The 72,089-nt window shown below is 37.0% G+C and overlaps 1 protein-coding gene across 1 annotated transcript; it reads left to right on the top strand.

Annotated features, from left to right (window-relative positions):
• Positions 1 to 31,186: 31,186 nt before the first annotated feature.
• Positions 31,187 to 39,988, top strand: rgs4 (regulator of G protein signaling 4). The gene is made up of 5 exons (XM_030132928.1): positions 31,187 to 31,341; positions 31,551 to 31,655; positions 33,891 to 33,955; positions 36,579 to 36,742; positions 37,737 to 39,988. The coding sequence occupies exons 1-5, from the start codon at positions 31,298 to 31,300 to the stop codon at positions 37,968 to 37,970; spliced, it is 612 nt and encodes a 203-aa protein (XP_029988788.1). The 5' UTR covers positions 31,187 to 31,297; the 3' UTR covers positions 37,971 to 39,988.
• The last annotated feature ends 32,101 nt before the right edge of the window (positions 39,989 to 72,089 follow it).

The raw sequence follows: 72,089 nt of genomic DNA, 5'->3' as shown, positions 1-72,089 counted from the left end.
GGCTGTCTTTAATTTTCTGAATTGGTCTCTGGAGGGTCGGTGGTCAGTCTGTCCCTGGCTGAAACTGTCGGTGTTTATGCGACAGATGTACTGATCTTTACAGAACAGATGTGTTTATGTCTGCATATACGACACATTTAACTGCCATTTCTGCATCCAGCACCCTGACTGGCACCGCGCTAATGTTGCAGATGTCTTTATCGATGTAACTTCCATTACTTGCAAATTGTAATGTCAGGTCTGCGAAAAGTTATTTAAGAAATAAGCTTCCCTGAGTGGCAGTTTTGACATTTCAATTACTGATGAGAGCACAGTGGTAAAAGAGTTTTTCATAAATATGACAGACATCAAGGCCACAAGAGACAATTCTAAATTAAAGTGTGGGATTGTTAAACAGAGGCAAAACAATGTTGATGTTAAGCAATAAAAAAAAAAATGCTGTTTTATAAGAGGCAGAGGAGCTGTTTTAGATGCTTCCACAGTGGATTCCCTTAAGACTGTGTATGTGGGTTGGTTACTTTTATCTCAAGAAAAGTTTGACGGAGGGTCCCAAAATTTGGCACAAACCACTGTAACCTTATGTTTGTTCATTTATATGTGGTATTTCAGCACAGAAAGTCACAAAAATGGGGCTCAAATGTTGAATTGGATGTAAGAATGAAATTAAAAGATGGTTTGATGGTTATAGGTAGGGCTGTGTATTGGCAAGAATCTGGCGATATGATACAAATCACAATAGTGGGATCACAATACAATATATCATGATACTGTTAAAAAGGCAATTTTTTGTTTGTTTCTTTTTTTAAAATGATTATTTCCGTAAAAAATTGAATTACACCAGAAATCTGCACAAATACTAAACACATTTTTATTTGATTAGAACAGGATCTAATGTTATATCACAAAATGTTTCTGTGTTCAAACTGAAATTTTGTTTTACAGACATTACAGTTTAAGATCCTGTTCAAATAGTTTATTTCTTTTTTTTGTATTGTACTTTTGGAGATGCACTATGAAGACACATAAAAAACTGATAAAAAAAAAAGAGATCCCGCTCAAATGTTCATATTCTATTAGTTCAGAACTAACATCAGAACAGCATTTTAGTTCAATCCCAACAAAGGAACTAACATTATTTAATAAGAGTGTTTCAAAATAATAAATAAAATATAAACAAAAAGACTAAAATGAACCTCCACAATATCTGCATTTGAATAAATACCTAAAAATATCAATACAGTACTTTTTAATATCGATACAGTATTGTGAAATGAAATATCACGATATATTGCAAAACCGATATTTTCTAACAGCTCTATTTATAGAGCACTCATAGAAATACTCAGACTTTCAAAATATCAACCTAAGTATGTTATTGGAAAACATAGCATTATTTTTTATGATTTTTTTTTTTTTGTTTTTTTGTTATATAGAAAATCCATGAAGTTACCATATTTGGTTCCTTACCCGCAAGTGGCCCAAAAAAAAAAAAAAAAAAAAAAAATCCAAGAAATAAATATAAGGTGAAAGGAACATGTATTTTAGAACACTAGAACATCACTTTAAGAGCATTCCAACAACATAAGTGCTGATCCAGACCCCTGTCCACATCCACATTCTCCCTTTGAACATCATTCCTTACATTAGTACCATTACTTCATGGTACCTAACAAAGCAGGTACACTCACTGTTCCTGCAGAGGTGGACCTTACAGACCCTGTAGACCACATTGGACCTGAGATTGTTGACTCACTGTCCTCACTGGAACTGTTCCTGTCACTGTCTTGTAATATATTTGGAAATTACTAAAAATAGTCACTTGCCCGATATAGGGGTAAATGTCTATTCTTATGAATGTTATGTTTGAGGCATGCCTTGACTGTTTTTTTTTTTTTTTTTCAAATGTCACATGAATATTCTCTTTGACTATGAAATGAACTGATGAGGTGATTCCTTTTTTTTTCATTTCAGGTAAGTTTAATGTAATGTTAAACATTTCCAAACAACCGTAGACAATGTCAGAGGTATCAGGGATATTAATATGAAATAAACATCAAAACAGTTGGCGGCTGATTCAAAAGTTGGCAATAAATCGGTCAATCTTTTTTTTTTTCAACTTTATTGACAACATCTGAGTATACAGTACAAAAATTTAAACAAACAACAAGATGTCAAAAGGGAAAAAGCATTTGAACATATAAGTTTAAGAAAATAATGCATAAATTTAAATATACAAAGCATAATATACAAATAATAGTATAAAAAAGTAAATAAATAAATACAAATAACACATCTGTCAAATATAAATAAATAAATGCAACAGAGTTCAGTCAGTATTAAAGAATTGTTTATAAATAGCCATGGTTTTAGAGCTTTTTTTTTTTAAATTTTTTTTATTATAAATAAATTCTAAAGATGTAATATAATTTTCATTCCAATAGAAAGATTTTAAAATTTGGGTGTGTTTTAGTATATTTGTTTTTTGATTAGGTGATTCCTGTAAATGGTTCAGGGGTTGTTGTGACCTCATATTTTTGTCTAGAACTGCTAATAGCTGAGAGAACTACATGTATTTATTTATTTATTTTTAGAAACTAGGCTTTGTTGATGTGACAAGTATCATATAAACAGACCTGGAAAAAAAAGTGTATTTTTTTTCAAAGATAGATACATACAGTATAATCTCCTCACTTTTGGACCGAATGTACAGTATATTTCATGGGCAGTACGGTATTGCAGTGGTTCACATTGTCTCCTCACAGCAAGAAGGTCCTGGCTTTGATCCCAACACACGTCATGCATGTTCTCCACCCCGTTCTCCCCATATCTGCATGGTTTCACTGTGGATACTCTGGCGTCCTCCCATCATTCAAAAACATGCAGTTAAAGTGTTACTTGGTCAAACTAAATTGCCTGTATGTGTGAATGGTTGTCATCTGTATATATCGGCCCTGTGATGAAGCGGTGACATGTCCAGGGTGAACCCCTCTGGTAGCTGTGATAGCCTCCGACACCCTTATAAGTCTGTTAAAGATTCAGTGGTTTGAAAAATGAATGAATGTTTCATACCAAATTTCTGCATTCATGTACAGTGTAGTCACTTATGAGCCAGTATGCAGCCTTAGATCCTCAAGTGGGGGGGGGGGGGGGCTCCTGGCTGTTCCAAGGTCGAGGCTTAAATTGAAAGGTGACCGTGTTTTCTCCATCAGGGCCCCTCGACTCTGGAACGACCTGCCTGAGGAGATAAGGCCTGCAGAATCAGCAGTCGCTTTTCCATTGGACATCTGCACAAAACTTTACCGATATTTACTAAATGTCGAAAAAACAGAAGTGCGTAATGTCAGTTTTTCCATAAAGTCACAAATGCGATGATTTGTTTATTTATTATCGTGAGATAACACGAGAAGTCATTCCATAGACATGGCGACGAATGCAAATATGGTGTTGACTTACAGGTGTATACATTATTATTACATATTACCCTTCCATCTCGTACTAAATTAAAAAATAATTGGGTTTCCTGGTGTGTCCACACATACAGTGACATGTTTCTTCTTCTTCGCTTGTTGTAACGTACGCCAACATCCGTTTTTTTAACTCACCTGACTCTAGTTGCGAAAAAAGGTCTTTCCATTGCAGTTTTGCATGATATACCATTTGCAAAAAATGAGACTTTTGGCAAAATTGTCGTTTTTCCATTAGGTCAATTTTTTATGCGCAAGTCATATTTGTGCAATTTGAAGGTCAATGGAAAAGCGACTACTGACATCTTTGAAATCACTTCTTAAAACACATTTTTATAGACTTGGCTTTAACTTCTGGACGCTTTACGTCAGGGGTGTCCAAACTTTTTTTCAAGAGGGCCAGATCTGATAATGTGGACATTGCCAGGGGCCAGTGGTCCCTTCAGACATTTTTTAAACAGTAACAATGACATCTAAATGCGCTGTTCTACAACAATTTTATTTTCATTGTCACAATATCATTTTTTTTTAAATGGCAATGTAACCAAATCTAAGCCACTCAGGTGTGAACAAATTAAAAAAAACAAAAAAAACCAAAACAATTCTGCCTTCCTTTCACATCTGGAGTCAGATAACATAGAACAAACTGTATAGAGTATCTTAAACTTCCAAGTTGATAAAAATCTTAACCCCACATTCATTTTAAACAGGACTTATTTGAGTAATCATTGCTCATATATTACTCAGTAATACAAAGTCTGTTAACGTTTAAGATGTAAACATATGACTCTTACTCTTGTCTTCCACAAAATCATTCTGAAAGTAATATTTTGTGTCACATCTACAAGTACATAACACCAGCAGTTAGAGGCAACTAACCTGGCAACTTGGTAGCTTGCCTTGGTGGTGAATTCATTGAACTCCCAGGTTCACATGAAGAGTCACTGTTGAGTTTAAAGCAGCTTGAATTTGCTTCACTTTTTCAGAGCGCTCACTCTCTGCTTGCTTGTCGTATGCGTTAGCATGTTTTGTCTGCTTGTGTCTCTTTACATTGAATTCCTTAAACAAGGCAACAGTCTCTTGACAAATTAAGCAAACATAATTGCCTCGATTTTCAGTGAAAAAAAATTGTAATTCCCATCTCTCCTGGAAGCGGCGGCCCTCACTGTCAACTTTCGTTTTTTTATTTACAGGCGGCGTGGTTTGAAATTAGCGAAAAAGGTTCACGGCAAGGTCACAGAGCCAGATAGAGTTAGAGTGGTGCTGCCACCATGAGGTGAAAGGAGAAACTGCATTTTGAACCTTTCATGATTCATGTACTCGGTTCAACAGTCCAAGCGGGCCATAAATAATATAATATAAAACCCAAGCTGTGGGCCGTATAAAATCTGACCGCGGGCCGTGATTGGCCCCCGGGCTGGACTTTGGACATGCCTGCTTTATGTCCATACAAATACACAAATGCTAATACACACTAAAGGCAGGACCTCTCCAGTTCAGTTTGTACACAATCCTAAGCATATAGGCACAACTCTGATTGAGGTATGGACACAAACTCTCCGATTCAGTGACTCATCCGTCATCATTATGCTATATCCTTATGTTAGATTAAAGCTGTGAATGTGGCCGTCAAACAAAACACCTCAGATAGGAATCTGAACCTGCATGGTGCTCCACACGTAGCCCTATCACAGCTCATTAATGCTGCCATGATTGACTAACTGGCCAGGCTTATAAACAACCCGCAGTAGCCACTTCTCATCCTCTGAACATCAAGTCCAAGCCACGGACAATTTAGCGGAGGCTGGGAAAGTCTGCCTTTGTGTTTGGGTTCGATATGCCCGTTGTAATGACAGACATTGCACAACCAAAGCCCTCTTTACCGTAACGTCTGACCAACTTGGTATTATTGGAGTCAAGCTGTCCTTTAAGCTGTCATGTCAGACAAAACCTGTCTATGGCTTTATGCGCACAGTTAAGGGTGAGGCAGGGGAGTAGCAGTGAAACAAGGGTGTAAAGAAATAATGTATAAGCTAAGCAGGAAATAGACATGACATTGTGATCAGCATCATTGAGTCTGTTTACATGAACAGAAAAATCTGATAACTGGGTGAAATCTGATATTTGTAATTATCGGATTTGATGCGTTTACTTGCAGTTTACAAATATGATAATCAAAAAACCTTGGTTTACATGTTTCAGTCCATTTATGGATTTATTTTGGAGTACATGCGTAAGTAGTGATATAAGACTCAAACTTTGTGTTATTTTCGAAACATCCGGTCTTGTCTTGCGGAACATGGTGACACCTACAATTTTAGGATTATCTTAAATGCTAATGTGGTAGTTAACAGGCCTGCAAAATACACACTGTTGTCTTTTACCTTCAGTTTTAGCTGCTGGCACCATATGATATTTAACGGTCCGTCACTTGTCGTCACTTGTGGTTTAGCATCATCTTCTCATCCCCACTCTACCTGGAAACGTGGAGAGTAAAGTTGGGAGAAAGCAGCAGAGTCCTGTATGAGATTTCTTTGAATATGACGGTGAAGGAGATAAAAGATATTAAAAAAAAACTAAAACTAAACTAAAACTAAGCATTTAGAAAATAACAAAAACTAACCAAACTAGCAAACCTGCTCTAAAAACTAATTAAAACTAGCTGAATTACAGAAAAAAAAGTCAAAAGTAAATAAAACTAAACTATAATGAATAATCCAAAACTATTATAACCTTGCCCCCCCCCCCCCCCAACAAAAACATATTCCAATTGAAAAAAAGTGTATAAAGAAAGATTATATGAACAGTTATAAGTTTTTACATTTTGCTTCGTATTTCTTTTGCATCTTGCCACATATTTATTTACTTATTTTGGTCTGGTATTGTAATTGTTTTGCATCATTTCGTCAGGTATATATTTATCTATGTTTTGTACTTCTGGACATGTGGTTTTGCACTTGGTTTTGTATTCATTTTGTATTATCTTTGGATGTATTTTGTTGGGTTTGTCTGACTTTATGCAGTATGATTTTATAGCTAGTTGTGTATGGCTAACCATTAAGGCTATTATTATTTAGAAGGGGGAAGGAAATATAAGATTTTCTTCATCCTGCTCCTTTTCGAGCATGGGTGTGTACATATTTGTTCACTTGATGATTATTGAATGTCTGCTGATAAAATGCACAACCATGAACGAAATAAATAAAATGAAGTGAAATGAAATTAAATGAAAGGGCCCACAACGTTTAGCGTTCATGGGGCCCACCACAACTGGTAGCAGCGCCCCTGCATCCGGTTGATGGAACAGGAGGCAACATCATACACACATGACAACAGGAGGAGATGGCAGTGCATGAATGGACATGAATTCACCCCTCCCACTTGTGGTAATTTTACTGATATTTCCAGACTGATCTCATGAAATCGCGTTGTATGTCACACCAGTTCTTATGGCATTTGGCGTGCTATATGTACGCATTTTCATCCTGTCGCATGTTATTCAACGCCATTTGATCGCGTGCCAGTGTACGCCAAGATCTCCAGTTTATACTTCTGTAACCGCTAACCCTAACCCCTACTTGCTAATCATGTGGTATTTGACGCGGTGTGAACATACACGTGGAAAGCTTATAATGCGTACAGATAACACAGCCATTAACCTGTTTAACCCTGACCATATTTTCAGGGGAAAAACGCCTAAAACGACATACCCAAAGTAAATGAAGAATTACTTATAATAATAAGGTTCATATGGATGTTCTTGGTGTCTGTGGACATTTAGAGACCTCACAGAATCTATTCCCATTGTCTAAAATATTGTATCTATTACTATGCCTGAGTAAACTGCAACAAACTAAAAGAGAAATTAGAATTTTTTTATCCTCGCCTGTTTTTTTTCGGCTGGATTGATGATGATATGCATAAATTAATTGTTCGTGTCGGAGATTTTTAATAGCGTATATTTCACCCCACAAAGATTAAAAATCATGTTTGAACATTAAAGTTTGCACTAAAATACACTTTTGATGTACTTTTATTAACATTAGGGTCTAAACTTCGAGCAAAAGTTGAAAAAAACATCCATTGTCCTGATTTATTATATTTTTAGAGTAGATGAATATTAATATAATTTTTTCGGCCCGCGGGTGGGCTGATAGGGCTAAAGGGGTTATAAGTCTCATGTTATCTGTACGCAATTCATGATATCACATTGGATATTTCTTATCCTGTGCAATTAATATTAAGTGGCATTACCCCACGTGCCCATGTAAAACTAATCCAGGCTGAATAGTGCTTAAGTTGGACTCCATGTCAGAATGGGCTGCAGCAGAAAACACTGGGTTACAAAAAAATGTATTTTGCAAGTTGTCTAGGTTTTTTCAACTGAATTAGGACCATAAATCCAAAAATGACATCTGTTTTTCTCAATCAAGTCAGCTTTTCTTGCTAATTTGATTTTGAAAAATTTGATCTTCTCACAAAATTGATTACATTTTTGTGACTTTATCAGTTGAATTTTTATATAGTTCTCACCCAAAATAGGTTTTAAGAGAAAAAAAATCATTTTCTAACAGGATGTATTTATTAAGTGTTACAAACTGTAGCAGAATACGTCAGGCTTATTTTTGCAAGATCTTCTAGTTGAAGCCATTTCATTCACCTGTAAAAAAAAAACCCCATCAATCATAAATTGGCAAAAGTAAAATCTTCAGAACTCGTTTATTGCAAGAAATATGAAAGAATTTTGTATCATATGATGTGAAAATGCCCATAAATGTAAGCAAAAATGTTAAAAAGCCAATATGTAGCATAGTTCAGAAAGTTGACCTGATTGAGCAAAATTAATGTGATTTTTGGATTCAGCACACCAAAATGATGCTAAATCAGCTCAAAAAACTTAAACAATAAATTTGTTGTTGACCAGTGCAATCAGTGAGCCTCCCACTTCCACTGACCATAATATTTCACAAATGTCCTCTTCACCCTCTCCATTAGAGGTTAAAGGGAAGATATACTGACAGTACTATTATGGCACAGATGTCATGCTGTAGCTGAAGGTGGATGACAAGGTGATTTCACTCTTCTGTTTCTATTTTCAGTTCAGGTTAAAGCATCTTCACTCCATCCACTGATTTGGATAATTAGATCTTTCCCTTATATATAATAGAGCATGTCTGAATGTTGCTATGAAAACTAAAGTAATGCACTTCCAAATGTAGCTTAGAACATGTGGCCAAAATTTGCTTCCAGGATTCTGTGGTGAAGTGAAAACAGTAAACAAACCAAACGAAATTATTTCGTACTAGGAAAATAACCTTGTTTGCCTTCCTTTAATGTTCACATCTTGACTGACGGATTTACCTGTGACGTTGAGATTCTCTCCAGATGATGATTCTATTTTTGACCACAATTATCCCTCGCTAAATGTCTTCAACCTTCCTGATGGGAGTGAAATAGATGGCCTCTGAGGTTCTGCCACTGTAAGACGTTGTGAAATCAGAGAGGAGAGGAGAGCGGGGCAATTTATTGGCACTCAGCCACATTACAAAGGCTATTTCCTGTCATTTGGGATATTTTATGATAGTCCATATCCAGTTCCTTGATGCTGCCTTAGCTCCTTCCGACCTTTGGAGCCTTGATAGAATAGTAGGTGTGGTGAGGCTCCACATGTACCTTCACATTAAACACAAAGTGTTTTAACCTTTGATGATTTCCTTACACAGAGTAGCTTGAAATATTGCAACTCATGTTCAGCTTTCTTCTTTCAGGGTCCAGGTTCACCAAGATAAACTTAGACTGAGGCCAGTGAGCTGACAGATTTAACCTATAAAGACTCAAACATCCACCATCAACCAAAACCATGTATGGATCTAAAATGTTTAATACCTGTTCATCCACTAATTCTATCAATACATGTAAATAATTGGTGTAAAATGCAGTTTATAATTTTTTCATGGTCATCAGATATGACCCATTTGGATGTTCAGAGGCTCTATAGTGGACGTGGAAACAATATTCACCAGTAAAACCCATGGAGTTTGACAAATATCAGTGGATGGAGACACTCGATTTATGTTTAGTTATTGATATTTTTGCTGAAAAAGTCACTTTTTTTTGTTTCTTTGTTTTCTCTGTTTCTGATAAAACAACCCTCAACTTTAATCTGAGTTTTAATGAACATCTACATAATTAGTAAATAAATATTGGAAAAATCCTAATTTTCACAAAAAAAATGGAAACAATAGAGCACAGGTGTCAAACATGTGGCCTGGGGGCCAAATCCAGCCCACCAAAGGGTCCAGTCCGGCCCTTGGGATGAATTTGTGAAATGCAAAAATTACACTAAGATATTAACAAACCTTTTAGTTCAGGTTCCACATTCAGACCAATTCAATCTAAAGTGGGCAGGACCGACCAGTAAAACACTATCATAATAACAGATAAATAATGACAACTCCACATTTTTCTCCTTGTAAATGTAAATATTTTCATGTATTTACACTAAAACAAAGTATAATTTTGCAAAAAATGTGAATAACCTGAAATCTCGTAAGAGAAACAAGTACAATTTTAACAATATTCTGTCTGTTGCTAAATGTTTTGTGTGTTTGTAGATCCACTGTGATCTGTAAGTTATCATGTACATGCGTAAATGATAAACTGAGGCATAATATTGTTAAAATTACACTTATTTTTTCAGTTTGTACATGTTATTCACATCTTTTGAAAGGATAGTTTGTAGACGTAAACATTTTCATAATGTAAATTAACTTTTTTTTGCTCTAAAACATAGAGAAAGTTTGGAGTTGACATTATTTATATATTATTATGTTATTATTTTACTGGTTTGGCCCACTGCAGATCAAATTTAGCTGAATCTGGCCCCTGAACTAAAATGAGTTTGACACCTCTGCAATAGAGGATAATAATATAATAAATGGTGATAAATCACTTTAGAAAGGTGAAATAGAGAGAAAAATTAACTGAATTATATGATAAGAAATTAACAAAATTTAACTGCCACAAAAGTAGCACTGGGTCTTTATGGGTTAAATTAAATGTCTTCATGTATAAATTGCACAAAACTACAACTAAGTAACTTTGTAATTTATTATAAATCCTGGGTAAATTAAGGTTAAAAACCACATCCCTGGACTCAATGGTGCAGGACATTGCACTGACAATTACTGGTGATTTGTAATAAATGTAGAATTTCAGCAAACACAGTGAGGCGATGACATATTAATCCTGTAATTTGGTGAGAACAATTTTTGTTCCTGTTGCATATTTATTCTGCCTGTTCCCTGGTTGACGGTGATGGAGGCTGGCTGGCAATGACAAGTGAGAGTTATTTTTAGGTGAAAATTCCGGAGCATCATGTTGTGATTTAGTACGGTTATTTACTAAAAGGGAAAATGTAGATCCTCCAGAAAAGCAATATTTCACAGGAGCGTAAGATGGATGACATGCAGGACAGCTACAGTAAAGGACATTTTTCATTTTTTCAGTGGTGAAACTTGACATCAGAACAGGAGAATGATATCAGTAAATCTGAGTACAATACAGACTTATCCTGTGTGAATGTACTGCCTGAAACCCAGATATCTGAGGTGAATATCTGAATCACTGGATTTCTGCAGGGTATATTAGTCCAGATGGATGGACGGAAGGATAGAACAACTCTTGAAAAAATGACATGTTCCTTGCACCAGTGTTTCATCATTCTCTACATTTTACCCCATAAAGATCCAGTGCTACCTTAGAAGCAGTTCCAAAACATTTTTTTCCTCTATATTTAACTTTTCCTAAGTGATTTATCACTATTTAGTCTAATACTGTTCTCTGCATTTTGTGGTTTTTCTGTGAAAATCAGGTATTTTCCTACATTTAATCCACTGATCATGTACATGTTCATAAATGCTCAGATGAAAGGTGAGGGTTATTATATCAAAACAGAGAAAACTGAAGAGAAAGTGACCTTTTTAGCAACGATATCAATAACTGAACATAAAAACAAGTGGCTCTATCCACTGTCTTTTGTCAAACTCCATGGGATTTATGAGTGAATCAATGCTGTAGAAGATGACATTGTTTCCACGGTAACTACAGAAGCTCTGAACGTCCAGATGGGTCATATTTAATGACCATGAAAAGACGACAAACTGCATTTTACACCAATTTTTTTTAAAATGTATTGATAGGATTAGTGCATCAGAAGTAATTAAACATTTTAGACCAGTAGTTGGCTTTGGTTGTTTGAGTCTTTATGGGTTAATATAATTTCTATAAACATGGATTGACAATGTGAATAAATATTGCGCTTTTGTGCTGCATATACAATGAATACTCTTAATAAACAGGTTGCTGAAATAACCCATGAATGGGCTAAACCACAGGTGTCAAACATGCAGCCCGGGGGCCAAATCCGGTCCATGGGATGAATTTGTGAAATGCAAAAATTTCACTTAAGATATTAACAATGACTTTTAGTTTAGGAGACAAATTCATCCCAATTCAATCTTAAACGGGTCAGAACAGTAAAATAATATCATAATAACTTATAAATAATGACAACTCCAAATTTTTCTCTTTATTTTAGGTAAAAAAAAGTGTTTAGTTACATGAAAAAGTTTACATTTACAAACAGTCCTTGCCTGAACAAATATGAACAATATGAAATGTTTTAAGACAAGTAAGCAATTTTTTTTAATATAATATTATGTCTGTTATTAAACGTTTTGTGCCTTTGTAGATTGCGGAGGTATAATATTGTTAAAAGTGCACTTATTTTTCTTAATAAATTTTAGTTTGTTCATGGTTGTTCATATTTTTCACATTTTCTTTAAAGGATAGTTTGTAAATGCAAACATTTTCTTGATGTAATTTTACTTTTTTCACTCTAAAACAGACTGAAAAGTTATGAGTTGTTATATTTATTTTTTAAAATATATATTATGTTATTATTTTACTGGTTCTGGCCCACTTGAGATCATATTGTGCTAAATATGGCCCCTGAACTAAAACGAGTTTGACACCCCTGGGCTAAACAAACACTTCATTATACAACACAATTTGTGCAGTTTTTTGTGCATTGTTTGTCATCCTTCACCAGGTTTATCCTAATGCTGGCAGTTTGTTCTCCTATATTCAGCTGGTGCAGCACATGATGAGAGGTCATTTGAATAGAAAACAAACTAGATGAGAGATGGAGCTCTTTTCTCAGGTGACATGTGCACCATGAACACAATGCACACAATAAGCCATCAGCACCTGCCTCTGGAAACGTGCACATGTAAAACCAGGCATGTGCATGATCGGAGCAAACAGAATAGAATCAGTGGCTGGACTTACAGACCCTCTGGCCACTTGTGCACTAGTCCAGTCTGACTCATAGGTTGTATTGTATTGGAATAAACAGGTTTGATTTTTTTTAAGTCACAGTGGCAGGATTGGTGTTTTCTGCAACTACTTGCTGTAGCTAGTTAAGCTACAGACATTATTTGTTATGTTTAACCCTTCGGTGCATGAATTATGACAAATTTATGTCAAGATTTTTTGAGCGTTTTTATTCCTCTTTAGGCATGAAATAACCAATGGGAATGAAATTTCTTTAAAGAACCTATTTTTTATGGAGTTACAAAACTGTCGTCTCATCTGAACACCATGTGTTTAATTTTTGAAGCAAAGAAAAATATGTATTTAAAATGCAACAAAGTGATATACTGTGTGAAAACTATGAAATAAAAACATTTGAATGAAGCTAATCTGATGTTTTCTCACATTTTAGGATACTCTAATATTACTTTTATTAGTCACTTCCCGGAGATAATATGCAAAAAAAACAAAAAAAAAACAAAACTTTTTGTTCAAGAAAACTGTTAATTACAGTCTAATAACAATGAGCAATTGATTTACACTCACACATGTTACTGATCAGGTTTATCAAGAATTGTAAAGTTACAGTAATTGTATGAAAGTCAGTGTATGAGATAGTGTGTCCATTGTGTTGGCTGATATGCAAATTTAACAACAAAACCCATGAATATACAAGAGAACAGCTGTAGAACTAGAAGCACTCGGAGAATGCAGACCTCCGCCAAGGCTGATCAGCGGCCCCCCCCGTGGGCCCCCCCACCCCCGATCACCACCAAAATTTAATCATTTCTTCCTTATCCCATTTCCAATAAACCCTGAAAATTTCATCCAAATCTGTCCATAACTTTTTGAGTTATGTTGCACACTAATGGACAGACAAACAAACAAACAAACAAACAAACAAACAGACAAACAAACCCTGGCAAAAACATAACCTCCTTGGCGGTGGTAATAACTGTCCACTGTAGTGACCAGTATGCATGAAAGGGTTAAAGCCAAAAGTAAAGCACTACCAGCTAAATTCCAAAAAAACAGTTTGTCTTCACTGCAGAGAATGAAGAGCATAAAAGTAAAGGTCATTTCAAACACCAGTGTGCACGTGCACTTTGAAGCAGATGGGTATATGAGTGGTGGGTGTTGTTTATGATGAGCTGAAGGACTGTAAAAACATATTCCAACTGAAAAAAAGTATATAAAGACAGAACAGTGGCATTATATGAACAGGTATAAGTTTTTACATTTTGCATCTTGTGAAATTTATTTATTTATTTATTTAGGTCTGGTATCATAATTGTTTTGTATAATTTTGTCAGGAATACATTTACCTATGTTTTGTTTGCTTTGTACTTCCAGGAAATGTAGTTTTGCACTTGGTTTCAAATTCATTCTGTATTATCTTTGGATGCATTTTGTTTGGTATGTCTGACTTCATAGTTAGTTGTGTACGGCTAATCATTAAGGCTATTATTATTTAGAACAGGGGTGTCAAACTCATTTTCTTCCGGGGGCCACATTCAGTCCAGTTTAATCTGAAGTGGGCCGGACCAGTAAAATAATAGCATGATAGCCACTAAATAATGACAACTCCAAACTGTTTTAGTGCAAAAATTAATGTTCAGTTATGCCAATATTTACATTTACAAACTATCCAAACAAAAAGGATGAGAATAAACTGAAAAAAAAAAAGAAATTTGTTAAGAAATATAAATACAATTTTATCAATATTATGCCTCAACTTATCATTTATACATGTGCATTACAGGCCAGATCTACAAAGCAACAAAATATTCAATAACAGGCAGAATATTGTTAAAATTGCACTTAATTTTTTTTTTTAGACATTTCAGGTTGTTCATATTTGTTCAGGTTATTCACATTTTATTGTTAAAGGGTAGTTTGTTAATGTACACATTTTCATAATTTAGTGTTTTTTGCACTAAATCAAAGAGAAACAAAAATGGTGTTGTCATTATTTATAGGTTAATATGATATTATTTTTAAGTTTGATGCCCTAATTTGCACTTTGCCAATTCATCCAGCAGGCCGGATTGGAACCTTTGGCGGGCCGGTTTTGGCCCCCGGGCCGCATGTTTGACACCTGTGATTTCGAAGGAGTCAGAAAATATAAGATTGTCTTCATCCTGCTCCTTTTCGAGCATGGGTGTGTAAATGTTTGTTCACCTGATGATTATTGAATGTCTGTTGATGAAATGCACATTCATGAACGCAAAAAAATAAGTGAATGAATGAAAAATGAATTCACACACACATCTTCATAAGTCTCTTTTTTTTTAAAACAGTTACATTTTATTGGCATCACTATGCATGTTTTAAGTATAAACAGAGGCCTGAATATACAGTCGTCCTCAAAATTATTCATACCCCTGCCATTTTTTGTAACTTTTTGTTTTTGTGATGAAATGAATGAGTTTTGTCAAGTTTGTTTGTGACTTATATGTGATACACAAGTGAGGAAATAAGAACAAATGATACTTGGAGAAATACTTTATTTCAGGAGTATTTTATTAGAGGATTTCCAAAAAATGCCACGTTCAAAATTATTCATACCCTAGGTTTACTAAGTCCAATGTCTTTTCTTAATAGTCAGTAGAATAGCCTTTGTTCTTGATAATGGTTCCTGTAAGTGTCCACAGGTTCTCTTCTGTCTCCTGTGGGGTTTTGGTCCACTCTTCCAGGACCAAAGCCTCCAGCTGGGTCCGGTTGGATGGTCTCCTACCCATCACGCTAGTCTTTGGCTCCCTCCACAGATTCTCTATATGATTTAGGTCAGAGCTTTGACTGGGTCATGTCCTTGAACCACTACTGCACTACCTTGATGGTATGCTTGGGGTCAGTGTCCTGCTGGGACGTCCAGTCAGGACCAATCTAGACTTTCTCAGCAGACACTTCCACATTGTCATCCAGGATGTTGATATAATCCTCCTTTTTCATGACGCCCTGTATCTTGATGAGGTTCTTGGTGCCAGTAGCAGAAAAGCAACCCCATAGCATTATGTTGCCACCACCATGCTTGATGGTTGGGGCTGTGTTCAGCTTGCGTTCTTCTCCTTGCTTCCTTCAGATGCAGTCAACATCCATGTGGCTAAACAACTCCATCTTTGTTTCATCAAATCACTGGATTGATGACCAAAACCTTGGATCTTGGTTAAGAAGAGCTCTAGGAAATGCCAGATGAGCCTCCTGATGTTTCATCCTGAGTCATGCCATCTTCCTGTGTCTGCATCCATGGAGAACTCCTTTGTGCAATACTGGCTGGATGGTTGTCTGTGATACCTTCATACCTCGGTTATTTTGGTGGCAACATAATGCTATGGTTATAACCTATAATGCTAGGATGCTTCTCTGCTAGTGGCACTGGAAACCAAATGAAGTTACAAGGCATCATGAATTTAACATAATTATATCAACGTCCTGGATGACAGCGTGAAAGTGCTGAGAAACTCTAGACTGGTCCTGATTGGATGTCCCAGCAGGACACTGACCCCAAGCATACCACCAAGGTAGTGCAGTAGTGGTTCAAGGACATGACCCAGTCAAAGTCCTAACCTAAATCATTTAGAGGATCTGTGGAGGGAGCTAAAGACCAGAGTGATGGGTAGGAGACCATCCAACCGGACCCAGCTGGAGGCTTTGGTCCAGGAAGAGTGGACCAAAACCCCACAGGAGACAGAAGAGAACTTATGGACACTTACAGGAACCATTATCAAGAAAAAAGGCTACTCTATTGACGATTAAGAAAAGACATTGGACTTAGTAAACCTAGGGTATGAATAATTTTGAACATGGCGTTTTTTAGAAATCCTCTAATAAAATACTCCTGAAATAAAGTATTTCTCCAAGTATCATTTGTTCTTATTTCCTCACTTGTGTATCACATATAAGTCACAAACAAACTTGACAAAACTCATTCATTTCATCACAAAAACAAAAAGTTACAAAAAATAGCAGGGGTATGAATAATTTTGAGGACGACTGTAGGAGTAAAGAAAACAACATGAACCATTAGAACACACATACTCATTACAGCCCACTCTCAGCTTTTCAAAAATGGCTGCACAGTTTGGGTTTGCTTTTCCTTTCAAGAATTTTGGCATTCCTCCATGATTTAAATGTCTGCATGTGTTGCAAAGGTACACACTCATTCCTCTTTTTCACATGACCTCAGATCTAAATCTTTCACCCTGAATAGTATATCCTTTTATCTGATGCCTAAAAGCAGTTTTAACGTTTTTTTCTCCAGCAGTTTTTGTGATGATGAACTTACATGTGCGTGCCCTTACCCTAATCTGATTTATTTATGTCCTGATGGGGAGTGAGGCTGCTGATGTTGGCTCAGTTAGTTATTTCAGGTTGTGATGAATGAGCTGATCAAAGTAATCTGCACAGTTCATTGTCTCGGAGGGTTTCACAGTCCAGCGACGCTTACATAAAACAAGCAAATTGGCCTGTTAGATTAAGTGAGTGATGTATCAATCATATCTTGTGGCAAAAGCATTTAGGTTTGAATCGTCTGTTTAATTGTTTTAACAAAACATGTTGTAATATGTTCATACATGCAAAAAAAAAAAGGGACAAAAGCACAAGAAAAAAATACTCACACTTGAGTAAATAACTATAAATTACAGACAATAAAGGTGACTTGATTATTTTATTATGGAATTTCTTTAACATATGTTTGCACGTAATAGAGACCAGGGCCTCATTACCTTATATGGTCAAAGTGGATAATTGTATATCAACCCTTTCATGCATAGTGGTCACTACAGTGGACAGTTATTCAAAGCTGTTCTTTTGTATATTCATGGATTTTATTGTTTTAGCTCCATATCAGCCAACACAGTGGATCATCTCATACACTGACATTCAGAGCATTACTGTAACTTTGCTGTTCTTGATAAACCTCATCTTCATTAACATGTTTTAGTGTAAATTAATTGCTTGTTATTATTATTAGACTATATTTAACAGTTTTTTTTTTTTTAAACTAAAAGTTGTTTTTTGCATATTATCTCCATAAAGTGATTAACCCTTTCATGCATAGTGGTCACTACAATGGACAGTTATTCTACAGCTGTTCTCTTGTGTATTCATGGATTTTGTTGTTTTAGTTCCATATCAGCCAACACAGTGGACGCCTATGCATCATCCCATACACTGACATTCATAAAATTATTGTAACTTTGCTGTTCTTGATAAACCTGATCTGCAGTAACATGTTTAGTGTAAATCAATTGCTAATTGTTATTAGACTGTAATTAACAGTTTTCTGGAACAAAAAGTTTTGGGCTTTTTTTGCATATCCTCCTGAGATCCAGCAATGCATTTTGTCCTCTATAGGGGACAAAAGTTTGACAGTTTTACTTTAAAATTGCTGTGCATTGCAAAGGACATTCCATTAAAAAATCAATCAATAAATAAAAATAATTTTAAAAATGTATCTGAAAAAACTGTTGCGTTATGCAGTTTATAATCAAGACAATTGTTAATGTAAAAAAGCTAAAACTGTCAAATTCTTGGGTCTCAGGAGGATATTATCTCTTGCAATGAGTAATAACTAATATTAGAGTATGATAAAATGTGAGAAAACATTAGCGATTTAGCAGTTAGCGCCATTAAAAATGTTTTTATGTCATGGTTTTCACACAGTATATCACTTTCTGATGATGAGTTTTAAATACATGTTTCTTTGCTTCAAAACTTAAATGCATGGTGTCCAGCTGAGTGGACATTTTTGTGACTCCACAAAAAATAGGTTAATAAAAAAATCATTTGCATTTTTTTTTTTTTCATGCCTAAAGAGGAATAAAAACACTCAAGAAAAAACTATTGACTAAGATTCTCATAATTCATGCATGAAAGGGTTAATAACTAGTATTAGAATATGTTAAAATGTGACACCCGAAAACATCAGATTAGCAGCATTTTTTTAAAAAATTGTTCACAGTTTTCACACAGTATATCAGTGAATACATGTTTCTTTGCTTCAAAAATTAAACGTGTGGTGTCAAGCTGAGTGGACATTTTTGCAACTCCATGAAAAATAGGTTCAGAACAAAATGTTCAGTCACATTGTTTTTTTCATGCCTAAAGAGGAATAAAAACACTTAGGAAAAAAATCTTGATTAGGTTCTCATAATTCATGCTTGAAAGGGTTAAATGAATGAGGCGACATGTAAGGTTGATGAATTCTTTCTTTTAGTGATGCAAACTTTTCTGAGCATTTTTGGTTTGGTGATAGCAGAGGGTGTTTGCTCTTCAAGCTTCAACCCACCATCTAAAGAAATGCACCTTTACAGATTAAATGATCAGTCTAAATCTCCTGTACGGTGGGTACAGAAAGTATTCAGACCCCTTGAATTTTTCACTCTTATATTGCAGCCATTTGCTAAAATCCTTTAAGTTCATTTTTTTCCTCAATGTACACACAGAACCCCATTTTGACAGAAAAAACAGAACTGTAGACATTTTGGCATTTATAAGAAAAGAAAAACCGCAATATCACATGGTCACAAGTATTCAGACCCTTTGCTCAGTATTGAGTAGAAGCACCCTTTTAGGCTAATACAGCCATGAGTCTTCTTAGGAATGATGCAACAAGTTTTTCACACCTGGATTTGGGGATCCTCTGCCGTTCATCCTTGCATATCCTCTCCAGTTCTGTCAGGTTGGATGGTGAATGTTGGGGGACAACTGTTTTTATGTCTCTCCAGAGATGCTCCATTGGGTTTAAGTCAGGGCTCTGGGTGGGCCATTCAAGAACAATCAGAGTTGTTCCAAAGCCATTCCTTCGCTCTGGAAAAGGCTTTTGTCTTGATATCTCTGTACTTGGCCGCATTCATCTTTCCTTCAATTGCAACCAGTCATCCTTTCCCTGCAGCTGAAAAACACCCCCACAGCATGACACTGCCCCTACCATGCTTCACTGTTGGGATTGGATTGGGCAGGTGATGAGCAGGGCCTGGTTTTGTCCACATATACTCCTTAGTTTTAAGGCCAAAAAGTTCAGTCTTGGTCTCGTCAGACCAGATGATCTTATTTCTCATAGTCTGAGAGTCCATCATATGTTTTTTGGTCGACTCTATGTGGGCTTTCATGTGTCTTACACTGAGGAGAGGCTTCCGTTGGGCCACTCTGCCATAAAGCCCTGATTGGTGGTGGTGGTGGGGGGGGCTGCAGTGATGGTTGACTTTCTACAGCTTTGTCCCATCTGTTATGAAAACACAAGGCTTGGACCCAAATGCACGAGACTGCGACAAAAAGAGCTTAGTTTGAGTATTTATTAACTCAAGGAATAAAAGTAACAAAAATCTCTTCACAATCGTGGAAAATAAACACAAAAGTCTTCTCAATTGAGGTATCAAAGTCCAACGAAAAGATCTTCACATACGTGGAATCAAAAATTAAAAAAAAAAAAAAGTCTTCTCTAACGAGGTATAAAAATCTAACAAAAAGTTCTTTACAAAAATGTGGTGTCAAAAGATAAACAAAAAGGTCTTCTCTCACGAGGTACCAAAAATTCAACTAAAAGTTCCTCACAATACGTGGCTTCAAAAAACTTACAAAGCATAGCAGCACAGGAGAATGTCATGGAGATCTTGTCTTGGCAAAGCATGACAGACACATTGACAAAAGACACGAGGAGAGGAGGGGATATAAAGGGTAGAGAGGTAATGAGTCCCTGGTGAAGACAATCAAGGGAATCAGGGAGGACACAGACAAGACAGACACAGTGCACACAAAATGAACAAAACCCCTCACCAAAATAAAACAGGAAATGAACGAAACCAACAAACATAAATTACTAGCACTGCTGAGGGCGGTGTGTCACACCATCTTCCCACTGCATCTCTGGAGCTCAGCCACAGTGATCTTTACCTCTCTCACCAAGGCTCTTCTTCCGGACGGCCAGCTCTAGGAAGAGTTCTGCTTGTTCCAAATGTCTCCCATTTAAGGATTCTGGAGGCCACTGTGCTCTTAGGAATCTTAAGTGCCACAGAAATTCTCATTCCATTTCATTTTCATTCTATTTATTTATTTAGACAGGGACAATGCACAATATACATTAACCTTAAAAAGGAGAGATGTAGTGTGCCAGGTTCTAGCACTAGTGCTAATTTCCACCTGTAGTCCCTGGGGAGGCTGATGTTATCATTAAAAAAACAGACATTAATAAAAACTAAAACATTAAAAAACAGTAAAAAATGCATATTTATAACTCCATCTATATAAAATATTCCTTCACATCCAACCATTCACTCTCATGCCCCACTGCAGTCCGTCACACACACTCTGAGCATGTTTACAGTACATTACATTATATATTGTATTTTGTAACCTCGTCCAGATTTGTGCCTTGCCACAGTTCTGTCTCTGAGCTCTTGGGGCAGTTCCTTCAACCTCATGATTCTCATTTGCTCTGACATGCACTGTGAGCTGTAAGGTCTAATATAGATAGGTACGTGCCTTTCCTAATCAAGTCCAATCAGCTTAATTAAACACAGATGAGCTCCAATGAAGGTGTAGAATCATCTCAAGAATATTCAGACGAAATGGACGGCACCTGAGTTAAATATACGAGTGTCACAGCAAAGGGTCTGAATACTTAAGACCATGTGATATTTCAATTTTCCTCTAATAAATCTGCAAAAATATATACAGTTCTGGTTTTTTTCTGTCTAAATGGGGTGCTGTGTGTACATTAATGAGAAAAAAAAATTATTTTAGCAAATGGCTGCAACATGAGTGAAAAATTTCAGGGAGTCTGAATACTTTCCGTACCAACTGTATGTGTGATGAACTGGTGACACATATAGGATATACCCCGTCTTCCCCTGATGGTAGGTGGGATAGGCTCCAGCATCCCTTACCTTCCACGACCCTCTTGAGGATTAAGAATGAAGATGAATGAATGAGCAATTTTTCATTTTAATAGTATCCTGACTTGTAAAATTTGTATTATTATTTCTTTGTGTTGTTTCATCAAAGGTAATTGCTAAGTGTCAAACAAAGACTCACATCTAATCTTCCTCTTTGTCTCCTCAGCAGAGTGTGGAGGCAAAAAGGGGTGAATGTACTTAATCAGCTACCTCAGAGCTCTCAGACTGAAATAAATGACAGAATAAAAAATGAATTCTGACAAAGTTTTGACAAACACTCACATCTTCACGTCTCTTTTTTTAACATTTAAATTTTATTGGCATCACTATGCATGTTTTAAGTATAAACAGATGCCTGAATATAGGAGTAAAGAAAGAAAGAGAATAAAAACATACACATGAGGGACAAACCGAAAGTAACAACAAATTCATAAAAATAAACACCCTCATACTTATATTTTCATATCATTTTTTTTTTTCCTTTACTGGATGATTTCACTCACATCTGCGGGCAAGTGCTCCATTAAAGGCTGCCAAATATCCATAAACATGTTATTATTTCCCTTCAGCAAGCACATCTATTCATATGTTGTTTTCTGTTACAGGGCAATCAAGGGAGAAGCTACCCCTTAAATCTATGTTCTTAAAACTGTACTTGTAAAAGCTAACCTCATCTATATGCACAAGCTTCCGAAAGGACTTGAAAACAATCAAATGACCAGAAGTAATTTATTCTTTTACTCCTTACACTCCAACATTTACTTGTAGCACAATATTCTCATTTTTACATTAATGCTTCTACTTTAACATAAACGGTTTAAAAGTATTTTGTGGATCTTCCATGACTCTCTCGAAGATTAAGAATGAAGATGAATGAATGAGCAATCTTGCATTTTAATAGCATCCTGACTTGTAAAATTTGTATTATTATTTCTTTGTGTTGTTTCATCAAAGGTAATTGCTAAGTGTCAAACAAAGACTCACATCTAATCTTCCTCTTTGTCTCCTCAGCAGAGTGTGGAGGCAAAAAGGGGTGAACGTACTTAATCAGCTGCTTCAGAGCTCTCAGACTGAACCATTATAGTAAAGGTTAATAATAGAGACATGAATACTGATTTGCATTGCACTAGATGAAGCCATTGTGTTACTAATGCATTTATAGGGACTAATATTTATGCAAATGTTTATTTTTGTTGTGATATTTTATATAAAGTGATGATTTTCTGTCTTCATATTGGATTAGTCTCATTTAGATGGGTTCTTCCAGTGAATCACCTTTGGCAGGTAGAGTACAAAAGGCAGTTAGTTGCTCTCAGATGGTTGTTGTTGTTGTTTCCATGGTGTGTCTGTAGGATGTTAAATGCCACTGTTGGTGCTTGATATTTCACTCCAGTCTCAGGTCTTTCTGTTAAAACCTAAGGCTGTTTCTGACCTAACTGACATTTTTTAAATTTCAGATATTAGAAAAACTTTGTACAAACTTCATACTTCTCAAACTTAAATGATATGAACTGCAGACCCTTAAACTGTCCCTCCTCCACTGCACGTTCTTCAGCCTCGCAAAATAAGTTTTAATGAATTCAACTGTCAATATCAGCAGCTCTATAAATGTTCCTTAATCACGCATCTTCCAAAGAGAGCACGTTTTCTTTTTTTTTTTTCCCACTGTATCCTTCCTCTTACTAAGGGTGCAACTATATTGATGCTTTTCGTTGCATTGCCAGCTCCTGTCAAGAGTTAAGTGATTGTTTTCTTTGCTTTTCCAAAGGGACCCCTTATAAAGTTGCTATTTAATTTTTCAGAACAACTTTTTGCATTCCAATTTTAACTTTTTGCTTTGCATGTGTGCTGTACAGGACACATGTGATGAAGGCTTAAATTCATACATTTATTTCCATGGAAACTGAACAAATCATCTAATAATGAAAATAGCTCTGATGAAGTTGACCAAATATGACACTTGAGATGACACTGCGGTCTTAATATATATTTCAGCAGGCTACTTTACATACAAATATGATCCGTGAGTAGAAATGCTTTTAGATTTTCAGCCATCCGTTTCTCTACTGTGAGTTGTGCATAATAAACGCTTAACAACTGGTGGCTTTTTCTGATTTAGAATGAGTCATGATGAATATGAATATGCATTTGGTCTTCTTTGTGGGATAAAAATATTTTTGACAAACACCAGACCATGGCTGGGTTTGCAGCAAACATCGAAATCCGCAGATAACAGACAGTCTGTCACAGTCCCTGTATTACCATTCCCTGTAATCTCCCTTCTGCTTTTTCTCAGCAGGTGTGTTTATCTGGAGGCAGACTCAGACTGACTCAGATCAGCAATTAGTCGAGTTTAGAAGACCTGCTCTGACAAAAGCTGATCGACGGATTATTGTCCTGTACAGCTGGTAGAAGGTCGACCACTACTGCTGGCTCAATCTCAATCTCATTGTGTGTTTAAGGTCAGCGTGCAGATATCTTTCTTACCCCACCCCTGAAGGGGAAGGAAAGAGGTATTGTTTTTGGTTCGGTTTGTTTGTTTCTTTGTTTAACACTTCAGAAGCCAAACTATTGGTTCAATTCATACCAAAATGGGTTTATAGAATGCCAGTAGTTGCTTTTCCATTGGACATATGTGCAAATCACATTAAATTAACCCTTTCATGCACAGTGGTCACTACAGAGGACAGCTATTCTCCAGCTGTTCTCTTGTATATTCTTAGGTTTTGTTCTTTTAGTTCCATATCAGCCAACACAGTGGACGCTTATGCACCATCCCATACACTGACATACATACCATTACTGTAACTTTGTTGTTCTTATAGATGATAAACCTCATCTGCACTGACATGTTTTATTTTAAATCAGTCGCTAATTGTTGTTAGACTGTAATTAAGAGTTTTTTGTTTTTTTTTTTAAAACAAAAAGGTTTTTTTTTTTTTTTTTTTTTGCATATTATTTCCATGAAGTGAGTAATGACTAGTTTTAGAGTATGATAAAATGTAAGAAAACATCCGATTAGCTGCATTAATAATGTTTTTATTGCATAGTTTTCTATATCACTTTCTAATATTAGGTTTTAAATAAAATTTTCTTTGCTTCAAAAATTAAATGCGTAGTGTCTGGCTGAGTGGACATTTTTGTAGCTCCTCAAAAAAAAACTCGATTGCATTGTTTTTTTCATGCCTAAAGAGAAATAATAACACTCAGGAAAAATATCTTGACTCAGGTTCTCATAATTCATGCATGAAAGGGTTAAATCACGACGACGAATGGCAAAACATCTGCAAATTTCAATGGAAAAGTACAAAGTCTCATTTATGGAAAGAATTCTGTTGGAAAAACGTAACTCGTTTTTTTTTTTTATTACCCCTAGCCGTAAGTCACACTACACAAATGGGAATTCACAATGCTGGAGGAATTGTAGCTGCCACATTGCACATCATTTTCACATATTCTGGGAATGCCCAAAAATTAACCATTATTGGAAAGAAATACATAAAGCCATAGAAATCAGTCTTAGTATCTATTTACCTTTTGATTTCAAAACAATGTATTTGGGATGCATTTCTCCAGAGGTCAAGAACATAAACAGATACCTTTTCGGTATATTACTAGCTGAAGGAAAAAAAGCAATAACTAAACGATGGATGACACAAGAAGAACCGACAATAAATAATTGGATAGACATAACCATGGGAATTTATAGGATGGAAAGAATAACCTTTACTGTAAATTTAAAGATGGATGTTTTTGTGCGACACTGGGAGGGATGGGTGAGATATGTGAAGCCTTTGAGAACTGATTTTGCTGAGATGAATGCATGAATATGAACCCAAAATCATCTGAAGGAAATATGTTTTTGTGTTTTTGTTTATCTTTATTTTTGTATTGATTCTTTACTTTGAGATCTTGTATGACAGGACCATAATGAGCTGCTGTAAATATTTTTGTTTGTTTTTTGTTTGTTTTTTTTACAACCACTCTCTGGATCTACATAGTTTGTGTTTTTGTTTGTTTTTTCAATGTATGAAAAGAAAAATTTTCTTTCAATAAAAAGAGAATTTAAAAAAAAAGGGGGTTAAATCACAAATGCAATGATTTGTTTATTTATTATCACGAGACGACACCAGAAGTCATTCCATAAACATGGCGACGAACGTAAATATGGTGTTGATTTACAGATTTATTCATCATTACCTCCACCAAGGAGGTTTTGTTTTTGCCAGGGTTTGTTTGTTTGTCTGTCTGTTTGTTTGTTTGTTTGTTTGTTTGTTTGTCTGTCCGTTAGTGTGCAACATAACTCAAAAAGTTATGGACAGATTTGGATGAAATTTTCAGGGTTTGTTGGAAATGGGATAAGGAAGAAATGATTAAATTTTGGTGGTGATAGGGGGTGGGGGGGCCCACGGGGGGGGGGCCACTGATCAGCCTTGGCGGAGGTCTGCGCTCTCCGAGTGCTTCTAGTTGTATATATTACCCCTCTATCTTGTACCAAATTAAAAAATGATTGGGTTTCCTGGTTTGTCCACACATGCATACATACATGTTTCTTCGTCTTCTTTGCTTGGTGTAACGTTTGTTTTTAATTCACCTGACTCTAGTTGCAAAAAAAGGTCTTTCCATTGCAGTTTTGTGTGATATACCATTTGTGCTATGCTCGAAAAACCACCTCTTGCCAGCACAAAAACTTTTAATCGAAAAATGAGACTTTTGGCGGAATTGTTGTTTTTCCATTAGGTAAATTTTTATGCGGAAGTATAACTTGCGCAATTTGAGGGTCAATGGAAAAGCGACTATAGATGTCACTACTGTAAGAGCAGCCTACTGTTCACTCCCCATTAACCAACTCATCACGGCTGTTCAGCTACGGGCTGAATCATAGTTAAACCAGACCAGCCAAAGCCACGCCATATCCAGAAGGCTCACAACCCTCATCTGCTACGCCATAGTTTTCACCTCCATTTTTCCATTATTATCTTAAGAAGATATGTTTTTGACATGTTTTTACCTGCATACCCAATGTCTGTTTTCTCTGAGCCTGCACACTGTCCAACACGTGAAAAACGTAACGAAGTGGAACAGGTTTTGATGGTTGTGTAATATTGTTAATATCCAAAGGACAAGAGACAATGGATCCGCAAAGTCTCGCTATTTAAATGTCTTGACCTTTTATTTGTCTACCTTTTATCATTAACAGAAAATCTAATTATTACCGATGTGGTTCAACTGGACTGGTTTGTTCTTTAGTGTTTCATCTCTTATCCAAGAGACTTCATCTGTTCTGTTTGCTGGTGAGGAAAGGCAGAATTATAAACCTGTAGGGGCAGGGGTCTGTGGAGGTTGTTTTTCTCATGTTGTTAGCCTCATAGCATAATTGCCGGGGTCATATTTTTTCAGAACATAGCCAATGAAGTAAAAGGAAGCAGTCATGTTAGGAGACCACAGATCATAAAAATATGACTCTGGCAATTATGTTATGAGGATAACAGTATGTAATGACCTGAAGTGTCAGGGTCGTTGAGGGGGTGGGTAATTGTTCAAGTCCTTCAGGGGGATTGATTGTTCTCAGGTGTGTCCAGGTGTCACAGGTTGTTTGGTAAGAAATGTTTGGGGAGGCTGTTGAAAACGGTCCTGTAGGTTTGAGTGTCTCAGATCGACGTCTCTTCACAAAAATGGCGTCCTTGACTCCTCTCTCAAATCACTTGTCTTCTCTGTCCAATATTCTGACATTGCTGTTTTCAAAAGACTCTCCCTTTCCTAGGGCAGATAAAGCCTGGGACTATGGTGGATTTACCAAATACAGCCTTTTTTCCCACCAGACAGTGAAGCTCACATCCTGGATTTGGTGAGAGTTAGGAACAGATTATGATTTAATATCAATAACGGTACTGTGACTCATTTTTCATCACGTCTTTTTATTAAGCCAAACTCTTTCCCAAACCAAATGCCGTCGGCACTAAATATTGACTGCATAACAATAGTTAAACTATTACATGGGAATGTTAGAGATACAGTAGAAAAGTTCTACAAGCAGTTAAAACATAGAAATACTGACTCACTGATTCATAGAAACTTTGATTTGAAATGTAGTTTTGGTTCTGAAATGATGAGAATGTCTATCCATGATTTGCCCCCCCAAAAATGGTTGATATTACCATTTTATTTATATATTATTTTATCATTTGTATTTTATTATGTGTCATATGAGTAATGCTGGAAAGCCAACTGTTCTTTGGGGAAAAAAGTTTGTTATGCAAATTCAAGTTGTTTGCAATGAAATGCTAAAAATCACTGTTGCCCATAAAGTTGATTTATTTAGTTATTTTTTAAGTCTTCTCTTGAAATGCTTGTGACAGTGTGATTTATTCTTTTTTTTTTTTTTTAATATATACATTTTTTTCTTTTTCAGTTTTGATATATGCAATGTATACAAACATATCATCATACCAACAGAATACAGACATAACAAAAGGCAAGGCGAGAAGGATAACCCTTTTACCTCCCCCCCAGTGTGCAAGGCCAATACAAACGACTACATAAAGTACTTGGTGTAACAAATGTACTGATATGATCTAAATATGGCTGCCAAATTTTCAAAAAGGTGTTTTATCATTTTCTGACACATTAAGTGATTTTTTCCAGGGGGATACAACTATTCATCTAGTGTGATTTATTCTTGATAAATAAAGTGTAAGTGGGAGTCAGTATGTGATCATTGCATCTGGTTGAAGGTGATTAATGATGTGTATAAACAGGAATAAAAAGTCGAATGTGAAAACAAAATTCTTCCAACTTTATGACTAACAGTGTACATAGCAGTGGCGGCTGCTTGTCTTTCAGACAGGGGAAGCTCATTGTCGGCTTACATCAAAAAAAAAAAAAAAATTGTTAGGTTATTTAAACATACATTCAGCCCTCCATTCCTTTTTAAGAAAATGCTCAGTGACCTTATCGTACCAAGTAGGCGTCTTTTCCAGGGACTGGACCAGTGTCCTCTGAATGTCCAGCAGAGCTGGGCTGCTCAGATTGCCTTGGCCCAGTGTGTTGCGGGTGTAAGACTTCAGCCTTGTTAACCCTTTCGTGCACAGTGGTCACTACAGTGGACAGTTATTCTGCAGCTGTTCTCTTGTATATTCATGAGTTTTGTTGGTTTATTTGCATATCAGCCAACACAGTGGACACTTACGCATCATCCCATATGCTGACATTCATACCATTACTGTAACTTTGCTGTTCTTGATAAACCTGATCTGCAGTGACATGTTTTTTTTTTGGGTTTTTTTTTTTTATTTTTATTTTTTTTTACTGTAAATCAATTGCTAATTGTTATTAGATTGTAACAGTTTTTTTGTTTGTTTGTTTTTGGTTTTTTTTTTTGCGTATTATCTCCATGAAATGAATAATAACTAGTATTAGAGTGTATTAAATTGTGAGAAAACATCTGATTAGCAGCATTAAAAATGTTTTTATTGCATAGTTTTCCATATCACTTTCTGATATTAGGTTTCAAATACATGTTTCTTTGCTTCAAAAATTAAATACATGGAGTGGCCAATTTTCTAACTTCTTAACAAAAAAACTCAATTGCATTGTTTTTTTCATGCCTAAAAAGGAATAAAAACACTCAGGAAAAATATATTGGGTAAGGATATCATAATTCATGCATGAAAGGGTTAAACAACAGATGCTCCTTTCACTCCGACCTAGCCGACAGTTTGATTTATTTAACTGTCTACAAAATGATATTAAACTCGAACAAGAAATGATTAAATTATGTAACTGAAAGAAGAAAACACTGAAATTATGTTAAATTGAAACAAGGAAGTACAATGAGTGTGTTTTATTTACAGTGCAAGAAATGAACGAGTAATTTCGTAGTGGTTTCTCTCTCGATTTCACAGCAGAATGTGTGACGGTATTAAACTGAACTGTGTCGGTGAGGGAGTAGATCTCAAAACAGCTGTCAATCAGACGGGATTCAGCCTTTCCACTGATCCTCCAATCAGCACGTGGGAGCACAATTGAAATGGGCAGGACTTCAATTTTATTACGTATTGTTGATATATTCAAGACACTCACTCGCCTCTTTGATTTTATATGTTAATTTTCGATCAGTGTAAAAATTTTAATTGGATTAATGCAGGTCGTATCCCATAATATTTTGAGTATACAGGTACAATCAAAAATCAAAATCTTACCAAGTGTATTTTTTTTTAATTCTAGACAAAACATCTCATCACACTTAAAATAAGACATAATCATCTAAAGAGGAACCTTTCAGTGAGATATAAGAACTTTTTTTAGACAACAGATCTTCAAAGTCTTATTTCAAGTAATGTTACCAAGATAATTTTCACTTGTTCCTTTGGCAGATTTTATTTTTTTTTGCTTGAATTAAGCAAAAAAAAATAAAAAAAAATCTTGAATTAAGCAAAAATAAATAAATAAATAAATAAATAAATAAATACATACATACATACATACATACATACATACATACATACATACATACATACATACATAAAAAAAAATACAAGTAATGTTACCAAGATAATTTTCCCTTGTTCCATTGGCAGATTTTTTTTTTTTTTTTTTTTTTGCTTGAATTAAGCAAAAAAATCTTGAATTCAGCAAAAAATAAATAAATAAATAAATAAATAAACAAATAAATAAATAAAAAAATTTACAGTGGAACAAGTTAAAATTTATCTTGGTAAGATTACTTGAAATAAGATTTTCCAGATCTATTGTCTAAAAATAAGTTCTTATATCTCACTGAAAAGTTACTCTTTAGGTGATTATGTTTCATTTGAAGTGTGATGAGATATTTTGAGTAGAATGACTTGAATTAAGCAAAAAATCTTGAATTAAGCAAAAAAACAAAAAAAAACAAAACAAAACTATGGAACAAGTTAAAATTTATCTTGGTAAGATTACTTGAAATAAGATTTTCAAGATCTATCGTCTAAAAATAAGTTCTTGTATCTCCATGAAAAATTACTCTTTAGGTGATTATGTTTTATTTTAAGTGTGATGAGATATTTTGACTAGAAATAAGAAAAATACATTTGGTAATATTTGGATTTTTTACAGTGTACATAAGGCCCACAGTTAAATGTCAGTATTAGTTTGAGATAAACAGGCTTCACACTTCTGAAAGCCTCTTTAACTGAACTGAGAATCATGAGTCAACTGTGGATACTTTAACTCTGCTCACAAGGTAACAACTTTTATTAAATCCCCAGATGTTCCCTTTAGAGAAAAACACCTTTTGTTTTACTTTCCGCATGATCCAATTTGTCGTTAATTTCCCGTCTTGCAGATTCTCGGTGCTCTGGTTTCGCTCCCTCTCTTTCTCTCTCTGTTTTCCTCTCTCTGTCTCTTTGTGTGATTGGTCAGTTTCCTGTCAGCGTGCGCTCTGGAGATATAAAACCACAGCTGGGGGTGGAGACACCCACAGCCTGTTGTCTGACACTGGGAGAAGATTGCTATAAAGCTCTTGTCTTTTTGTCATCACTTAAAACAACAACACTGACTTTGGATCTTTAATATTTCACCATGTGTAAAGGACTCGCGACGCTTCCTGCAACATGCTTAAAAGGGTGAGTTTAGGATTGTTTCACCAACATGTGGATCAAGTTAATTTGCTCCAGTGTATATGCATAGTAAATGTGTCTGAATCAGAACCTTAAATAATGTTTATTATTTTGAGTAAATCTTAATGAAAGCAGCTGTTATAGGAATACTACAGTGCAAAGTGAAGTCTTGTGAATGCATTTTTCTTACTGTTCACTCATCTGGATCTTCACAGCGCCAAAGACATCAAGCACAAAATAAGCTTCTTACTCCAGAAGCCTGAACCCCAAGCAGCGGATCCAAAGCAGGCGAAAGAAAAGGCTGATGCTGCTACAAAGAGGTCAGAAGAGCTCATCTCTGCAACTTTATTTATGAATATTTTAAAGTGGCTGTTCCGGTTTGTGCTTCTCCTCTTTAAGACAATTGAAGTGTTGAAACCAAGTCATATTTCTTCATAGATGGGTTCATTTTTATTATATTATCTTGCTAAATGCTTATACTTCATATCAGTGTTGGTTTTCACTGACCCAAATACCTCCTGTCTAAATCTTAAATGGCTTTTCCTGAATGTTGCTTGTCTGTCATTATAATCTGTGACTTTGCACCAGTTTTCATTGACCCAAATACCATTCATCGACAGTAATTAAGAGGGAGTTGTGAATATAAGCCCTATCACAGAAATCAGAAATGATTTCTCGTGGCAGGATGGTATTTTAAGTCTGAGCACAAGGTCTAAGTGCAGTTGTTGAATGTCGAGCTGCTTCTGAATGAATGAATGAGACTCGACGCTGTTGTTTGAGGTTCGAGAAACGTCGAAATACATATGGTTTAATGTTCATTTTTTTTTTAATTGACTTTTTACATTGATTGGAGTTTGATTGATTGGAGTTTTAATTGACTTTTTACATTTTTCCTCCAGATTCTTTCACACATATAATTGCCTCACAAGTCTTCTTCTGTTGCTGATATGATGTGTTACCTTGGAGAAATGAATGAAACCCTCATGTTGACAGAATATCTTATTTACTGACAAATGGCGAATTAAATTATATTACATTGGTTTTACGCAAACAAACGTGCGCATATATTCAAGGCTTTTCAGTCCGCTGTTAAAGCTGGAATCACATATTTTTACCTTTTCTCATGAAATGAAGGGACAATGTGATTTAATCTTGATACATAAAGCATAACTGGGACTCAATATGTTATCACTGATGCACATAAATAGGAATAATAAAAGGATTTGTGTCTGAAAACAAAATGATTCCACCTTTATGGGCAACATTGTGTAAGTATACCCAATAAAACTAGATGGCTGCTTTCACGGTGCTGGGAAATGGAGCAGAAAAAAGCAAACAATGTTAACATGATTCCAATTTTATGTATTTTATTGTAGTCCCTCTTTTTCAATTTCAACGCCAAATAATTGATTTTCAACCTTTGCTTAAACCTGAAAGATGTAAACAGCTGCTGGCGACCAAAAGTATCTAAGGATCTAAAATATTCAATAACTTTAGAAGTACCAAGACATTACACTTTCTCAGTTTTTTAGCAGCATCTGATTTGCAGTGGTGGTAGATGCTTGTTTTTATGTTCAGTCGATGGTATAAATTTCAGTTTTCTCTGTTTTAATACAATAACCTTCAAAGTCACTCTAAGTCTTTACGAACATCTATATGATTAGTAAATTCATTATAGAAAAAAACCTGATTGGGACTGAAAAAGGGAAAATGCAGAGGATAATATTAAAATAAATTGTGGTAAAACACTTAGTAATTGTGAAATTTAGAGAGAAATTCATTTGGAAATCTCTGCAAAATTAGGTTTTAACACACCAAATCCAAAAGATATTCCCTCATGTTATGTAAATTGTACAAATTAAATTAAGGCTTAGATCTAGTGGTTGTAAAGTCTGTACAAACTGATGTCATTTTCATGCACATCAGACCGTTCAGAGAACCCTATGGATGGAAACGCTGTCATTCTGGAGGAGAATCTTCCTCCTTTCTGCAACATGGATGAACCCTCCCCATGACATAAACGTACCAGTTATAATAGAAACCCATTCAGATATAGGGACTTCCAATCAATACACATTTCCCAGGCGTGATCACTCAGTAGTACATCACTTTCACCATTTAAGTACTGTGTAGCCGTATGGATTACTGGTCTATTACTGGACATACTACAAATGATTTTCAGCAGTGATTTTATATCCTACAGCTTCTTAAGGAGGCCTTATTGCAGATTTTTTCGTGTAAATGCCAGATGACGTACAATGATATTAAGAGATTTACCATCGTGGAGCTGAGATACATGTGGCACTTTACGACAAAGAGCAAAGACTTTTTATATTGAAAATATTTGTCTGAAATGATATTTAAATATGTTTTACTGTGCATTTGAGAGAGGAGCAATATAGGGAGTTGTTTTCTTTGACTGCTCAGCCGAGGAAGTACTGCAACAATTTTTAATGTAGAGGGAGTACAGGCTATATCGAATAAAAAAGTACTATCACAGCGCTTAATACGGATTATATAGCCTTTTTTAAAAACTCGTTATATCTGTATTTCAGGGCGCCGACTGCAGCCGAGGTGGAAAAGTGGAAGGAGTCTTTCTGCCATGTGATGAAAACAGAAGGTGAGTGGGTTTTTTCGTATTAAAATTTCACACTTGGGACTTTGAACTTGTGGTCGGAAAACCATAACGAAGTCGTCAAATCCCAGTTAAACCCTTCAGAGTCAAACTAATAATACTGACTCCTTGCCTCTCTCAGGGATCAAACAAAAATCTCTAAAACTAAACAAGCTTATTCTCATATGACATGACTGCGCTGTGATCATGGGAAAAAAGACAAGATAAAGCCCTGACCTTCACATTCTTTACTAATGGCTGCCAGTAAGAAGTTGGAGGTGCTTCATCCCCTGCTGTACATGTCAGATTTAATCAACCATTTTTCACCAGGTATTGGTTCTAGATAAGAGCTGATTACTTCATCTCGCTTAGATCCTTTGAAACATGTTGGTGAAATGTTGGAGAAATAGTTGGAATTTCCTCAAACATGCACATGATTGTATTCTCATGCTCTGGTCTCGAGCTACGTGTCTGGAGGCATCGCTGAATGGCCCCCGAGGGCCCGCTGACCAGTGCAATGTGTCTGCGTGTGTGCTTGAACCCACTGGGAATTACACTGAGTGTGTGCGTGGACACACACGGGGAGCAATGGCCTTGCGGGAACCAGCTGGGTTCTGACCTGCTGCGTTCCATGACCTTAACCGCTGACCTCCAACGTCGTCATGACTTCCTTCAATCTTTCAGGCTTCGTCCGTCAGCTCTAGGTTGCGCGGCCTTCATTTGTTTATCTTATTGCACTCAGCCGTGTCTGCTAATCATGTAGGAGTTTTGAAGCACTACAGCCGAAGCAGTCCATCAGTTTCATGAAATAAAAAGATGTTTAAGTTCCATGTTCTGAGCTTCTTTTAACTGGTTCAATTATTGGAAAACAATTCTGTTGTTTAGTGTATCTTAGAGGCAGGATGCAATTATAGACTTATTTTCGACGGTAATAAAATATTATGCAATAGAGCTTTTAACTTGGATGGCTTTGCTCATTTTCGTTTTAATATGTTTTCAGACATTTTTTCATTTGCCATTTAGTCATTTTCAGCACAATAACTGTCAGTAGACAAAACTAAGGATCAACCGGGTATGAGGAAAGCTGATTATATTCAGCATTTTTATGATTATTGATGAATTTCTATCACAGAAATAAAACTAGAAGCATTCGGAGAGCACAGACCTCCGCCAAGGCAGATCAGTGCCACCCACCCCCCCGATCACCACCAAAATTAAATCATTTGTTCCTTGTGCCAGTATCAACATTTCCTGAAATTTTCATCCAAATCCGTCCATAACTTTTTGAGTTATCTTGCACAAAGACAGACAGACAAACAGACAAACCAACACCGGCAAAAACATAACCACCTGGGTGGAGGTAAAAAACAGTTATTTATTTACTTTCTTATGTTGTATTTTTCCAATTCAATGTCAAAATTAATGAGAAATACTGTTGAAATGTCCTTGAAATGTGCTCTATCAGATTTATTTGTCAGTCTAATAATATCTCAACAAAGTTTTATGTTGAACTCCAAAATTTGACGCCTTTATTTTCCTTTTTACTACAAAGATATATTATATATTACTTATAAAACCTTATTTTTGATTGAGTGACTGCAGTGTTGTCATCAAACATATTAGTTGAAAAGATTTGTGCTTGAAAGACCACAGAAATTGGTGCAAAATCCTTAGAACACAACTTAAAGGGGTTATATTTTGCTAAACCCACTTTTATTAGTCTTTTGTACATTTATTTGTGTATTTGGGGACCCTAAGAGTTCAAAAAGTTTGAATTTGAACCCTCCAGGTGCTGCAAAGCTATCTTTATATTCATTTTGGCAAAAATCCAGTGGATTTCTACAACCCGTTTTAATTCCTTCTTAATTTGCAACATGATATCATGAATTGCGTAAATCTACATGCCATACACGCCACTTTTAATTGGTGTGTTATCTGTACGCATTATATATGTTCACGCTGTGTCAAATACCACGTGATTAGCGGTTAGTGTTAGCGTTTACGAATATGTAAACCGGAGATCTTTGCGTAAATTGACACGCAATCAAATGGCATTGAATAACACGCAAAAGGATTAAAATGGATATGTATAGCACGCCAAATGCCCTAAGAACTGGCATGACATACAATGCGATTTCATGAGGTCAATGTGTAATTTGTTTGGCCTATAACTAGTTACGACATTTGCGCATATAAGGTCAAGACTTCCGACAAACATTTCTCAGAGTTCAGAGAAACAGGACAGAGCAGCATGGTCAACAACCTGGAGGGGGTGGGGTGTGAAGTGGCTCATTTGCATTTAAAGGGCCAGCGCTCAAAACCCCCTTTCTAGTGTCATTACTCAGAAATAGGGTTGAAGATGGACCTGTGGAGTTGAATTAATAAAGAATTTAGATCCAAGCATAGCATTTAAAGTTTATGTAGACCACAGGGAAATGTTTTAAAATGCATAATTCCATTTAAAAAAGCTAAATATCCTTCCTTTAAAAGTACACTCTCATGTTTTATAGCAGTTAATATTACATTTGTTATTACCTTTTATATCTGTTGAAGCTCCATCTTGTTACCTACTCTTCGAACAGCATGAACATTTGACATTAAAACTAAATGTGTTGTCTTTCCATCTTAGTGGGTCGTTCAGTCTTCACCACTTTCCTCAAGTCTGAGTTCAGCGAAGAGAACATGGACTTCTGGGTCGCCTGTGAAGACTACAAAAAGGCGTCCACTTCCAAGATGGCAATAAAAGCCAAGCAAATCTACCAACAGTATCTGGAGGCAGACTCTCCAAAAGAGGTAATGAACGACTGGTGTAAAGACCGAGTGTCTAACTGATGAGTAGAAGAAAAAACAGGAGGTTTAACAGTTAACTGGAAATGTCGTAAATTGTTGCATCCACGCATTCTTTGCTAAGTGAGGTAAGCACTATGTGACGCAATAACAATAACTGCTGACATAAATAATGTTAGTGGCTATTTATTCAACTTCCTGTGGGTTGAAACTCTCTGCTGTCATGAGATTCTACAGGCAGAATGTGGATGGAGACGTTTTGGCACACAAATCATTCAACTGAATTAAGAAAAACAGCAATTATTCTATATATAGGTTTTCTTTTTTAGACTGTACACTGAGTGTTTTAACCCATAAAGACCCAAACATCCACCACCAACCAAAATCATTTTCTGATCTAAACTGTTTAATACCTGTTGATCCACTAATCCTATCAATACATGTAGATAATTGGTGTAAAATGCAGTTTTTCCATCTTTTCATGGTCATCAGATATGATCCATTTGGATGTTCAGAGGCTCTGTAGTTACCATGGAAACACCACCATCTACTTCAACACTGATTCACCATTAAAACCCATAGAGTTTGATCAATGACAGTGGATGGAGACACTTGGTTTATGTTCAGTTAATGATATATTTTACTTAAAAAGTCACTTTTTCTTCAGTTTTTGGCTGTTTTTGATACAATAACCCTCAACTTTAATCTGAGCTATTATGAACATCTACATGATCAGTGAATTAAATACTGGAAAATACTTGATTTTCACTGAAAAGATGCAAAATATGGAGGATTATTTTATAATAAATGGTGTTAAATCACTTACGAAATGTTAAATATAGAGAAAAAAAATTTGGGAACTGCCACAAAAGTAGCTCTGGGTCAACTTTGGTGCAATTCCTTCAGAAATGATTACTGAATTTCTAGTAGGACGGTTCATCACACAGATTTCATCTCCAGTGTTTTCACCCTTTACCTCCTTCTCTTGTGTCGTTCTAAGGTGAACCTAGACGCAGTGACCAGAGAAGATACAAGGCAGAACCTTCAAAACGCCTGCCCGTCTTGTTTTGACCAAGCTCAGAAGATGATCTATAACTTGATGGAAAAAGACTCCTACAGGCGCTTCCTCAAGTCCAAACTGATCCTGGATCTGTCTCAAAGGAACGAACCAAACAGTCGGGAGAAGAAAGAGAAAGACAATAGTGACTGGCAGGTTTTAACTGGTGGGGCTTAAACAGGAAAAAAAAAAACAAAGACACCCAAGACTGAACATTTACAAGAAAGTTAATGAGGAAGTTGACACAAGGCTTGTTTTGTTTCCGTTGTTTAAGTTTGGTTTAGAAGGTGAGTTTGGAAGGTTAATGTGGTCAAGTTACTTTACTGTTTGGAGACTTTAACTTGTGAATCTCATCTGGATGTTAAACATAAACAGCTGTCGATTTGTGCAAACAGGTCCAATATTTTTGATATTTCTCATGTCGACATTCAACATCAGCTCATTCAGTATTTACATACAATGTACTGTAAATAGAGTGGTTGCTTTCAATGTTTCCAAAGTGAAGGTCAACTTTTACTTGTTTCTATTGTTAAACATAACCTGCTCCCAGAGCCACGACCAGGTTATATTGATACTAACAACAAAAAACAATCAAGAGAGACCTTCAGATAACCCCTCAGCCACTGAAGCATTGTGTTCATGCAACATACAGAGCTTATTTTGTCTGAGAAAAACACAAATAGACAGCTAATCCTGTATATTTGCAGACCTGGATGCAGTAGATTCCTTGTTTTTATTTTGGATATGACCTAATTTGTTTGCAAGTGATATGAACTCAGACACCATAGTCATTTGTTGAGTGATATTTACTAGAAAAAAAAATAAAAAATAAAAAAATTAACCTATCAGTATTAAAGTATATTCCAATGTTACATAATCTAACCCTTTACTTCCAATTTAAATATATAGATATATCCTTTCAAAGGCATAGTTGACATGGGTTGAATTTTAATTGATGAACCACCATGTGCAGTTCCTGTTTGGATATAAACAGTCATGGTTTTCCATTGTGCTTTTATGTTACATAACCATTGCTTTTGCTTCAGCCTCTTTGGTTCCTCATCTCCACATATAAGCAACATGGGAAAAGTTGTGGAAAACAGATCATTAGCTACCCTGTTGACATTTAATAGATAATATATGTATTTTAATGACTTCAAACTAATGGAACTTAGTATTTTTTGCATGTTTATTACAAATGTTTGGAACAATAAAACTGAAAATTCCCAATATATAAATATTGTACTGGTGTAGTCATATTAGAGCTCTTTGCTGAGTTCAGATGTAGAGCATTTTGTTGAATTACAGGCCATTTTATTGTATTCATGGAAGCTTTTCACTGAAACAAACAGATGCAAGAAAATAAAAGGGCGAAAAGGACTGTGGTGAAAAACATTAATCATCAATGCTCAGAAACATAAAAATACAACGGCAGAAACAGGTTGGAGACAATCTGATATACAACTATATATTATTATTATTTATCAGGAAACCATAATTTTCACCATTCGGGCAGCAGTTGTTTTTGTCATCTTGTTTTTCATGTATTCCACCCTTTACATACGTTTACATTTTGTGTTTTTTGACACAGTGATGCACTTATTACTATTTTTTCCTTCAATAAACCCTGATTGCCAATGTACTCATTCATATCTCATACTCTACAATATTTTTTTCTCAGTAGTTGTACCTGATTACAGTAATGTATAATGTAATGACATGACAGACACATTCTTCTCCATCACTGCTTTTAATAGTGACATTAAAGTTTAGATCTATCACTATCCAATACAATCACATTAAAATAAATGACATCGGTGTTTATGTTCTAATCACTTCAAGTGTAATTTAAAAGCTGAACAGCCCAAAGTTTTCCCACAATAGCAACTGTATGAACTTTTTGACATGATGTGGCTGTGGTACACTGTGCAAATGTTGAATTTATGTTCTGTCAGAGCTGAGTTTCTGCTACATGTTATGAAGTTTCAACAGGGTTAAAGTTGTGTACCATTTAATTGTTCCCCAGCATATCCAACTGTGTAGTTCTGACGTTTATTGTGCAGGGTACCTAATGGTATGGTCACTTTATTTGAATGTGTTCTGGTGATTACTGTATACTGATATTTATTAACTTATTGTCATATTTATATGCTATCTGTGGCCATTTACAAAATAAAAACTGTTGGATAATCCGAGCACTGTGTGGCGTCACAAATACTTGGATAATTGTGTAGTGACAAATTAATGGAAAAATACCTGTTTGTGTTCCCATTTGACGGAAAAGGATCATTTTTTACAAGGACTGTCAAAATTAATTCATTAACACAGATTAACCCATCATCATGATTAATCTTATTAAAAATTTTAACGCAATTAGCCCATCTACAGCACAGAATAATTTTGAATGTCTCTACCAAAGCATTTGGGGGAATTTGTCCAAATAGACTTATCGTTGTGCATGTGCAAATGGGCAGTAGATCCAGTAGTGACAGGCAGCAGAACCAACCCATAAAGATGGAAAATGCTAAACAACACGTTGGCCCTCTGGATGGAAATATGAGGACAAAACAACCCAAGATGCAACAGTTGTTTCAAGTCGTTTTGTTGAAGTTTTGAACGTTAAGTGCATATATATGTATATATATGTATACATATATATATATACACACACACACACACACACATATATATATATATATATATTAATTAATACAGATTTAAAATGAAAGATATTTAATCGTGATTAATCGAAATTAATCCACAGCAACCCTATGATTAATCTAAATAAAAATTTTAATCATTTGACAACCATATCTTTTACACCACAGATTATTTTCTTCTATCACAGTATGACATTTTAGGGAGATATGTCTATAAATGCAAAACTCTACAAATCTTGGCAACCTCCTTGCACATTTCACTGATTTTACTGCTAACAACAAAATGAAAACACGAGAAGCACTCGGAGAGATCGCAGACCTCCGCCAGGACAGATCTGCCTCCCGTGCATGTGTGTTTGTTTGTTTGGTTTTTTGTTTGTTAGAAAGACAACTCAATAAGTTAAGGACGGATTCTCATTAAATTTTCAGGAAATGTTGATACTGGCACAAGGAAGAAATTATTACATTTTGGTGGTGATCGGGGGGGCCCCACTGATTGGCCCTGGCTTTCCGAGTGTTTTTCTAGAAAAGACAGTGCAGACCCCCACCCCCGATCACCACCAAAATTTAATCATTTCTTCCTTGTGCCAGTATCAACATTTCCTGAAAATTTCATGAAAATCCGTCCATAGCTTTTTGAGTTATCTTGCTAGCAAACAAACAAACAAGCACACACGCACGCACGCACACAAAGCAAAGCGATCACAGTACCTCCTGGCGGAGGTAATAATTATCAGTGTGCCCACTGAAGGGACAGACAAATCAGTTCCACACTGAGGCTTGTCTTTACGTGCAGTACGGAGTGACTCATTGCTGTTGAGCAATTACACAGGGGAAATGCCGATTCAATGCCTACAAAAATAATAATAATCTTTTGACAGAAGAGGGGAGAGTAGGGTTTCGAGGGAATGGTTTATTCCAGGGTGACGACAGCCTCATCCATAAAGCACGAGGAGGTCACGGATGACGTGTTGAAAAGGTTGAAAATGATCTGAAATCACAGGGGACTTTATATGTAATGTTCTCTATGTCTATGAACATGACACCGAATGAGAGATTATTTGTTTGACAGCAGTCCAGTGAGAGCAAGTGTCTACACAAACACAAAGTATAGCTAGGTCGTCACACAAAACAGGTCTTCAGCTGTTTTTATTATTATCACTTGTTTTTCTCTCATTTTAAAGGGTATTTTAGAGCTTCAGTCTATAGACCTAAAAACCACCAACCAGGCCAGAAATCTGGGTGTAGTGATGGACTCAGACCTAAATTTTGAAAAAAAAAATCAAAGCAGTCACAAAATCAGCCTACTATCACCTTAAGAACATCTCAAGGATAAAAGATCTGATGTCTCAGCAGGACCTGGAAATACTAGTCCATGCATTCATCTTCAGTCGGCTTGATTATTGCAACAGTGCACTGTAAAAAAAATCCTGTTGTTTTTACAGAGAAAAACTGGCAGCTGTGGTTTACAGAACAATACTGTAAAAAACACATCCAACTGTAAACATATTTACGGAGTAACACGTAGATTTAACATTTAAACATGTATATTTAACATTGGATTTAAATGGTAAATGGACTTATTTAGCACATTTTCTACACCTTCATGCTATCCAAAGCACTTTCCAAAGCCACCAGGTCCAACTGGGAGCAATTTAGGGTTCAGTGTCTTCCATGTAAACTTTGACATATGGACAGTCAGAGCCAGGATTCGAACCACTAACCCTTTGGTTATCGGACGAGCCACTCTACCAACTCTACCAACCCATTAATTTACAAATTTAAAATGTTTTTTTGTTAAATGTTTACTTTTTATAACTTTTTTTTTTATAAAAAAAGCAAATATGCTGTTATTTCAACATTATGGTCTTGCAATTTAAACGGCACCACACTGTATTTCAATTTACAGTTTTATTTTCTAAAAACAATAGAAATACTTAAATTCTACATACAAATCTAGTTTTGCTAATATGCTCTTCCTGTAAGAACTACAGCTATATTTGATTTAATCGTTAACACAAAAATCTTTTCAAATAAACAACTTTGCAATGTATTGTCACTTACAATTTTTTTATGTTGCAACTTTACAACTTTTTGGCGTCAATTCTACAGTCATTTTTTACAGTGTGTCTTTACAGGTCTACCTAAAAAATGCATTAGACAACTGCAGCTCATTCTGAACTCTGCTGCTAGAGTCCTCACTATGACCAGAAATGTGGACCACATTACACTTACATTGGCTACCTGTCCGTCACAGGATAGACTTTAAAGTTCTGTTGCTGGTCTATAAAGCTCTGAATGGTTTAGGACCAAAATACATCAGTGACCTCCTGGCCCAGTATGAACCCACCAGACCCCTCAGGTCATCTGGATCCGGTCTGTTGTCAGTTCCCAGAGTCAGAACCAGACATGGAGTTCATCTTCTATGCTCCACATGTCTGGAACAAACTGCCAGAAAACCTCAGATCAGCTGAAACACTCAGTTTATTTAAATCCAGGTTAAAGACCCACCTGTTCTCAGCTGTATTTGAATAGAGTTTGTACTCATTTAAGCCTAAAGTTTTTATCTGTTTTATCTATTTATCTGATTTTGTTTTGTTTTGTTTGTGTGTTTTTCTCATGCCTATACTTTTTATTGCTTCTGCTGTAATGCTTTTAATGTTTTCTGTAAAGCACTTTGAATTGTCTTGTACATGAAATGTGCTATATAAATAAACCTGCCTTGCCTAAGTGTATTTCAAAAAAATCCCCGCCATGATTTTGGATAATAACTGTGGTGATAAATATGTTTTAGCTGCAACAAGTTCTTTAACCCAAACTGATGTAGTGAGTCACTTCTCATTTCATAAACAACCATCAGTTTGATAGAGAGCATAAAGGTTGGACTGTGTTTCAATGGAAAAAGGACATGTGGTGTGATGAGTCCAGACTGACCCTGAGAGGTGGATGAAGTGATTACCCATCATGCCTAGTGGCTACAATACAAGTCTGTGGGGACAGTGTTAAAATCTGGGGTGGATTCAGTTGGTCAGGTCTAGGCTCATATGTGTCCAAAATATTAAGTAAACTGAACCTTAATAAACTGAATGACTAAATCTTAACATCAGTGTTTTTTTTTTCTCGGTGATGACACAAGCATATCCCAAGATGACAATACCAGGATTCATCAGGATCAGATTGTTTAAGAGTGGTTCGGGGAGAATGAGACATCATTTACACACATGGATTAGACATCACAGATTCTAGAACTGAACTCCATTGAGATGTGACGGAGAAGAGTTACACAGCGGTTTGATTATATAATTATCATTACAAGATCTAGGCCAAAAATGAATGCAGCTCTAGACAGAAATAAATATGACATTACGTGGCAAAAACAATAACATGACAAATGCATCCTGGAAATCAAAGCTAAAGGCAGCCCGACAAAATATGCTTAACGCCATTAAAAACACACGGGTCAGAATTACATGTATATTTGGGGATATATTTAATTAAGTGGTTTGGCGTTACCTTCATATTAAAAAAAGGAAGCATTGGTCATTAGAGAATGGATTGTGGATAAATTGTGACTAATTTAACAGGTTTATTCAGTCGAGCGACTTCACCACGGCTGAGACCTGCTCGTAAAATGCCAGTGGCATGTTCTGTCTGCTGTATCGTAAGTTGTGACATTTTGAGCTGGCAAAAAAAATTTGACGTTTTCTTTGCTGCTTTTATATCGGCTATTGACCACACCTAAAGTTACCAGTCAAGCGTGACGCTGTACAACAGATTCGACTCAATGTCCGACATTAAGGGATTAGTCCAAACGCCGACATTGAAAAAATAAAACTGTTAACTGTGTGACTCATCTCATGAGCAATATATCCAAAATAGGCACCTGAGCAAATCATTTTCTGGAAATTACACCACATGCTTGGATCGTGTGTTTTTAATGGCGCTAAGTATATCATTTGTGTGACTTTATTTTCAGTGTATAATTATCATCAAGTTGAGAGTGTCTTTCAGTGAAGTCGGCGTACATCCTTCTGAGTCATTTTGGAGGCATATGACGAACACCACCTTTGTGTTGTCAGTTGCTTCTCTCATGTTTCTTACAGGACAGAATATCTAGTAGTATGTGGTGTATAATTAGCAATCTGTCAGTTAACATCTGAAGTGCACAGGTAGTGTAATTCACTTCAACCACTGCAATATTTAGGATGGCAGCACAAAGGTAGCACACCATGGTATGCCTCAACAAAAATAAAAGCAAACATCAAAAGACCAATAAACATTGCCATATACACAAGCAACTTTAACACAGAGATCCCAGAAAAGAGGTGAGATGGTGATCCCACCGTTTTACCATTGACCGATTTCCACAGACAAGCCAAAGGAGCAGTGGCGGCTGCTTGTCTTTCAGAGAGGGGAAGCTCATTGTCAGCTTACATAAAAAAAACAGTCAAGTTACTTAAACATAAATTCGGTCCTCTGTTCCTTTTTAAGAAAATGGTCAGTGACCTTATCGTACCAACTAAACAAGAAAACGTTGAAATTATGTTAAATTGAAACAAGGAAGTACAATGAGTGTGTTTTATTTACAGTGTAAGAAATGAACAAGTAATTTCGTAGTGGTTTCTCTCTTGATTTCACAACAGAATGCACGATGGTATTAAACTGAACGCTGTCAAGTGAAGGAGTATGTCTCAAAATAGCTGTCAATCAAATGAGATTCAGCTTTTCGACCAATCCTCCAATCAGCACATGGAAGCCTGTCATCCAGCCCAGCTGAGGTCTGCCCACAGCTCCATTCACCCCCAGAGATGCCAAGGGTCTGGGGTCGGGACAACATAGTGGCATTTATCCAGTTACCGTCCAGTTTAGAGGCAATGAAAAAAACTGTTCCACTCAGTCCCATTGAAGTGCATGGACGCTGAGTGTCTACGGGCAAATGCACTGAGCAGAGATCGTATGAGAAAACAGCGCAATGGGAATGTATGAGAAGTGAACTACATTGAGTCCATTGATTTGTGATAAAGCTGATTCTGAATGAACTCATCTGTGAGATGAACGTGTTCTAACACATTTGTAGTCAATGAAATGTCAACACAACCGTACATATTTGACCATTTAATTTTTGTAATTTTAGGGGAAGCCGAGCTTCCCTTACAGTCTATGAGAAATTGCCTCTGCAAAGGAGTAACAGAGGTGAGACAGGCTGGACGTTTACATAGTGGACCTGCATTCCAGAATCGAAGGGGCGGTGACGCAGCACAGCCTATAGTATGACGTATAACTTGTGCATTGGAAATACCCCAAGCATTAGCTAGCTAGCCATAGCTAACCTCTGCACCGTTCCACAAATGTTAGCATAGATTGAGTCCTCTGCCTGAAGTGATAACAGCTCGCGGATCTCGGTGTCTCCCCAGTTCGACATCTTTCCGGTTGCGTTGATGTTTTTTTTTTTTTTTTACTGTACACCTACCCTCGCTCATTTTTAACCCCCCTTAGTGTGGGGGTCGCACATGCAATACATCATCAAAACGTCACACCTGTCACATCTGCCACCAGACATTAGTCTGGTTTTGTCTGTCTTGTGTGTTTTGTCTGTCACTTCCTGTTTTATTTTGTTAAGTTCTCCTCATGTGTCATGTCTGGTGTCTTTGCTTCCTTTGCCTAATCAGTTCCACCTGTGTGTGATTACCTGTCCCCGCCCTGATTTGCTCCACCTGTGTCTCATTGTCTTCCCTCCCTCTTGTGTATTTAAGCCCTGTGTTTTCCCCTGTCCTGTGCCTCTTCGTATCTCCTTGTGTGTTACTTACCAGTGGTTTTTGGATCCTGTTTGTCTGTCTGCCTGTTTTTGACCTGGATTGTTTTTCTGGACCTCTGCTTTTCTGTCTGTACCTCTGCTGCTGTTGCTTCAACGTGTGTTCGACCTTTTGCCTGTTTTTCTGGTACGTGAACTAGTCTATCCCAATGTACTGTTGCCTATCCGTTTGCCTCACCGTGTGTGACCTGGTCTGTTTTCTGACATCCCTCTGCTCTCCCCTAGTCGGATACTCGACGTGTGTTTTCGGTCCGGGCTGTGAGGGTCCGTCTCCGGTCCGTCTCACAAACCCTGAGAAGAATCCTGAACTCTATAACCTCAAGAATCTGTATTCTAACACAATCCTTGACTTGTCAGTTAAACCTGTGTTTAATAAACACTGTAAACTTTTACGTCTGCTTCCGGGTCTTGCATTTGGGTTCAGTCACCGTACTCAGATCATTACAACACCTTGGTTGTGGAACGAGAGGTGTTCCTTTTACATAGTGTTCCGGAATCATGATTCCACCTTTATCACTGCTCTGTTACTACCTCCAGAGGTATTTTGTTAACACAGACATCATTCCAGAATAAAGGAGAAATATTCCCAGAACAGAAGTGCTGTGTAAAAGGGGTTACACATTAACCCAGATTCACACAAACACAACAACCCTGCTGAACTCAACACACAAAACAGAACCCAATAGAGCAAAATGTCCCACAATACAATGTGGCAAACATGCCTCACACCAAAGACATAACAGACTCTTCTAGTGAACATAAAAGTTTGAGCCCATTACAGTTTTGTACAGGCGGTGATTTGCACTTATCTTACATTTCTTAATTTACATGCAATGCCAGACAAATTATAGATTATCATGAACAATTTGCATCCCATGCATATGAAACATGAACTGAAATGTTTTAATATGAGTTATTATTGTGACGTCAAACACACTTTGGTGGTTTGTTCCTTTCCTCTTACAGGAAAACTTTTTTTTTTCTGAGCACAGCATGATTCAGCATGTCCTCTAGGGGTAATCATCTATAATCAGAAGTGCATCTCTGTCTGCAATCTCCGGCAGTGATTACGTAATGACAGATTCTACATAATTACTACATTAGAATCTAACATTATTATATAATTACAAGAACACAGATTGAGCAGAGGAGAGGAAAAGCTTTTTAATGACAAGGCAATTACTTACACAGACCAAATTTTGTCTAAAAGTCTAAAAATAAATATTCAAGTGAAAACTTTGGATATGAATTTTGGAAATGAGTACTTACCAGTTGTATTTTTTCCCCTCCATCAAACATAATTGCATTTTTGCCTCTTGGATCGGGCCTCAGTGATGTGGACATTTGATTCAAGCGGATTATTTGTTTGGTTTTACTTTCAATGCTGTTTACTTACAGCTGCGTTCTCATTCGCTGCTTTACTTCCATGACTATCTAAGGGCAACACATTTGGGATCATGACGCATTGTACACTAAATAGGCTTGTTTAAATCTAATCTTATGCACATCTAGCTGAGAGAGGGCAAAAATGCTCAAATATTTACTGAGGACTAATTCTGTCTGCCTGCTTTACTGCTTGTGTAAAAGACACAAAAATAGAATAAAAGGTGATGGATAGAATGTATAAAAAGGCCTGACTATTTAGCTAGTAATCTGCCAGCACCCCAACATGGACATTTCAGAGTGGATTAGTTCATAAGGGATATTTCCATCCATGGAGGCTGAATGTATTCATCTTTGAAAACGTCCTGAGCACGCTGAGATGATGTCGCTATTAATTCTCTATATTTGGTTAAAGGATTATTTTGCAGCCACAGTGACAGTTTTACGATTTTTAGCCAAATTCTTCCGGAAAAACATGTTTTGCACTGAGACACATTTTCATTTCTGCCTGATATTAGACTTAATGTCAGTCTCACTTTGCTGGAACTCTGCAGCAGAAATTTAGGTTCTGTAGAGACTGACTGATCAGGAGGAGCAGGGATTTAGATGAGTATCTTGGATCTAAAATTAAACAACGTGACATGGAAGGACGACTTGGAAGAGCTGAAGAGGTACAATTTGTTGTCAAGCATTCACATTTGCAGTACAGCAAGTGATGCAACCAACATCTTGCACAAATTATATCCATACTGAAGTAATTTAAGCACAAGTTTGAGGAGAAACGTAATTTCAGCTGCATCTGCATGTTTTTGATTAACCCATAAAGACTCAAACATCCACTGTCGACCAAAAGCATCTACTGAGCTAAATGTTTAATACCTGTTGATCCACTAATCCTATCAATACATGAAAATAATTGGTGTAAAATGCATTTTCTTAGCTTTTTATGGTTGTCAGATATGACCGATTTGGACGTTCAAAGGCTCTGAAATGAATGTGGACACACCGTCAGCTTCTACAACATTGATTCACTGGTAAAACCCATGGAATTGGATCATTGACAGTGGCTGGAAATGCTTATTTTTGCATTCAGTTATTGATATATTTGCTGAAAAAGTCACATTTCTTCAGTTTTCTCTGCTTTGATGTAATAACCTTTGAATTTACACTGAGTGTTCATGAACATCTACATTGATTATAGGAAATTAAATTTAGGGAAATAGATGATTTACTGTGGAAAGAGGGTAATATTATAATAAATGATAATAAATCACTCAAGTAAGGGTTAAATAGAGAGAAACATTAAGACAAAAAAAAACTATTTCACAGGAAGCTACTGGTATTCAGCAATCTAAAGGTGCTCATGGAGAAGGCATGATCCATTGGACAATGACAAAAATCCAGTCACTCATTTGGTTAGAAAATTTAAAAAGCCTTTATTTCATGTAGGCCTGCAGATTAAATCATAGGGGCTGGAGTTAAAAACACACCAACGCGTATCGACATGCGCTTTCTTCAGGGTGTCGACAAAGAAAGATGAAGACACTAATTTATACTCAGACTGCAGGTGTGGAAGCCAGTGAGGCAAGTGTAAAAAGTTTAATCTACAAGCCCACATGAAGTAAAGAGAGAAACATTACTATGGAAACGGCAACAAAAGTAGCACTGGGTCTTTATGGGTTAAGATTAAAAGAGAAATTGTCAATAATACAGTATATCTGGTAAGTTGCACAAGCATTTCAGTAAGGTTAAGCTTGTTTTTCACAAAAAATTGCATTGATTTGTTTCATTTAACACTTCCTGCACTCGATTAAAGTTAGAAAACTGGATTTACTAAAGTGTGCAGTGCTGAAATTCAGAAGTACCAAAGGGAGTGACAAGCCTTTATCGGTGATCTGCTAAAATGTACAAAATTATGAACACAAACTCACGCAGTTCATTCCAGTAATCATCTGCATTGTTCTATCAAGATCAGATTGCATACATATCCTCCTGAGACCCAGCAATGCACTTTTGTCCTCTGTAGGGGACAAGAGTTTCACAACTTTACTTAAAAAAAAAAAAAAAAGTCATCCGCTGCAGAGGAAATTCCATTAAAAAAATGTATCTTAAAAAACCTGTTGCATCATGATGTCTCCAACTAAGGCAATTATTTAATGTAAAAAAAAAAAAAAAAAACTTTCCAGGGTGTCAGGAGGTTAAACCTGATGAGTGCATAGTGCAAAGGAGATGCACAAAGAAACAACATCTGTAGGCCAGAACACTGAATTCTACCTTTATGAAATTGCAACACACTAGAATAGAATAGAATAGAATAGAATAGAATGTCTTTATTGCTATTGTACAGGTACAACAAAATTAAAAAAAAAAGTGCAGGTGCCATAAAAAGTATAAATAATGTATTTAAAAGAGTAAAAAAAACTAAAATATAAAAGAAAAACCCTGATGGCGTAAATATCTAAAAAAAAAAAAAAAAAAAAAAAAAAAAAAAAAAGCAGCATGAAAAAGTGTCACTAGAAGTATAAAAGACACACAAAACATCATCAAACACCCTGGACAACATTCAGCATTCCACACAATTAATTAATGTGCAGCAGTATTCAGTGCAATTATAGCCCTGGGATAAAAACTGTTTTTAGATGGTTTGTGCACTATGATTACAGCTTAGTTGTAGATGCATTTATTTTACATGTTGTCTAGGCTAATTCAGTGTTTGGAGAGAAGCCAAACTCACTGGGGTCTGAGGTGGACAGCAATGTTATAATTGTTTTGGATTTTTAATTATAGTTTAGTTTTAATTAGTTTTGACTTTTTTTTTTTTCCTCTAATTCAGTTAGTTTTAATTCGTTTTTAGAGCAGGTTTGCTAGTTTTTATTAGTTATCGTTTTTTTCTGAATGCTTAGTTTTAGTTTAATTTAGTTTTAGTATTAGTTTTAGTTCTTTCATATATTTTATCTTCCTCACCATCCTATTCAAAGAAATTAGTGAGGCGCGGATCAGTGGGTTACCCTGGACACTTTATTTGGGGGTAGGGTTAGGGCGGCTCATTGACTGAGCAGAGACACAAACACATGTACAGTACAATGTATAAATTCCCTATAGCAGGTTGGGGAGGGTGCGATCCATACACAACGTCACTTACGTGAAAACAATGTGAAGATGTGCAAAGTGTGAGAGGAGATGCACAAAGCGGCCAGCAGTAAACCAGATAGAAACATATATAAACTAGCTAACCAGCAGTTAAAGCAGACAGAAACATATATAAACCAGCTAACCAACAGTAAACCGCATACAAACATATATAAACTATATAGAACAGTGGCGATTTCTCATAGACTGCAAGGGAAGCTCGGCTTCCCCTAAAATTACGAAAATTAAATGGTTAAATATGTACAGTTGTGTTGACATTTTATTGACTACAAATATGTTAGAACACGTTCATCTCACAGACAAGTTCGTTCAGAATCAGCTTTATCACAAATCAACGGACTCGATGTTGTTCACTTCTCATACATTCCTGTTGCACTGTTTTCTCATTCGATCTCTGCTCAGTGCATTTGTCCGTAGACACCGGGCGTCTCTGGGCTTCAATGGGACTGAGTGGAACAGTTTTTTTCATTGCCTCAAAACTGGATGGTAATTGGATAAATGCCACGATGTTGTCCCGCCCCCGGACGCCAGGCATCTCTGGGGATGAATGGAGCTGTGGGTGGAGCTTGGCCGGGCTGGACGCCAGAATCCCACATGCTGATTGGAGGATCAGTCGAAAGGCTGAATCCCGTTTGATTGACAGCTATTTTCAGATTTACTCCTTCACTGACAGTTCAGTTTAATACCGTCGTGCATTCTGCTCTGAAATCGAGAGAAACCACTACAAAATTACTCGTTCATTTCTTGCACTGTAAATAAAACACAGTCATTGTACTTCCTTGTTTCAATTTAACATAATTTCAGCGTTTTCTTGTTTCAGTTACATAATTTAATCATTTCTTGTTCGAGTTTAATATCGTTTTGTAGATAGTTAAATCAATCAAACTGTCGGCTAGGTCGGAGGGAAAGGAGCATCTGTTGTTTAAAAAGGCTGAAGTCTTACACCCACAACACACTGGGCCAAGGCAATCTAAGCAGCCTAGCTCTGCTGGACATTGAGAGGACACTGGTCCAGTCCCTGGAAAAGACGCCTACTTGTTACGATAAGGTCACTGAGCATTTTCTTAAAAAGGAACGGAGGGCCGAATGTATGTTTAAATAAGTTGACAATTTTTTTTTTTTTTATGTAAGCCGACAATGAGCTTCCCCTGTCTGAAAGACGAGCAGCCGCCACTGATATAGAAACATATATAAACCACTTATAAACATATATAACCCAGTTCAGCAGCAGTAAACCACACACCTTAGCAGATATCTCATATCTTAATCATCTACAGTTCCATTATTAGCCAACTTTGCGTCAGTTCAGTTCAGCTAGCTGTTGCTAGCAACATCAAACATTTTTTAACTTTAGAACAGGTTCCATACCTCTGTAATTGGATTAGTTTTCATCCTCCTCTTTTCTCCTCTTCTAAACTGTGCAGTTTAGGGCTTGGAAGGCCTTTTCATGGTGATAAACTCTCCAGTTTTTACCTGGATGCTAGTTCAACACTGACGCTGTCCTTTAGCTCCGCTCTGTCTCTGTCACTCACACACACACAGTGTGAAAAAAAAAAACAAACCCTGACCCACTCATCACTAAAGTAAATCCCAGACAGGACTGTGCTGCTGTGTCCCAGCTTTAGTCTGTATGTTCCAGGTAGAGTGGGGACCAGAAGACGACTGGAAACCACCAGTGACCAGACATGACAGACTGTGAAGTGTCGTATGGTGCTGCTAGCTAAAACTGCTGGAGCGAAATAAATCAATTTGATATCAATCTGACATTGACAAAGACAAAAACGAAGGGAATTTTATCCATAATTTTTATACGTTTTAGTTAGTTTTGTAAACACACAATACAGTTTCAGTTAGTTATCGTTTTTTTCTTTTAATTAGTGTTTTTATTTATTTCAGTTAACGAAAATGTTTTTTCAATTTTAGTTTTCGTTGTTTCGTTCGTTTTCGTTAACGATTATAACCTTGGTGGACAGATGTACACGGAATAAGTTGAAGGACATTTTGAACATTCTAGGTCAAGAATGTTGAGGTTAAAAGGTTAACCGACTTTACTTATACTGTAGGGGAACTCAGTCTCTGCACTTCACCCATCCTAAAACACATACAGTACATAGCATTAGCAATTAGTATTAGCACCTAGTACATCAGGATTAGTGAGCGGCCATTGGAGGCACTCGGGGATCGACTCCAGATCATCGTCAGCATCGTAGTCAGGGGATCTGACAGGAAAATTAACCTACATGTACCTGTTTTTATTGTCAGTGGAAACTGGAGGACCCAGAGGAAACATGGTGTAAAGAACAGGTAAACTAAACACAGGATTTACGCCTCCGTGTTGAAGAAGCAGTCACACAGGATGACTCACTTCATTAACCCTTTCATTGCACAGTGGTTACTATAGTAGACAGTTATTCTCCGGCTGTGTTCTTACATATTCATGGGTTTTGTTGTTTTTGTTCCACATCAGCTGACACAGTGGACACTTATGCACCATCCCATAATACACTGACATTCATACCATTACTGTCACTTTGCTGTTCTTGATAAACCTGATCTGCACTAACAGTGAGTGTAAATCAATTGCTAGTTGTTATTAGACTGTAATTAACAGTTTTCTGTAACTAAGTTTTTTTTTTTTTTTTTTTTTTTTTGCATATTATCTCCATGAAGTGAATAATAACTAGTATTAGAGTATGATCAAATGTGAGAAAACATCAGATTAGCTGCATTATAACTGTTTTTATTTAATAGTTTTCACACAGTTTATCACTTTCTGTTATTGTGTTTTAAATACATGTTTCTTTGCTTCAAAAATTAGCTGAGTGGACATTTTTGTAACTTCATAAAAAATAGGTTCATTAAAAAAAAAAAAAAAAAATCACATTTTTTTTTTTTCATGTCTAAAGAGTAAAAATAAAAAATCTTGACTAAGGTTCTCATAATTCATGCATCAAAGGGTTAAGATGGAGAAGACCCTGAAATGCAACCAACACCTTTGTCTGATTACCAGTAGACTGATTACTGGTTTAATTTTATTTTCATTTGGCTTCATTTTATCTTCTTGAGCTGATGGAAAATCAATTTCCCCTTTGGGATGGGTTTTTTTTAATATCAGTAATATAGTGGAAACATGATGTGCTGATATATCTGATAAAGAAACAGAGAAAACACATGAAAAGTCCAATGTCATTCACCTGAAGATTCATTGTATTCTGTGTAAGTTTTTTTTTTTTTTTTTGGCACAAAGCCTTAATATTTGATGTGAAAAGTGAAACCTGGGCTACTCATTGAGGCTCCTGAGGATTTGGTAGCATGATTTGTGCTCTTTCCAATAATGATTTCAGGACCGGGTACAACGGAAATTAAAATGTGCACTGTTTTGTTGTTGATCTGCTCTGATATTGCCTTCTTTTGTACTTGTGAATAAATTAAACATCACAAATAAACTGTCACAGTCACAGCAGGCCCAAATGAGGTAAGACATGCTTTTTTAAGCAGGAAATAATAGTGCAATTAGTGGTAAATCAACAACCTCAAAACTGTGACCAATTTATTAATTTTTTTTTTTTCAGCTCTGAATGAGAAAACTAAAGACCAGGCACAAAAGTAATATTGTTCCCACCTTTCCATCAGGAACTTTGCACTGGGCCTGTAGGGTTTATGGTGTAAAACTGCTCCCTTTCTCAGCTGTGGATGGCAGTGGTAGCTGATGTGTGTACCCAAACTAAGAAGAAAACATCCAACTTTGGCAAGCTCTGCTCCTTTTTACTGTTTTTTCCTTTAAAGCACGTGCAGCAACATCACCACAGTAACAAGCATGGATTCCCCTTCCCACACTAACAACAACCAGCTGCTATATAACGGCCCCAGCCCCAAACATTTCCCCAACAGACTCAAGGGGGTTATCCAGAATTTATAAATACATTATTTACAGACACACAACATTTATTCCTACCAAAGCATCAGAAATGAATGGTTTTAATTTTACTACAATTCATAAAACCACATCCTACACCAAAAACCCAAACAATAAACCAAACATAATTCCACTTTTTCCCCAAATTCCCTCCTCCCTTTGGACCACTGTAGTTTCCCCCAAACGAAGTTGATGGCTCACACCAGGCCCTTGTTACCACAATCATGGGCGCATCTCCATGACAATAGTTGCTTTTCAATTGACACTCAAATTGCACAAATATAACTTGCGCATAAAAATTTACCTAATGAAAAAATGACAATTTCACCACAAGTCTCATTTTTTGATTAAAAGTTTTTGCGCTGGCAAGAGGTGGTTTTTCGGGCATTTCAGGCATGAGGATATAGCATAATGATAATGGATGAGTTACTGAATCAGAGAGTTTGTGTCCATACCTCGATCAGAGTTGTGCTTATATGCTTAACATTGTGTACACACTGAGCTGGGGAGGCCTTGCCTTTAGTGTGTATTAGCATTTGTGTATTTGTATGGATGTAAAACGTCCAGAAGTTAAAGGCAAGTCTATAAAATGTGTTTTAAGAAGTGATTTAAAAGATGTCACTAGTCGCTTTTCCATTGACCCTCAAATTGCACAAACATAACTTGCGCATAAAAATTTACCTAATTGAAAAACGACAATTTTGCCACACGTCTCATTTTTTTATTAAAAGTTTTTGTGCTGACAAGAGGTGGTTTTTTGGGCGTAGCGCAAATGGTATATCACGCAAAACTGCAATGGAAAGACCTTTTTTCGCAACTAGAGTCAGGTGAATTAAAAAACAGATGCTGACGGACGTTATAACAAGCGAAGAAGAAGAAACATGTCGCAGAATCTGTGGACACACCAGGACACCCAAATATTTTTTAATGTAGTACGAGATAGAGGGGTAATATGTAATAATAATAATGAATATATCTGTAAGTCAACACCATATTTATGTCCGTCGCCATGATTATGGAATGACTTCTCGTGTCATCTTGCGATAATAACTAAACAAATCATTGCATTTGTGATGTAATGGAAAAAACGACATTAACGCGCGTCTGTTTTTTCGACATTTAGTAAATATTGGTAAAGTTTTGCGCAGATGTCCAATGGAAAAGCAACTGATGGTTCAACTTCAAATCACCTCAGAGAGAGAGAGAACATTAGAGCAGAACCAAAACAGTGAAACAACGTGCCAAAATCAAATTAACCTATGTATCAATCAACTAAATAGGATCCATCTTCAGTAGGTTAGCACATAAGAAAATGAAATAAACAGTAAGAGTTAGAAAATCTAAATAAATGAAAATATGTTGTATGTGTATGAGTGTGTATTGGGAATCTTACACTTGTTTAGGGAGGGGCTGCCTGCAGCTCCCACACAGAGCCTCTTTAGGGGCCGTTTACATGGCGTAGGATTCAGTCGACTCCGGGAAGATTTCATCGCGGATTAGCCTTCTGTTAACATGGAAACGGTGCCTAGAGTGCCTGAATCCGGAAACTTTTGATACCAGGGTCCAGGGTGGAATGTTATCGATACGCTCCGCATTTCAGCTCCATGTTAATGCGAATTGGAGCGTTCCGGGGTAAAATATGATGTCACTGCATGCGCGCGCAGCCAAGAACCGCCAGTTAACCCACTCCAGGCCAGTTGGTGGCGGTAATGCGCCTCCAAGCTGGTTTGCCAGCCTCTATGACACAATAAAGCTGCAGAAAAAGAAGGAACAACCACAACAACAATGGCCGGTTTCAGAACAACATACGTGCTGCTAACTGTGCTCAGCTCGTCTGTCCAGACAAAGAAGTCCTGCGTCTTTGTACGACCACTCGCCATTGTTGTTTGTAAATAGTGTTGTCCGCCTCGTCTTCTTCTTCTCCTCATTTAAAGGCTGTCTAAACCGGAAATCGTTTGTGCGCAGGCGCGTGTTTTACCGCCACTGTTTCACTATAGCTCTACATCGCCAGCTACTGGTCTGGCATGGCCACTACAGTGTATTCAGCCGTTCTTGCGGACTCATGTTAACGCAGATCGTTATCATAGCGGCTTCATCTTAACGCAGAATGATTTTAGAACGCAAAGGAGAAATCTTTGCGGAGTGTTGCCGTGTAAACGTACCCTTAGTCAATCTCAACAATATCTTTTTAATGCCAAACAAGTCCTTATGCTGGTGCTAAATAAATCATAAATCTTGCTCCAAGTGTCCAAACGTGATGATGAAATACTGACGATTAAGAATCTTTATTTTGTCAGTATAGACACGCACCACACACTGATATTGCTTTTAAAACGTCGCTAGAACATGCAGGAACACCCACACTGCAGATTAGAAGCAGGGGGCTTACCACTGGGGAGAAAAGGGGGGGGGGGGGTGTAAATAAGTAAGTACAGTTTATTTATATAGCACTCACAAAGTGATTTACAGATTAAAGGACGTATGACAACAACGCACAAATAATACAAAATGCGAAATTCTGAAATACCAGATAAAATCATGGAATACCCATAAACACTATAGATGTCTCTTAGAAACATCCACTGAGGATGCTGCTTGTTGCTCAAAGGCACATCAGCCCAGTCCTCCAGTCTGGACTGACTCTCTCCAACCCTGTAGGCCACAGCTGCCCCTAGAAAGGAGGCCACATCTTTTTCCCCTGGAGAATGTGGGCATTAATCCCACTACCTCTCATATGCAAAGCGAGTACTCTACCATTTGAGCTAATTCCCCCACAAGGTCTAATACTGACAATGAACAGAAACTGATAGATTCTAGATTTAGTTTTTCATTACAACCAAATTAAACATTAGGGGAGTAGTTTATTAAGTTCAGGTAATAAGTTTTAGTTTCTAAACTCCCTACAATTGTTGCATGAATTCCTTTAAAGGATGACAGCGGTTGGATCTCACTGCCAGCTGCAGAGATCACTGGAGAGATGACAGAATGTTTTCTTACTTTCTTTTAAAGGGGTTATATTTTTGCTAAACCCACTTTTATTAATCTTTGGTACATTTATTTGTGTATTTGGACCCTAATAGTTCAAAAAGTTTGAATTGGAGCCCTCCAGGTGCTGCAAAGCTATCTTTATATTAATTCTTGCAAAAATTGAGTGGATTTCTGCAACCCGTTTTTATTCCTGCTTAATTTGTTACATTTTCTAACTAGTTACATCACAACATTTGCACATATAAGGTCAAGACTTCCAGCAAACATTTCTCCGAGTACGACATAATTGTTTATCAGCAGCAGTGGTTGTAGTCCATACTGAAAATAGGTCCAAACTTTGAGCCGATTACCTAAAATGTTCAGTTGTTGGTTGAACAGGACAGAACAACACAGTCAACAACCTGGAGGGGGTGGGGCGTGAAGTGGTTTATTTGCATTTAAAGGGCCAGCGCTCAAAAACAACCTTTCTGGTGTCATTACTGTAACGGGTACAACCGGAACCCAGATGCAGACTGACACAGAGGTATGAGTTTGAAAAGCTTTTACTGAAGCTTAGCAGGAGTTCAATATTACAGTTCACAGTCTTTACCACAGTCACAAACACAGTCTCAGAAAGCCGACAGGGGTAAGGCAAAGGGGGGCGTCGGGGACAGGCAGATAATCCAGAAACCGGAGAGACCGTAGAATCCAGAGGGGCAGTGACTGAAGACAGGGTCTGAGGCGGAAACAGGTCAATACCAGGCGGCGGACGAAGAGACGTGGTCAGAGGGAAAGGGCAGGTCGAATACCGGGGCATGGGCGAAGAAGGCAGAACCAGGCAGACGGGTCAGGCAAGGGGATCAGACGATGGGATCAGACGATGGGTGGGCAGGCAGGTCAGGGACGAACAGGATCAGACACAGAGAATCAGACAAGAACAACGCTGGAAAGTTTCACACGGGGTAGAAAATCTGGCAGAGAACAAAGGAGAGAGAGATGAATATAAACCCTCTACCTAATGAGCCCAGGTGTGCTCACAGGTGAGGGGAATCAACTGATGAGGTGTGACAGAGCAATGGGGAGGTGTGGCTGAGAGTGAGACAGGGGAAAAAAGAGAAAGAAAGAAACAGCAGAACAAAAAGACAGAGATGTTACAATTACTCAGAAATAGGGTTGAAGATGGACCTGTGGAGTTGAATTAGTGAAGAATTCAGACCCAAACATAGCATTTACAGTTCATATAGACCACAGCGAAATGTTTTAAAATGCATAATTCCATTTTTAAAAACAAAGCTAAATATCACTCCTTTAAGCACCACATTTAACTTAAACTATTTGGAAGTGATGTCTCGAGTAGTGTGGTGCTGAAGTTGCCCGTCCTCCTCTGGTTTCCCCCACCATCAAAAACAGTTACATGAAGGTTAATAACTCCTGTCAGTGGCAAAGGTACTGATGAAGATCTGCAGTTGGTCTGAGAACTGTCAGCAGTAGCTCACTGCTAATAATGTGCTAAGTAGTGATTTGTATTTGAATGGATAAAATGAAAAGTTTGTACAGAGACCTATGGGGAGAGTAAAATTAATTAACCTTTGCCTTTAACTTCTTAATTTAGAAAGAAAGTTATGTGCGAAGTTCCAGAAACTAACCAACTCCGTAGGTAAACCACACATCTTGGGCTTAATTCACCCAAAGAGAGGAAGACAGACAGATGAAGGAGAAATGGGAGCAAGATTATAGCCAACTTTTTTGTTCTAAAGAAACAAAGAAAAGGAGGCAACAATCTAAGGGGAGAGCTACATTTTAAAAAAAACAAAGAATGAAAAGTATGTGCATAACAAGCTGTGGAGTGACTTTGTGGAATAATCTAGAACAGGAGATAAAGGAAAGTACAAACAAATGTATTTAAAAAGAGGTATAGAGAATTGTTTCTAAATAGGTGTATGGAACATGCGTTAGGGCTGAAAGTATGAGGTCTGAACCCAAATGCACGACCCACAGACAGAAATACAAGATAATTGTGTTTATTAAACACAGACAGGTAATACAGTTCACAAAAGACGACTTTGGGTGAGTCCTCAGGGAAACTTCTTCGGGGAGTCGTCACGGCGTCCGAACCCAAACGAGATAACCCACGGCCCGGGTCGGGAGCACACGAGGGGAACCCGACTGGGGAAAAACAGAGGAGCGTCAGGAGACAGACCAGGTCATACACGGCAAACAGGCAACAGGACATTGGGGAAAAAAAACAAGCTCACGTACCATAAATCTGGGCCAAAGGTCGAACATGGGAGAGGACTAAGAGGCTGAAGCACAGACAGGGGGTCAGGCGAAATCTCTGGCGTCGAGGAACAGTCCGGGTTGAAAATAGGCAAACAAACAGGATCAGAAGAAAACGCTGGTAAATAAACACACCAAAAGGATGAATAGGAACTGGCAACAGACACACAGAAACACAGGGCTTATATACACAAGAGGGAGGGAAGACAATGAGACACAGGTGGAACGAATCAGGGCGGGGACAGGTAATCAGCAACAGGTGAAACAATCAGGGAAGGGAAGCAAAGACACCAGACATGACACAAGAGGAGAACTTAACAAAATAAAACAGGAAATGACAGACAAGACAGACAAAACAGGCAAAAGTCCTGGGACTGATATGACAACATGAAGGATAAAAATAGTATCGTCTCAAAGACCAGTCATGGTTTCTTGGAATTAAGAGAGAGTAATTTGAATTTCAGAGATTTTCATATGTGTGAGTGGATTAAAGTGAGGGCAGATGTGAAGTTTAGATGAATTGGGATTGTGGGTGTGAAATTATGGAATGGACCTTATGATGCACTTAAGTTATCCACTCCTTTGAAGTTTAAAAAAAGAGTACTTTAAGTTTAAATTATTCAGAAATATTGAATTAAGATGGTACATGTGTTTTTGTTGTTGATTTTTATTTTTTTAATGTATTATTATTATTATGGTGTGACTGCCCAATGCCGTACACATTTAAGTTGATGTAAGCAGTGTATTAGTTGAAAAGGATAGGCAAAAAAAATAAGCTTTTGCTTCTAGCCTCTTCTTTTTTTGGTTTTTATGTTTATTACGATTGATGTAAAACCAAAAAAAAATTCATTCATTCATAAAGCAAAAGCAGGTGTCCATGTCACAGTTTTTTATAGGGTTAAAACTCTTTGATAACTCCCTTCACACGGCTAGGGAATGATGTCGCCTGTTTTTGTCACATTTTTTTGTCACTGAAAAGTAGTTTGCCCTCGAATACCCCTGAAATTAGAGGAGGCGTTCAAGTTGGTGTTTTGCCAATATTGCATCTTGTCCAACACAAAGAATAAAATTGTTGCTTCACATTGTTCCCATTTGCACAGAACAAATAACACTTTTGACTCCTGCAGTTGTTTGCCGATTGATGCAGAACATTGGTCCAGTATGAAAGAGGTCCAAATTAACCTAAGGTCATGAATGCAGATATAAGACGCTCTGTTCATTCAAGCATCCACCCTGACCTCAGGAGAGACTTCTTCTTCTTCTCCTTCTTTTAGACACGGATATGAGGATTTCTTCAAAGGTCATGGTCTAAAATGCGGGGGGTTGTTTGGGAGAGAGTCATTCACACAGTAGGAGTTATTTCAAGTTTTTTCCTCCCAAAATGCCGATGTCAAGGGTACTTTTAATCTCACACAGCCTTCAGTTTTTATGGAAATTGCTTCTTTGAACTGGCTCTGATTGAAAATTGGTGCATGGAAGTCCACAGTGCATGAATATCTGAAATAATGCCTGAAGTGTGAAGTCAAAGAGATTAGATGAACTTCAGTAAACTTTGTTTCTCTTTTTGTGTAAATAGTCTGATCTCCTTTTTTCATGTGAAATGAACTTAAACTAGAACCGATGCTGCCTGTTTCTCATTCATCCAGACAACACACACACAGTTTGCAGCCTGTAATTTCCCTGCAAATAAACAGAATTATCACTGAACCTTTTGTTTCTGAGTTGTGCTTCGACAAAGATTCAATATTACCTGAATACTAAACACCATAATAGCTGGATAACTAGAATACAAAGTTCATCACATAAAACTTTTCCCTATCTGACATAATGAAGTACTCATATCCATTTTATTTGATTTCATTCTTCCGTTGACATATTAGTGAGATACTATTTCATGATTCACATTAACCTTCAACCGTATAGTGTCGTATATTTTTTCTCATAATGCTATGCCACACTGAGTCTGGGCTCACGCTGAAAACAAGAAATGTACAGACAGGGATAATAACGGTAATTATTAGTGCTCACATGCCAGCTATGCTTACAAATATAAAAGGACGGGTTCAAAGCATATGAGCACACTTACGGACAGGCACAGCAAGTGGATTCATATAGCACAGTGGTTCTCAACCGGGGAGGTGCAGACACTCTCCCAGGGGGGGTTCAAGCACATGGGGGTGGGGGGGGTTAGCGACTGCTGTTGTACCAGTGGCGGCTGCTCGTCTTTCAGACAGGGGAAGCTCATTGTCGGCTTACATAAAAAAAAAAAAAAAAAAATTGTCAACTTATTTAAACATACATTCGGCCCTCCGTTCCTTTTTAAAAAAATGCTCAGTGACCTTATCATACCAGTAGGCGTCTTTTCCAGGGACTGGACCAGTGTCCTGTCAATGTCCAGCAGAGCTAGGCTGCTTAGATTGCCTTGGCCCAGTGTGTTGTGGGAGTAAGACTTCAGCCTTTTTAAACTAGAGATGCTCCTTTCACTCCGACCTAGCCGACAGTATGATTGATTTAACTATCTACAAAACGATATTAAACTCGAACAAGAAATGATTAGATTATGGAACTGGAATAAGAAAACGCTGAAATTATGTTAAATTGAAACAAGGAAGTACAATGACTGTGTTTTATTTATAGTGCAAGAAATGAACAAGTAATTTCGTAGTGGTTTCTCTCTTGATTTCACAGCAGAATGCGTGGCGGTATTAAACCGAACTGTGTCAGTGAAGGAGCAGATCTCAAAATAGCTGTCAATCAAACGGGATTCAGCCTTTTGACTGATCCTCCAATCAGCACGTGGGATTCTGGCGTCCAGCCCGGCCAAGCTCTGCCCACAGCTCCATTCACCCCCAGAGACGCCGAGCATCTGGGGGCGGGACAACATCGTGGCATTTATCCAATTACCGTCCAGTTTTGAGGCAATGAAAAAAACTGTTCCACTCAGTTCCATTGAAGCCCATAGACGCCCGGTGTCTACGGACAAATGCACTGAGCAGAGATCGAATGAGAAAACAGCGCAACGGGAATGTATGAGAAGTGAACAACATCGAGTCCGCTGATTTGTGATAAAGCTGATTCTGAATGAACTCGTCTGTGAGATGAACGTGTTGTAACACATTTGTCGTCAATAAAATGTCAACACAACCGTACATATTTAACCATTTAATTTTCGTAATTTTAGAGGAAGCCGGGCTCCCCTTGCAGTCTATGAGAAATCGCCACTGTTTTGTACATACCACAACAGTATAAATCGAGTCTCCCTCTCACCTAATTCATATACTGGTGGACGCCTATAAAGGTTCCGGTAACAAAATCATCACTGGTAAAATTTATACAGCTTTGAATTCAAAAGACAATGAGATATATTTTCACGCAAAAAATCAATGGGAGAGGGACCTGCAAGAGGAAATACCAAATGAGATATGGTCAGAGGGATGGAAATCTCAAAACTGTACTACAAACTCACTATCATGGAGGGATTTTTGTTGGAAATGTCTGGCCCGTTTCTTTATTACGCCGGTATGAAAGTCACATTTTTCTGGAGTTCATTTTTCCTGCTGGAGGGAGTGCGGTTCACTCGAGGCAGATCAAGCACATGTATTCTGGTCCTGTCCTGGTATTGTTGGCTTTTGGGGAGAGATGATTAAATTGATGTATTCAGTTTTTGGTGTTCATTTTGATATGAACAAGATATGATATGATATGACATGATATGAATTGATGGGGGGCGGCCATGGCTCAGGTGGTAGAGTGGGTCGTCCAATAACCGAAGGGTTGGCGGTTCAAATCCTGCTCTGTCCTAGTCAGTCTGTTGTGTCCTTGGGCAAGACACTTCACCCACCTTGCCTCCAGTGCCACTCACACTGGTGTATGAATGTTTGGTGGTGGTCGGAGGGGCTGTAGGCGCAAAATGGCAGCCACGCTTCTGTCAGTCTGCTCCAGGGGAACTGTGGCTACAGATGTAGTTTACCACCACCAGAGGGAGAATGTGAGAGTGAATGAATTATGGGTCAATAATGTAAAGCGCTTTGGGTGTCTAGAAAAGCACTATATAAATCCAATCTATTATTATTATTATTATATGTCATTGGCTACTTTATTTTTAGCATTCCCCCAGAGGAATTATGTGAAAGGGACATTTATCTATTTAGAATACTGCTTGCCACAGGTAAAAAAGCCATCAGTATGTAAATGTCTGAATGTACCTGTGACCATTTCTGTTTGTTTTGTGCCTTATATTAAAATAATAAAAAATAAAGTACAACAGTATAAATCACTCGGCACATACTCTTCCCTTTCTCACGAATTGAGGTCTGTGAGCGGCGAGTGGGGGGTGAGGTGGAGACATATCATCCGACATATCGTTCCCCCCACTCACATCTCCAGTCACAAATTTGTTTTCGGGGGGCAGCAGGTAGTCGATGATAATGTAAGGGGAACTCATTTTCACTTTCTCACAGCTTTATCTACAGAGCTATATAACCCGCTATATAACCTTAACCCTCCTGTGACTTTATTCTGCTGAAACGCTACCGTATGTCATGCGTCATCATTTATGTTGATTTAGTTTTGGGTTTTTATCTTTTCCTGTTTTATTTTGGTGATAGTAGTCTCCTTCCTGTTCTGTCTGCACTCTCTCAGTCTTGTCTCTGTCTTCCCTTTCCCTTCATTGTCTGCACCTGGTGTTCCCCTCGTTATTGTCCACACCTGTTTTTGATCCCTGTCTCCCTTATATATTCTCCCTGCTCCCTTTGTCTCTTGTCAGTGCGTCGTTTCTGTGATATTGTGAAAACCAACTTTGTTAAGTATCTTGAATCGTGAACCTATTGTTATTTACCTCAGGCTTTTAGTTCATACAGAGTACGATGTACTTCTCTTTTAGTTCATTAGGGTTTTTAGAGCATGTTGTGCTTTCTTCTTTTGTTATCCTTTTGTGATTTTGAATTTTCGTAAAATAAATCTTTTTTTTTTTTGACCACTGATCCATCGTCTCGCTGCATTTGGGTCCACACCTTGTGAAGTGTCGTAACACCGTATGTGATTTTGAAATTTCAACTGTGTAGGAACTAGGCCTGTAACGGTACACTTACCAAACCGTTTCGGTACACACCTGTTTGGTTCGGTACGCAGCTGTACCAAAATGGCACAATGGCTGAATGTGGCCCCCGAACTAAAATGGGTTTCACACCCCTGACATATGTGATGGTTTGTGATTTAGTGATTTATTCCGAACATGCAATGAAATTTCACATATATGCAAACTAGCAAAACATACATAACAATGCAAATATCAAGAATCATAACAATCCTAGACAGAAGAAAAGCATAATAGTGCCATTTACATGCCCGAAGAGCCTATTAAAGGTTCCAAGCAAATACAATGCTCATGCATGATAGATAATTCTTTTTCTTCACACACTAACACACAGGTGTATTGTACAGACTGTGACTGAAGTGTGAACTGTTATGTTGCACTTCATCTGACTTTCACATCTCTGAAATGCGACAGGCGTCACGATTCTGTGCTGGAGGAGGCGGGACTTGGTAAGATCAATATTTACTTGAGTGAACACAATGTGCTGCATATGATGTCATTGTCTTCTTCTGCCTTTGCGGGTCAATTCAGGACCGAAGACTGTTCACACATTAGAACTGAGCATTAAGTCCAGCTGTGTGAATGTAATCTAAGAAGCAAAATATGTTAAGTGGTTAGGCCGGTGGAAAACTGTGTTGGGGAGAGAAACTAGAAACAGAGTAAAAACAGTGTCATAAAGGAAGATTCCTACCAATATGGAAAAAACCGGTCACTGTGTTTCCAAGTGTCCACCATTAACTGGCGCTATAGTTTATTTTTTAGCATCTACTGATCTAAACTGTTTAATACCTGTTGATCCACTAATCCTATCAATACATGTAAATAACTGGTGTAAAATATCATTTGTCATCTTTTCATGGTCATCAGACATGACCCATTTGGACATTCAGAGGCTCCGTAGTTACCGTGGAAACACCATCATCTTCTACAACATTGATTCACCAGTAAAACCCATAGAGTTGGATCAATAGTCACTTTTCCATTGACCCTTAAATTGTGCCAATATAACTTGCACGTAAACATTTACCAAACAGAAAAACAACAATTTCGCCAAAAGTCTCGTTTTTTGATTTAAAGTTTTTGCACTGGCAAGAGGTGGCTTTTTGGGCATAGCGCAATTGGTATATCATGCAAAACTGCAATGGAAAGACCTTTTTCTGCAACTAGAGTCACAGGAATTTAGACAAAACGGATGTTAACGGATATTACAAAAAGCAAAGAAGAAGCCTTTTAAAAGAAACATTACGCAGTATGTGTGGACACACCAGGAAACCGAATCATTTTTTAAATTTAGTACTGGATAGAGGAGTAATATATAATAATGATGAATATATCTGTAAATCAACATGATATTTATGTTCATCACCATGTTTATGGAATGACCTCTTGTGTGATCGTGCGATAATAAATAAATAAATCATTGCATTTGTGATTTAATGGAAAAACCCACAATATGCCCTTCTGTTTTTTTGACATTTAGTAAATATGTGTAAAGTTTGCATAGATGTGCAATGGAAAAGCGACTAATGACAGTGGAAGGAGACACTTGTTTTAATGTTCAGTCATTCATACCTTTGCTGAAAAAGTCACTTATTATTGATATTATAACCTTCAACTTTAATGAGCTTTTATGAACATTTACGTGATCAGTGAATTAAATACAGGAAAATGCATGATTTTCACTGAAAAACAGCAAAATAAAGGAGATGATATTACATTAATTGGTGATAAATCACTTAAGAAATGTTAAATATAGAGAAAAAATAATTTGAGAAGTGCTACAAAAGTAACGCTGGGTCTTTATGGGTTGAAGGTCATCTCCCACAAAAATCATGTTGTTTTTCTCCGTCTGCGGCTGTAATACTAACCACAGTCTCTGACAATTGGGTCATAGTGGAGCTCCATCCAGCGTTAACCTGCTTATCGCTCAGTGTTCTCTCCTGCCTTTTGCCTTCCGAACGGCAAACAGCTGCTAATTAAAACCTGACGGGGGGATCTGGTGCATAAATGTGATCATATCATGCATGCAAGGACGCACGTATGCGCACAGACACGAGCACATGCAAAGCCACTTATCTCTAACACACACACACACACACACACACACACACACACACACACACACACACACACGCACACACCCCTGGGGCTGCGTGTCTGGATCTCTGGTTTATTGTCTTGAGAAGTTTGAACAATAAACACTGCAGGGCTAAAATGATTCATCTCACTGTGGTGTCTGTTTTGTGTAGTTGCGTTTGTGTTCATGCTACCATCTGTTCAAGGTTTGTGGAAGCCTTGAGACATGTTTTGACACTTGTAAGTGAGCACTGATAATACCCTGGACTCTATGAAACATTATATAACTGTATCATTTTGCTAAGTAAAACTCCCACTTACTTTGGAAAGTCTGTGTTGCTGTCAAACTTGCTGCAACTTCATGAATACATTTCTTTAACACTTTCAGGGTTTTTCAAATAACATGTTTTCCAAAACGCCTCCTGTCTATAAATAAGTATACAGTATATATACAGTCTGTTTACATGCATCCATACATACTCAGTGTTACAACAGCGTATTCGGGCCACATACGGAAAAAAAAAACACTTGTCACTAGGGATGGGAATCGATAAGAATTTAATGATTCCGATTCCATTATCGATTTTGGTGATTGATCCGATTCCTTATCGATTCTCTTATCGATTCTCATTGGGTGAGGGAATAAAAGAGTACAAACAGGTGTGCTTGCATTAAATGTCTTATTTCCATCTGCACAGAAAATATAACAAATACAGTATGTACAAATAATTATAACAGATGATGCGGGGCCTGTTTTTTTTTTTTTTTTTTTTGGAGTGGGGTGGGGCAGTGAAAGTGAAACTAACGACGCTTTACTAATTCCTCTAATTCTGCATTTCTACTATGTGGAACCGGTTCGACTCTGCCCATCTCCCATCATTGTGCACCTCATTTCCTTTTTCCTACCTTCAGAAACTTGTATTTGAGGAGGTATGACGTTTGTTTCCCACACCAGAACTGGAACTGGGCCCAGATGACGGCCTGGTGTTCACTCTGCCGCTAGATTCACAAGGGCCGCTAAGTAGCAAATCAAATGAATTACATGCTGTGGACAAATGTTTGAACACATTGGAAGGATTCCACCCTTTGAAGAAATGGAAGCTTTGACAGTGTTCCAGTGGACCTGGTGTCGTCTGTTTGGACCTGGTGTCGTCTTTTTAGACCGTTTCTGCCTCATCGCCATGTTGGCTACGTTCTGACCAAAACAATGCAGCGTACGCGTGATGTCATTGTGCATGCACAATGAAGGTGGAATCGATAAGCAGAATCATTAAGCAGGCAGGAAAACGATTCCAAGGAATCGAGCTACAGGGAACCTTGATTCCCATCCCTACTTGTCACTACAGGAATAAAGTCGTAAAATATCAACCCGTAATACAAACCCATAATTTTATGAGAATAAAGTTGAATACAAAAAGAGTCATAATTTTAGAATAAAGTTATAATATTATGCAAATAAAGCCACAATATTATTGGAATAAAGTTGCAGTTAAAAAAAAAAAAGATAATTCAACGAAAATAATGTCATACCTTTATGAGATTAAATTCATAATATTTTGACAATAAAATATATAATAAATTGAATATATATATATATATATATATATATATATATATATATATATACAGAGAGAGATAGATATATAGATATAGATATGTTTTCTGGCTTATATTTATAATGTAAAAAATGAGTAACATTCACACATAACTGATTAAAGCCAGGAGACACTGAATGTACACTGAAAGTGGTTTTAATTCCTATATGGTTAATGCAATATTTTTTTTAATTAAAGCTGGAACTCCACACTTGAATGACATCCAGACTGCTTCATATCACATCCACTGTGGGGGTCTACAGAGGCCAAATCACAGAATTTGTGTTACATATTTTAGAATTTTTCTAACTTTGTAATGGTGTGCTGGCTTGGCCAGGTCTCCCTCGAAAATGAGATTTTAATCTCAAGGGATTTCCTGGTCAATTAAAGGTTGAATAAACAAAATAAATAAATTGTCCAAGTACTTCTTGCCCTGACTAGACATTTACACTTGTACTGTCACGTTGCAAACTATAAGTGCTGTATATGGAAATGCAAAGGCAGTTTCATGTTTTATCTGGTGAAACAGTCTATGTTTTCCTTATGAATGGAAAAAAAGGGTAACTGAATGCTATATTGCATATATTTTCATGCTTTACCTCACTCCCTTACTTCCTTGATTATAACCTTTGTCAAATATCCCAGAAAGCCAAACAATGTGAGTCAGCGTACACAAGCCAAAATCCTGGACCTGATAAACTCACATGGAATGCAGCCATTGTGAATTCAAGCTGATTTTCTACCATAACAACTCAAAAATGCAAACACATTGAAAGTGAATGTTTAGATAAACAGCAAAACGTTCACCGTTCCTCAAACAAAAGGACAGAAAGTACAAATCTGCAACACATTTCATGCAAATGTACAAGACATTTTGTTCCAGAAGGAAACCTCTTATAACCTCTAGAGAAACACTTGGAATGGAAATACAGATCATACCTGCAATTGACAATGTGCACATGTCAGCACTGAAGAGGCAGAGTGTGAGGACGGTGGGAGCATGTTAATCAGGGAGTGTCGCAGTGACACGTGGAGATATTTAGTTCATGTTTGTCCAGATGCCGATGAGGTGAAGTCTTAGCAAAAGGAAGATCAATAAACCACTGACTCACTGTGTTTTTACTTTACTATTGCACAGTAATTGGATTCGAACTACCAGTTTGTTTCTGTTTTGTTTCCATCTAGACTGTTTTCTTTGTTTTTAATTGTAATAAGCTTCAGTGTCAGAAAAGGGTCATTTATGTGTAGATTTTCTTTTTTCTGAGGCCTATTTTAGGCCATTGTTTGAAATGTGACTGAAAAGTATCAGAGGTGTTTGGTACACAGAGCATCAGCTTGATGTTCCTGCTTTGAAAGAGTTGTGTAAATGGTGCACATATGACTATGTATTTAAGGGTCTGAAGGAAATTAACATACCAAACTTAAAAGGAGGAGGAGGAGGGTCATTTTATGACTTCATACTAGGAGACACTGCCGTCAATAAGATAAAAAAAGTAAGAAAATACAGACAAGAACTTTTTTCTGTTCGAGGGTGTTTTTCCATGACCAGAATATGTTTCAGTTAATAAACATTATGTTTAACCCTGTAAAGCCTGAACCATTAAGTTATTAACAGAAAATTCCAGTTCTTTGAAACTGGACCCTTTACTGGTCCTGAACAACCAAAAACATTTTTTTTCAAGTATCAATTTCCACACATAAGTTTCAATTTTGTATCATAATTAACACATCGGGTCTCAATGCTCAAATATTCATTAATAACAGTCTTGTAGTGTCACTGGAAAGGCCTCTGGTGAATGAATCCCTTCCCCTGGTGGATGATCTGTGTATTGCATGTATCTAATTGTATACGTCAGGTTTTTAAAGAAAAAAAAATATCACACTGATCATGTAGAGGGCTTCAAAACTCATGTATCAAATATGATACGTTTGGCGTTATAGGGTTAACATTACAATAACAGCTAGTTATTATGACGCATAAAACACAAAAATAAACTGTGTCAGGTGATGTTTCCTGCATAATTATTCATGAACATTTCATGGTTTTCTACATCGTTTCTTACCAGTTTCTTATGGGCTACGTTTAGGCGGCAGGTCTTAATGCACAATTCAGATTTTTTGATTAAATACGATTTTTTTGTGTGCTCGTTCCTGTTACAAATTAAACGCGACTTCTATCAGTTTTGAGTTTGAACTGAATGCGACCCTGAAGTGACCCGTATGCGCAAAAGAGGTCCTGATGTCATACGTGACCATGCAGGCATGCACTGTGTTTACGGAAGTAATACTCCTGGGGCGCAGAATTGTGATGTTTGTCGCATTTCAATGATGTGAAGGTCGGATAAAGGCGACCTGGGCGTTCAAACTGAAGTTGCATTGCAAAATATCAGATATGTATTGGATTTAGGACCACATATGAAAATGGCCTGGGTCGGATTTGTGCTGTTCAAACCAAGGTTATAGTTTTGGATTTTTCATTATAGTTTAGTTTTATTTAGTTTTGACTTTTTTTCTCTAATTTAGTTAGTTTTAATTTGTTTTTAGAGCAGGTTTGCTAGTTTTTATTCTTTTTCGTTATTTTCAAAATGCTTAGTTTTACTTTAGTTTGAGGTTTTTTCATATCTTTTATCTTTGCCGTCGTATTCATGTAAATCCCAGACAGGACTCTGCTGCTTTCTCCCAACTTAAGTCTCCGTGTTTCCAGGTAGAGTGGGGATCAGAAGACGACTTTAAACAACAAGTGATGAGAAGTGACGAACCGTGAAGTGTCGTACGGTGCCGCTAGCTAAAATAGCTCGAGGTAAATAAATCCATTTTGTATCAATCCTGGTTATCTTCAATCAAGTAATCCACTTTTTGTAGAATCTGGTTTACTAAAATGTTTTGATATTGTATATTTAAGAACAATGGAATTTATGTTTCGTGCTAAAAGTAAAAATCTTCCCGTTTGTATTCAGAAAATTTTTAAGTTAAGAGAAGGTAATTATAATTTAAGAGGGATGTTTGTGTTTGAAATATGTAAAGTAAGAACAAACGTTAATTATCACTGTGTTTCTGTTATTGGTGTCAAATTATGGAACAAATTGAAGGATGAAGTGAAATTGTGTAGCTCGCTGTCGAGTTTCAAAAAAGCTTTAATTTGTCAAATTCTCAAGGACTATGAAAGTAATATGATTTCAAAGTGTCTTAAGAAACCGAATGTAGAATAATTTGTGTTAATGTTTAATCTGCTGTAACTTCAGGTGTGGAGTTGGAGAAAGGATGGGAATAGGAGAAGCAGAAATAAGCCTATGGCTTCAGCTTCTTTCTTTTTCAGTTAATAATTGTGTTAATTTTTATGTTTGTTTGTTTTTTAATATGTATGT

The sequence above is a fragment of the Sphaeramia orbicularis genome, chromosome 4, assembly GCF_902148855.1.
Source record: "Sphaeramia orbicularis chromosome 4, fSphaOr1.1, whole genome shotgun sequence".
Taxonomy (NCBI): Eukaryota; Metazoa; Chordata; class Actinopteri; order Kurtiformes; family Apogonidae; genus Sphaeramia; species Sphaeramia orbicularis.
The sequence above is the reverse complement of the archived record's forward strand: the minus strand, read 5'-3'. Positions and strand labels throughout refer to the sequence as shown.

Coding starts and splice junctions, on each gene's coding strand:
- rgs4 (XM_030132928.1), top strand. CDS start 31,298: ATGTGTAAAGGACTCGCGACGCTTCCTGCAACATGCTTAAAAGG. Junction 31,656..33,890: donor GCTGATGCTGCTACAAAGAG/GTCAGAAGAGCT, acceptor TCTGTATTTCAG/GGCGCCGACTGCAGCCGAGG. Junction 36,743..37,736: donor AGGCAGACTCTCCAAAAGAG/GTAATGAACGAC, acceptor TGTCGTTCTAAG/GTGAACCTAGACGCAGTGAC.